At 48.3% G+C, this 71,217-nt stretch overlaps 1 protein-coding gene across 3 annotated transcripts; it reads right to left on the reverse strand.

Annotated features, from left to right (window-relative positions):
* Nucleotides 1-1,705: 1,705 nt before the first annotated feature.
* On the reverse strand, nt 1,706-47,490 carry LY86 (lymphocyte antigen 86). 3 transcript variants are annotated; one of them, XR_016036028.1, is made up of 6 exons: nt 47,256-47,490; nt 18,941-19,027; nt 17,599-17,727; nt 8,789-8,841; nt 6,760-7,016; nt 4,671-5,056 (listed from the first exon to the last, which is right to left on the reverse strand). XR_016036028.1 is itself a non-coding variant. In XM_088831136.1 (5 exons), the coding sequence occupies exons 1-5, from the start codon at nt 47,473-47,475 to the stop codon at nt 1,748-1,750; spliced, it is 531 nt and encodes a 176-aa protein (XP_088687262.1). In that variant the 5' UTR covers nt 47,476-47,490; the 3' UTR covers nt 1,706-1,747. The 3 variants fall into 3 exon arrangements, 2 of the variants coding, with proteins under 2 accessions (XP_088687262.1, XP_055262466.2); XM_088831136.1 differs by lacking the exons at nt 4,671-5,056; nt 6,760-7,016 and adding an exon at nt 1,706-1,789; XM_055406491.2 differs by lacking the exon at nt 6,760-7,016.
* Nucleotides 47,491-71,217: the final 23,727 nt, after the last annotated feature.

Consider the following 71,217-nt stretch of genomic DNA (forward strand, 5'->3'; position numbering starts at 1 on the left):
TTTAAACTGACGCTACTGCAGTTGTTCTGCCTTCTCAAACTTTATTTTTCTATATCACGTATTTTAACCTTTTTAGTCTACCTTTATGTAGAATCCTTGATTCCTGATGCGAAGAGCTGACTCACTGGAAAAGACCCTGATGCTGGGAAAGATTGAAGGCAGGAGGAAAGGGGACGACAGAAGATGAGATGGTTGGATGGCATCACCAACTCAACGGACATGAGTTTGAGCAAACTCCGGGACATGATGACTGGGAGGCCTGGCGTGCTGCAGTCCGTGGGGTCACAAAGCGTTAGACATGACTGAGCGACTGAACTGAACTGATGTGGAATCCTTGCTGTAACTCATTGATTATTTCAATAACATTCTCTGGCCCCTTCTCCAGTTTTCTCCAACCATTTCTGAGTAGAAGAAAAGGAAGGAAAACCATAATAAAATGATATGAGTTTGTGTGGCATGGACTTTTTCCTTCTTTGCATCCTTAGTTGATTTTCTCCGTCCGTCCCGTCACTCAGTCGTGTCCGACTCTATGCGACCCCGTGGACTGTAGCCTACCAGGCTTCTCCGTCCATGGGATTCTCCAGGCAAGAATACTGGAGTGGGTTACCGTTTCCTTCTCCAGGGGATCTTCCCGACCCAGGGTTAGGGTTAGGGATTTTCTAGGAATCCATAAAAACATCAGCTGGAGGAAGAAATTATTGTTTTCAGCTGAAATAGCATTGATGCAAATATTCTTTTTTTTTCAAGAGTGAGGGACCAAGAAACTGAAAGTATTTGGTGTTGTCCTACCTTTTAAAGGAAATCTGGGTTTGGGGAGGAAAAAAAAAATCAGGTTGGTACATTTGAAGGCAGCTAAGGGCTTCAGTTCCAATGGAAAAACTGAAGTTATTTACAAACTAGATGTTAAGTGGCTGATTCCCAAATCCCTGGAACCCCTGCTTGCCCAGATTAAATGATGGGGAAACTAGACAGAGGAACTTGTCTGAGAAAGCTGGCTGAGAAAACTGTAGCTGATTCAAATCTGAAATTGAACCGCTGGGATGATAAGTTTTCCCTCCTTAACAAGTCCGGGTTAAAATCAGCATGCGGCCTTTTCCATTCTCTCACAAGCTATTTTGGGTGATTTTTTCTGGAGGCAGACGTAATTGTTAAATTTGCAGATGTTACATTTAGTTCTTCACATCCCCAATGTGTATTTTTTCTTTTTTAAACAGGAAACAAGTTTAATTAAAAATTACATGCATTTTCTTTCCTAGGCCTTTTTTTGGCCTGGAAAGTTTCTGTTTCAGGGGAAACTTGTCCCTGAATGTTTCCCTTAAATTCTTTTCGGGGTGGTTTTATGTAGTTCAGCGAACATGTCCCTAACCCAGATCTACTTAAACCAGCCACACTTAGAAGAAATCCAGGTGCCAAGGAACCATGTCAGGACGTAAAAGGAATGCGGGCTCCTGGGGGAGGTCAAGGCTCAGAGACAGTTTGCACCCGACAATGTCGAAAGGGAATTAGGAAACTGGCCTTCAGCTCCAAGGTGAGTACCCATCTGCTTTGGACTGGATGTCCGTGTCTCCCCTAAGTTCATAGGTTGAAATTCTAACCTCCATCATGATGCTGTTAGTGGGCGAGTCTTTGGGAGGTGATGACATGATTCGTGCTTCTATAAAAAGGGACCCGGGAGAGCTCCGGCACCCCCCTTGTCATGTGGGGACACAGCAGGAGGACAGCTGTCTGTGGTCCAGGAAGCGGGCCCTCACCAGACATCAGATTTCCCAGCAGCTTGGCCTTGGTCTTTCTGAGCTCCAGAAATAAATGAGAAAATGTGAGAAATAGACGTCTGTTGTCTGTAAGGCACCCAGCTTATGGTATTTTTATTATAGCGTTCTGAACTGAGTCACACCCCTCCTGAACTGAATAATAACTCACATTCATTGAGCTACATGCCCGGCACTGTTCTCTCATTTACTTCTCAAGGTATTTCTCTAAGTAAGGCAGGTGCTATTACTGTTGACGCGTGCAGATGGACAAACAGAGCCTTAGAGAATCTGAGGCCCTCGCCCAGTTAACAGCTGAAAAGATGGCCCAATTCTAGACGCTTCCTCCACCCCTCTCTCTCCTCCCTCTACACTTTCTAACCTCCCCAGTGTCCACCTAGGGGATGGTGTGGTTCCAGTGGGACTAATGCCAATCCAGCTCTGGGGTGGGTCGTGTGACACAGGCAAGCCAATCAGCACGGGGACAAGGTGATTGGCCCGGAGTGGTCACGTGATCCAGATCACTGCATTCAGAGTAAATGCAGGGCTTGGGGAGAGAGGCCCCTCTCCTCCGTAGTTTGGACAAGTGTGAAACTATTTACTATTATAGGAAGGATTGTCGGAGGGTGAAGCCAATACTCAGGGAGGCCAGAATTGCAGAGAAATAGAGGTGACATGTTGATGACCGCATGAAGCTTTCTGGTGAACCATGGCTGAAGCCTGAACCGCACGGCCTCAGCAGTGAGCGCTGAGCCGTGTGTGTAACAGATGGAGCTGGTCTCCATTCCTTACAAACATTCCAAGCGGGGCGATCACACTGACCCAATGGATCTTCAGCTTTCTGCCTGAACCTCGCCTGGGGAAGCTCTCCTTGGGCACCAACGGTCCCTTAAAAATAATACACACACACACACACAGAGGTGCCCTTAAAATATAAGGAAGGGCCTACAGACACCAAAATGATTGGAGCTCACTTATTTCCACTTGAGTCCCTTGGTTTGGAGACATCATAGCATAATCTTATATCAGGGAATTTTTTTTTTTTTCAGAGAAGTTTATTCAAGAAAAAATTTTAGAATACTTGATGGTGATTTCGAAACAGTGGTAAATCATTGAAAAGAAGTAATTAAGTTAAGTTCTTTGGCAGGGCCCCCTCCCCCATCCCTCCACCCCCAACCCTGACCCCTGGGCACACATGGGTGACAGCCTAAGAGCTTGCCGTGGGTTGCCCACCTGCCCCCCTAATACCTCCCGCTTCCTGTGTTGGCAACCCCAAGCTTCACCCTTGTTATGATGCTCTGCCTGAGTTATGATAATTATTCTGGCATTTCTCCTACCAGGATGGTTTGTACTTTTTAATAGGAGAGTCATAAACAAGGAAAAACTTTCTCAATTTGCAGGAGCGAAACTCCGTGAAATGTAAGGGCAGACATATCTGGGGGCCGAGAAACACTTTTTCCTCCTCAAATCACACCTTTAGTGCAACTGCTGTGAGCTCCTGTGTGCTCAGCCAAGGCAGGGTCAGGCCACGCTGTGTGGAAGTCTCTGTTTAACTAAACCTACAACCTCGAACACTCTTTCTACCCCCACCCTGTCTTTCTGGCTCTCCCCTCCACCCCCACCTCTCTCTCTCACATACACACACCGTCAATAAATTTTAAGAAGAGAGCAAAGAATAGAAAAAGGAACAGCTGAATGGGGAAGCTGAGACATGCCCTTCCCCGTCCCTGTCTTTGGAAGGGGTGACAGCTGTCCTGAGCCGTCTGTGGAGCCTGTGAATTCTTAGATTCTACCCAGGGTCCCTACTGGATGTGGAGATGTTTCTGGAAAGGGAACGGGGAATGTCTGGCTGGGAGGGATGGAGAAGGACCAGCAGTCCAGTCTGCCGTCCAGATGCACAAGAGATCCCCCCGCCCCTGGCCACATGTGTGCCCTGAGCTTTGCCCCTGGGCCTGGCATGGCCACAGAGAGCCTTTACCCTGGAGCGTTTTAGGCGTCAGCGAACACTGCTATAATTTTCTCTCTCCACAACCCAGGAAACCTCAGATGCTGGGTTTAAGGTTTTGATTCACCAGGCATTTATGGCCTGCTATTCCGGGTAGTTCAACTATGGGCAGACGGTAATTAATAGCAACTGACATTTTAAAGCTGCGCATTTCTTTCTTCTTTTCATCGCTAACACAGTGGCACCTTTATGGCTGTAAAAGACCTGCAAACAAGACGATCAACCCCAGTCTCCCAACTCCAGCCCCTTCGCAGGAGCAAGAGGAAGAGACGTGGGACCGGGGGGTGCTGCAAGCAGAAGCGGGGGAGCAGGAGGGTGTGGAAGGGGACGGGGCCCTGGGGGATTCTGCACATCCAGGGACAGGAGTCACTGGGGCGCCCCATGGGCTCCGCCAACAGCAGGTGACCTCGTCATTTACGGGGGGCATTGAAGGAGGCGGCTCTGCACGTGCACGACTGTGGGGAACTTGTGAATTTTTAATATTTCAGGGGCCTGCAGGCTCCATGAGGGCAGAGACAAGGTCTCTTTTGCCCACTGGAGTAGCCTGAGTGCTGAGCAGAGGGCCTGGTACGTGAGTGACCGGCAGTGACTCGGCGGGTGAATTAAGGAGCACACTCAGGAGAGCCGAGGTGCGCTGGGGCCAGGACAGCCGCACTCCGGGGTGAAGTCACCAAGAGGTTAGTTCAGTGGAGACTGTGATGTCTGCGTGTGAGGTTTCACCAGCTTCCAGGCCTCACGTTGAGTGTGGGGCTTCCCGGAAGAAGGGACGGCTCAGTCCCAGCTCTGCCCTTGCAGGCAGGCCATTGCTGACCTGGATCTCTCAGCATCAATAATGTGGTGGCAGCCCACAGCTCTGTGTGCAGAGGAGCTTATGTTACAGCTACAGGACTGTAGGATTCTTAAACCATGAGGCACTCTTGTGGACCAGTTTCTTTATTTGATCCTGGGCTCCCAGGAGCTGGAAAGAGGTGAGCTTTGTCAGGAGAGCACTCAGGGATGAAGGACGGTCCCTCAAGACTGCGGGGTTGACCCCCAGGAGCTCCTGGGAGGTGGATACTCCGGGGCCTTCGCTGCATCCATGGGCATGGGGACCTCTGGTCCTGCGGCTGAGGTCAGCGCTGGCACCTTCCGGGAGGCTTGCTCTGTGCTCTGCTGGTCCTTCCTCTGGGCAGGGTCCGTGGGAGGAGCTGCTGAGACAGCTGACGGCGCTGCGAGGCGCTCAGGAATGGAGGACGGTGGCGTTGGCGCAGGCCACGGTGGCGTGGTCTTGGTTGTAGAGCTCCAGCAGGACCTGATAGTCTCCCTGAGGGACACGGGAAGCAGCAGCTGTGAGACCCGCAGAGCCATCGCCTGCACGGGCGGCCTCCGCTCTCGACCCTGGGGGTTAGGTCAGCGGGAGGAACCGCGCCCGCCCCGCGGGCCCCCCGGCCGGCCGGGAGAGCGGAGGGCGCCCAGGATGGCTGGCTAAGCCTGAGATGCCGGTGCTCCAGACGGCGCCCCGCGCGGGGCGGCCCGATGGCGTGGTGGGGCTGGGGTGCGGCTCTGAGTAGGGTGCTCAAGGCAGGTCCCCTGAGCAGGTGACCTGGGCCGAGACCTGAAGGAAGTGCGGGAGCTCGCCATTCCCCCGGAGGCTGGGGGCCCACGTGGCTGTCGGCAGGGTCCCTCGTTGGAAGGAGACGGTGGGAGACACTGAGGAAGCGGTGGACCAGGTAGGAGGCGCTGCAAGAGCCAGGTGAGAGGTGGGGACGGTTCGGAGCAGCTGGGGGAGACGGGGGAGAGGGGGCTGTGCTGGCTGGATCTGCAAAGAAGAGCTGAGACGGTTTGCCGAGGAGACCCACGTGGGTGGGAAGAGAGGGATGCAGGCTGACCCCAAGGATGCCGGCCTGAGCAACAGGAGAGACAGTGCTATGCGCTGAGACGGAGGAGACAGCTGGGGGCAAAACTCAACGGCACGGGACCGGAACGCGCCACCAGAGGAAGCGTTCCTGCCTTTCAGGGGTCCTTTCTGGCCACGGCCAGCCACAGAGGAGCCCCTCTGCCTGCGGTCAGGGAAGGCCGGCCAGGCTGTGTGTGGCGCAGCAGAGAGGACCTGGGCAGGAGCCACATCTGCAGCGCTCGTGGCCAAAGCCCTGCCCGCCCCCACAGCCCACGGCTGTGGACACTCTGTCCCGAGGAGAAAGACTCTGCGTGGTGGAGGGTGGAGAAAGCTCCTGGAACTCTTGACCCATTTCTGAGGAGCCAGTCACCCAAGGGAAAGTGTGTGTTAGTTGCTCAGTTGTGTCCAACTCTTCACAATCCCATGGACTAAAGCCCGCCAGGCTCTTCTGTCCTTGGGGATTCTCCAGGCAAAAATTCTGGAGTGGGCTGCATTTTTCTTCTCCAGGGAATCTTCCCAGCCCAGGGATCAAATCCAGGTCTCCTGCACTACAGACAGATTCTTTCCTGTCTGGGCCACCAGGGAAGCCCCCATCCAAGGAAGGGAGGGTGTTTAATCTGTATTAGCCAGAGGGCAGGGCCAGATCAGACCACCAGATGGATAGTGCATGACTGGTCTTGGGTTAGAAGAGAAGAACTTTCTAGCAATTAGCAGAGGCCCAGGAGCGAGCGGGTTCCCCAGCACTGATGCAGTCTCGGGTGTGAGGGCTGCTGAAGGCGACCTGAGTCACCCTTCACCTTAAAGACTCTATGACGGTCTAGGCTCCCTAGGTCTGCTCAAATAGCAGCAGCTCTGACTTCAGAAGCAGTGTTAGGGGTTTCAGTCACAGTGTGAACATCAGAGAATTCGGTCTGGATAAAGACCAGCTCACACGTGCACCTGAGTGGGTCTCCTCCTCACTGTCATCACCATCATTGACTTTTCACTGTTCCTGTGCCTTTAAGAACACGCCACACAAAATTACTGTAACTCAACTGAATCTTTCATCAAAGCTTTAGAAGCCTAACAAAGATGCAGTATTTGAAGGAAGGGGTTCGGGATTCTGAATCACAAGATATATTAATACATACTCCACTCTCAGGGGTGAAAGTGTTCAGGCAGCTGTGCCCATCTGCGGGCAGGAGGAAGGGCTGAGGCACAGACCAGGGGCCTTTCCGTGGTTTGGATTTGCCAGGTAGGAGACTGGAGTTGCACCCTTGGCACTTACATGGTTCAGGCTGTACCTGCAAATTGGCAATCAAGCTGGAAGCTCATAGAGTCTCTCAGTCAGAAAGCAGCCGCCATAGACAGATGCCTGCTGCAGGCGGGACTTCAGTGGGGCCAAGGACTGGTTGTGATAAAAAGAAAATAATACCGACACACTGAAGACTGGCGGCTGAGTGGGAAGTTTTCAGTCGAGTGGGGGTGGAATCAGCACAGAGCCCACCTCTGGGGCTTTGGTGGGAGGAGGGGGGACCTGGGGAAGGTCTTCTAAAACCAGAAGTCTGCGCACCATTCCTGTCCCACGCTAGGAAGCAGCGTTTCTGCGGCCTGCAGGCTGGCGGCCGGCCAGGGGCGCCTGGGCTGGCCCGGCTGGCCTCCGGCCAGCAGGGGAGCCCAGGTTGGGATTAAGGCCTCCAGCTGCCTGTGCGGCTCACGTGATGGGTCTCATGTGTCCACTCTGGTTCTGTCCCCTGCAGGCCTGGTTTGGGGGGTCAGGACTGGCCAGGTTCCTGCTCCATGGGCCCAGAAAGTCTTAAAGAGGTAGAGGACCTGGCAGAGGGCTTCTGTGGATGCTCGAACAGGCAGCGGGGGCAGGCAACCTGACCACTGTCTTAGCCTCACACTGGACAACCTTTCAATGAGCATCGTTAGTGGGCCACAGATGCAGGTAACGTAGTCACCCGCATGGACGCAATAAACCTCGTTACATCTGGGCTTCATTCCTTTCAAAGCGATCCTATAACTCTCTATTTTCATTGCAGTTGCTAAGAGTAACTGCTTTTTTTAAAGTCAATAATGCAAAACAGAAATTAATTGCTTGCAAATTTCGAGTTGATGGATTGGGAGTGCATGGGAAGGATCCACAGAAAAATGGAGAAAGAAAAAGAATTCAAATAGCAAAGATTTAAAACAAACACTTTGTGGGAGAAATTTGGTCTCACATCCTAGAAGGGAAGAGAGTTTGCACAACTTGCGTATTACCCTGAAAGGCCTGAGGAGAAGACTCTGGAAAGCTGAACCTGCCCCAGCTGCCAGAGCATCTCTGGGAAAAGACCGAGGTGGTCTGGAGACTTGGCGGCTTGAAGTAGAGGAACGCAGAGGCTGGGACAGGAAGGGAACACACCCGGGGGATGAAATGAGTTCTAGAGATTCTTTATGGAGAAGGAAGTCCTCTTCTAGAGTCATACTCAGGCTTTGGAAGATGAAAAGGATGAAACTGAAAACCAAAAAATGAAACTGACTATATGTCTGTGATTCTCATGATGTTTTTCCAAAGGATGCTCTCAGGAGTAGCTACTGAGCATGGATCTCTATGTCCGAGCCGCTGGAATTTGGCTGTTTCATAAAGTAATGGTATCTTAAATAAAAAGGAATTGTTGGAAAAACAGTGAAGGCGCAAGATGTGGGCATTTTATTTATGGGGTGGGAGCTTGTGAGTACTGAGCAAGCACAGTAACTGGGGAGCTTGGTGCTTTCTGGGCTGTCTCTCTTCCCTTCTCTGAACGGCCAGCCCACCTGGGGCTGCCTGCCTCACCTCTAACAGTCTGGCCACGTGGAGGCCCCTGGACAGAGTCCTCCAGCAGGACAGGGCCCCAGAACCCCTCTCTAGGGGCACGGTGTCCACAAAGGGTGCCCCAGGGTCCCACGGGACAAAAATGTTAAACACCAAAATGCCAAAACCTGTGCATCAAGCTTTAATTAGCAAGTGCCCACGATGAAGTAACAGCTTCACCCAGAAAGGGTCTTCTCAGTGAAAGGCTATGCAAAAACTTGAAAGTTTTAGTTTAATTCCCTCTCCTCCTCCTCTGCTCTCTCTCCCCCACCCACTATCTTCTTTAAGAAACTGCTTGATACAATAATTAAGGAACAAAATAAAACAGCAAACCAAACCCTTACCTCGGGAATTTCAAATCCAGGGTTATTGATAGGACCGGCATAATAAATCTGCTCTGGAAAAACAGACAAAATGCACATCACGTCATTCAATCATTGAAAACAAAATTGACTTGCTCTATTATCTGTGCTTACTGTACCCTGGGGATCCAGTGATGGAAGCAAAAAATCTCTGACTGTGGTACATAAATCCCTAAGTGAGACAGAATCCAGGCTGTAGCAAGTAGCAGGAGACATGCGGGTCAAGAGAGAGCCAGGCAGAATGAGGGTTCAGAGTGCAGGCTGGCCCTGGGATGCTCAAGGTTAAATCCTAAGACAACTTCCCGTAACTGATCGGCCTCGGACAGTTACGATCCCTTTGGGCTCAGCACCCTCGATTTTAAGATGGGTATAGTGAGGATAGCAACAGAGCTACGAGGAATGAAGCGCGTTGGTCCGTATAAAGCCCCGATAACGATGTCTGGGAAGATTTGCTGAAGTTACGAACGGGGATGCTGCGTTTGAGACGACGGTTGGTGTGGGACGTGTCAATGACAAGATCTCCCCGAGGCTTCTCGCTGATTCTGCGACTTCTCGGTAGCCTTTCAAGACAGTCCCTTTGCTGCTGTCGGCAGGAGTAGGTTTCTGCTGCCTGCAGCTCAAGAACCATGACTGCTAGGACCACGAACCACTTAAAGTCCCTCAGGGATGGGACCCAGCTGACAGAGGGGCAGAGTCCCAGCCCCACAGTGAGTGCGCGGCTGGATTCTGCTCGGATTCCCTTGTAGGCGTTTTATACCCACTTCACGCTGCTAGCCGGAGAAGGCAATGGCAAGCCACTCCAGTACTCTTGCCTAGAAAATCCCATGGATGGAGGAGCCTGGTGGGCTGCAGTCCGTGGGGTCGCTAAGGGTTGGACACGACTGAGCGACTTCACTTTACTTTTCACTTTCACACATTGGAGAAGGAAATGGCAACCCACTCCAGTGTTCTTGCCTGGAGAATCCCGGGGATGGGGGAGCCTAGTGGACTTCCGTCTGTGGGGTCGCACAGAGTCGGACACGACTGAAGTGACTCAGCAGCAGCAGCAGCAGCACGCTGCTAGCTGGTGTTCTAAGGTGACACGATGCAGACGACTGGACCCTAGAGGCAGGACCCAGCTCTCCTGCTCACTCAGTCTTGGAGGACGGGTTGCTCGACTGTCCCGTGACTCAGCACCTGCACTTGCAACACAGAAGGAGGAACGCCTCTCCTGCAGGGCGCAGCGGGACTAGGAGCTCGTGTGTGAGCTCGCGGAGAACGGCCCGGTGAGGGGGCCAGCAGGTCTGCACTGCGCAGTTTCTCATTACTCACCCAACATGAGGGATAGGGACGTGAAGGTTCCTGTGGGGGACGCAGAGAAACACACCAGGCTGGATCTGGGAACCTTCCTCCTGAGCCAGTGTGAATGATTGATAAGTTCTACTGGTGTCTTTTATTTCTTTTTTTAGCTTCCGTTTTAAAAAATGGATGAGTGCTGTTTTTTGAAGCATACCAAACAAACGCTATCTAGCACTTCGTTACGCTCATTTAACGCTCCGAGATTTGCTGATTTGTGCTTCACTATGAGGGACCTTTGCTGGGTGAGAGATTGCCATGAACTCAGCCCTCACTTTACAGTTTCAACTGGAGCTTTTCTGTGGGCCCATGAAGTTCCTGAGAATTGCTGCAAGTGACTTGTGAAACTTTTTTTTTTAAACCTCGTGAAACAACACCTAAAATTAAATTCTTGCTCCTTCCTTTTCCAGATCATCTCGGGTTCTGAGATTCCTTTAATTAGCATCCTCACACTCCAGGGCTATAAAAAGAGCCGCAGTATATCTGTACCCAATTCCTCCTCTCCTTCTTTGGGAATCTTGATCGCTTTTTAATACAGAGTGGACGCTTCTGAATACTTGAAGTCGTTTCTGCCAATCGACTTTTTTTCTGGGGACCCAGATATTTGTGTGATTGGCACACAGTGTCTTTTCAGAGAGGAAATGGATTTTAAAATGTGGAAAGAACAGCTCCCAAAGAGTCGTGGACCAGACGGCTGCCCCTTCACTAAGAGAGTAATGTTATTTAAACGTAGACACATTCACTGTGCACTTGCAATGCGGGCATTTATAAAACTATGAAATGAGCAGCCTTCTAGGGCTTACTCACTCAGGGTCCTGCCACGCCCCCTCTCCAGGCATTCAGAGATGTGCTTATTACCCCGGTCTTTCTGCCCTAATATCACGCGGGCCTCCTCTCAATGACAAACTCCTATAAGGACTCGTTGACAATCTTAGCCTCTTTCTCTGCCAAGAATGGTTCCGAGAGACACATGGGCTGTGTCCCCCACTTCTAGCCAGATAGTTTCTCCTCTGGGCAGGGGACTTGGCTGGTGGGAGCTTTTTGGGGTCTGGGAAAGGGCAACAAGAACAGTCCAAGGAGGCAAACCTTTTCTGAGCAGTGATAGGGTCCCCTAACAGAGAAACTCGTATCTCACCCCAGCTACACGAGTAGCTGTATCACCGGCGAAGTTCTCAGAACGTCTTGGAGGGCCTTTTCATTGGAAACATACAGAGTTTGAGTTTCCCTCTGATGATGCACAATTACCTGGCCTCTTCACAAGGCCATGGTATGCACAGGTCAGACAAGCTGAGATAGTTCTCCGTTTGGAAGCTGCACAGGCTACTAATGCCCGCCCCTCCCCCTACGTGATATCCATGTCTTGAGTTTTAGAACCTGTAGATACTTTACAAGGCAGAATGGATTTTGCAGATGCAGTCATGTTCAGGATTTTGAGATGGGGAGATTATCTTGGATTGTCTGGGTGAGTCCAGTGTAACCACAAGGGTCCTCGTAAGCTGGAGAAGATCAGAAGAAGAAGGGGATGGGAGGATAGAATCAGAAAGGAGGGATGTGGCTGCAAGTCAAGGAATGCCAGCAGCCTCCAGAAACTAAAAACTTTGAGGAAATGGACCTTTATCCGTCCTCTGAATTCTCTAGAAGGAACACAGTCCTCCTGACTTGTTTCAGGCTTCTGGCGTCCAGAATCGTAAGAGAACACCTTTGTGTGGCCAGCCAGTAGGGTCACGGCAGCAGTAGGGCACTGACACTCTGACCTTGGGCTCAGAGAGGAGACTCTGGGTGCTTGGCCTGAGAAGGGCCCAGAGTGGGAGCTTACACATATTTGAAGTGAAGTGAAAGTCGCTCAGTGGCGTCTTTGCGACTCCTTGGAATTCTCCAGGCCAGAATACTGGAGTGGGAAGTCTTTCCCTTCTCCAGGGGATCTTCCCAACCCAGGGGTTGAACCCAGGCCTCCCACATTGCAGGCGGACTCTTGGGCTCCAAGCAGAGGCCTCTTTGGAACCATGACACCGTGTACTTTGGTATTAAACAAAAGAGAAAGCAGCTGGGCTAGAGAGTGAAATTTCCAACACAAATTCCAACTAAACTCAGGACAGGCGGTTAAGAAAAGTGCAGAGCAATAGAGCCTACCAGGTCAGAGATGCTCAGTACAACATTCCACAAAGGTCCTATCCTGCATCGGCATCAGTAAATAAAGCAGCCACTATCCACATGTGGCCATCGAGAACTTGAAAGGGGGCTAGTGTGGCTAAGTTTTTAATTTAATTTAAATGTAAGTGATTTCAATAGCCCTCTGTGACGAGTGGCTATCGTATTGGACATTGCGGTTTTAGGTCAGCACTGTCTAATGGAAATATAATGTGAGCCACATTTGTAATTTTCATTATTTTTAAAAAGAAGAAAGAAACAAGTGAAATTTTAATAATACATGTATAGTAACCCAAATATTAAAATTATTATAATTTCAATGAGCCTATTTGCAAAGCGAAATAAAGACACAGACACAGCGAACAGATGAATGGACGCCAAGGAGGGGAGAGGGGTGGGAGGATGACTTGAGAGACGGGCATTGACGCACGTGCACCATGGATGCTGTGAAAATAGAGAACAGACAGAATGGGAAATCAAATAGAGAACAGAGAATAAACTAGAGAATGGACGAGGCCCTACTGCACAGCACAGGGGCTCTGCTCAGTGCTCTGCGGTGGCTTAAACGGGAAGAAAATCCGAAAAAGAGGGGATCTATGTATGTATGCCTGCAGCTGACTCACTTTGCTGTACAGCAGAAACTAACACAATATTGTAAAGCAATTGTACTTCAACAAAGACATGTTTGTTTCTGCCACGGAAAATATAACTAATACATTGCATGCTGCTGCTGCTGCTAAGTCACTTCAGTCGTGTCCGACTCTGTGCGACCCCACAGACGGCAGCCCACCAGGCTCCGCCATCCCTGGGATTCTCCAGGCAAGAACACTGGAGTGGGTTGCCATTTCCTTCTCCAAATACATTGCATACAAAATACAAATTTTGAATTTAATTTTTTAAAAAAAAACTAGGTCCCTAAAGGCAAAGAAAGTATTAAAGAACTTAAAGCCATTAACAATGAATATTTTTATCTGGCAGAGTGAGACCAGTTAACAATTAAAGGGAAAAAAAAAAAAAGATGATGCCTATAAGACAATGGCACGCATATCAAAGTTAAACTTGAAAACACTGACCAAGCCTTTCAAAATCCTTTTTCAAAAATGGCACCCTTTATGATTATATTGAAAGTAAAACACGCATGAATTAAAATATGCCATTAATAATTTTATCTTGAAGTTATGTGAATCATTTCTGCTTGAAAGATTTTTTTCAACAAAATTTCAAAAAAGACTACAATTTCAATAGATTACCAGTTTAGAAAGCATCAACAAGATTTTTTTAATTCTTCTTTCAATCTATGTTTTGTACAAAGTCTTCAAAATTCGGTGCAAACTCTGCACTCAGAGCCCATCTCACTTGGATGGGCCCCATTTCTGATTATCAGGAGCCACACATGCCTAGTGGCTCCCGGATTGGACAGGGCCAATGATGGAGCTGTGGATGGCCCAGGAGGTGAAATGATTTTCTCCAGCTTCATTCCTCCTACAAGAGCTTTGTGCCTTGGCCACCCAGGTTTTCTCTGTAAGAGCTATAACTTCTGGCAGCAAGAAGGGAAGGAGGATTTAAGTATGTTGTTTTTTTTATGTCCTACCAACCTATTTTTGGATTTCTGTGGATAAACACTTAATATAACTCTCAAAATACAGCTTGTGAATCAGTGGGCTGATTGCATTGCCAGAAGGAGAAGCGAAGATGGTGATGGGAAGAAAGGAAAGAAACTAAGCTGATCTTCAGAGACGTGGGGCAGCCACAGGGAAGGGCAATGTGACCGAAAGTCATGAAACAGACGCCACAGAGGGTGGTCTTCCTCAGATTGGGGTCGCAGGTGTTCATGACCATCAGAGCTCTCAGGATGTTTGTTAAAATGCAAACACCAGCAACCCATGGGGTCCACGTTTTCAAGTGGTACAGGAGAGCTGCCAGTCCGCCTTCTCAAATAGCTTCCTACATGATGATTATACAGAATTGTGAGTACTGGCTTCCCTGGTGGCTCAGACGGTAAAGCATCAGGCTGCAATGTGGGAGACCTGAGTTCGATCTCTGGGTTGGGAAGATCCCCTGGAGAAGGAAATGGCAACCCACTCCAGTATTCTTGCCTGGAGAATTCCGTGGACAGAGAAGTCTTGTAGGCCACAGTCCATGGGGTCACAAAGAGTCAGACATGACTGACTGACTTCACTTCACTTCAATTAGATTTGAAACTCCACAGCAGGTTGAGAATTTGTAAAGGATCCCGTATTACCTTAGAGAATTAAAAACACTTTGGTCCTTTGTTTCTGTTCAATTGCTAAGTCGTGTCTGACTCTCTGCCACCCCATTGACTGCAGCACTGTCCTTTACTGTCTTCCAGTGTTTACTCAAGTTCATGTTCAAGGAGGCGGTGATGCTATCCAACCATCTCATCCTCTGTCATCCCCTTTTCCTCCTGCCTTCAGTTTTTCCCAGCACTGTGGTCTTTTCCAAAGAGTCAGTTCTTTGCATCACATGGCCAAAGTATTGGAGCTTCAGCTTCAGCATCAGTCCTTCCAATGAATATTCAGGACTGATTTCCTTTAGGATTGACTGGTTTGATCTCCTTGCAGTTCAAGGGATTCCCAAGAGTCTTCTCCAGCACCCCAATTTGAAAGCATCAATTCTTTGATGCTCAGATTCTTTATGGTCCAACTCACATTCGTACATAACTACTAGAAAAACCATAGCTTTGACTATGTGGACCTAGGTCCTATGTCATTATTAATCTCAATATTCTGGGCTCAACAAAAAGAACTGATGGATTTCAAAGGACAAGTTCAACACATTCTTGGCTGATTTACAAGAGGTTTAATTTTGAGGATGGAGAGAAGCTCCCAGGGCTACAGGATTCCTTCACAGGCAATGTGTCTTTCTCTTTCTTCTTCCTTCCCTTCTCTCAGTAAAAAGAAAAGTCTATGGTGATCATTGTTTCTTTTTTTTTGCAGTTCAAGGGTGGGTGTTTCCTGCCAATGCAGTAATAAGCCACTGTTTTTGTTGATTCTTCATGAATTTGCAGCAGTGGCAGCTGCCCAATCACTGCAAGCGGGAAACCCACAGCTGCTTGAACTATGCAGACAAAGAATAAAACATGAGGAGAAGAAAGGCTGAAGGCTGAGTTGCTGGTGCTTCCAAATTCCAGTTTCGTGAGAACTGCAGGCGGGGGTCTCTGGTGTCTCAGAGGTGGAGAGGGGGCTGCGGGGGCTCTGCTGTCTCAGCCAGCAGAGGATATACAACCTGGACCTAAGTCAGGTTCCCGCTACCTCCAAGGAAAAAAGGTCTTAAACTTCTAAGCCCCCGAGGCTCTGCCGCCTCTCCAGGCCTTGTTAAAATGCAGACTTCCACTCTGAGATTGATGACTTCAGGGGCTCAGAGCCCTTGCTTGAGAAATCCCTCATCACCTGTGGGCAGTTGCTGCCATTTATCACTTACTGAGTCCTGTGTGCCAGACTCTGTCCTAAGGACTTTGTATAATTGTCCAATTGATCCTTACTAAGAATCCCATGAGGCCTCTGTAGAGATGTGGGAACTGAGGCTCAGACACACTGAGTAATTCTGCCTGAAGTCACACAGCCATAAGGGACAGCAAAGGTCTGGCTCTGTGTAAGCCTGGCTTCCAACCCTGTGTTGGAAGAGACAGAACAAAAGCCCAGGGACCCGCAGGACCGAAAGCCTGAGAAAGCGAAGCAGCTTGGAGACTCAGGAAGTCTTGCTGTTTAGTTGCTCAGTCGGGTCTGACTCTTTGACTCCATGGACTGTAGCCTGCCAGGCTCCTCTGTCCGTGAGATTTCCCAGGCAAGAAGACTGGACTGGGTTGCCATGCCCTTCTCCAGGGGACCTTCCCGACCTAGAGATCGGATCTGAATCTCCTCGGTCTCCTGCATTGGCAGGTGGATTCTTGACTGCTGAGCCACCCGGGAAGCCCAAAGATAAGTAAGTCCCACTGAGATTGCTGGACTCAAAATCCAGAGTGCTAACCATTACACCACAGGGCCCCTATAGGAGGTCTACAATGGCCCAGAAATCGCGGATGTGCAAACAGGTAGGGGACGCTACCCCAGAGAAGATGTATTTTAAAATTGAGGCCTCAGACACAGCCACTTGCTCCCCTTCTTTCAGAGAAGAAATCAGTGGCTCAGCCCCTGGGACTGCATTTGTTACTAACGTGTGCCATGAATGCAGAACAGGTGCAAAGGGAGGCCCCAGGTGGGGCTGCGGGTGTGCTGACAGGGGCTGTCCGGTCCTCGGCAGGGGCGAACGGTGGGACGCTTCAAGGTGGCCTCTGCCTGGAAGGTGTTTTGTCTTGTGTTCTATTACAGCTGTGTGAGGTATAAGGCGTTTTGCAGAAAGTGTTCGGGGTACTTTTTCAAATCTAGGCAATTTCCTTCGTTTCTTAGAGCCACGAAAGGCAGCACTTAGAGACAGTGAGGCAGCGGGACTCTGGCTGATGAGATGCGCATTACTGAGCTAGACAGATGTTAGGACGGACCGGGCAGCTAGAGGCAGTGGGGCTGACAGGCCTCAGTAATCTCGGGCACGGCCAGGCTCACGTGCTCAGCGTGAGCCAGGACAGACAGGAAATGCCCACGTTTGCGAAAGGGAGGGCGGGGAGGTGCCCAGCCCCAGCGCCCACTAAGCTTCCCGCTTTGTCTTACTTGCAGGGGTGAGATCAGTGAACCCTGTTGCGGAAGCCCTACGATTCCAGCTGCTGTTAGGAATGACACTTGCCTCCTGGGCGATGTCACGTCAGACCTGAAAAACAGCTCTCAGGGGATCTTCTCCACTGTGTATTGAAATTCATCTAATTATGATGTATTCCCCACCTTGGACAAACACTTGACACAGGTAAGATCGGACTGGCAGAAAAGATGAACCAGGGAGCAATTGTTTCTTTGACTAAAGGACCTGTCGGCTTGCCAAAGGCGTCAGGGTCATGTTTATCTTACCTCCAAGCTTTGCAATGCCTTAAAAATTAAGTCCACATCTAATGTCTTCATGGAGCTGACTTACTGTCCTGGGTATTTTTCACAGGGTGCCACTGCTAACACTAGCAACAATTTTCTCTTTGCAAACACCTGATAAACACATTTCATTTGATGTCCACACTCTCCCTGTAAGGCAGGTCCTATGGGATGGGCCGTGTGGTTATTTTTATACAACACGTGATGATCCATGAGGCTAAGCTTATCCGCAGGGGAGAGGGGACCATAGACGCCGGTCTGGATATCGTGACCTTGGCCGCGAGCTCCTATCCACCTCTCTCTGGGCCCCAGCCAGCCGTCAGCTGGCCAAATACCTACCTCCTTTCCTTCTTCCACAGAAAGAAAACTTGGGTAGATCCACTTCGCAGATGGGGTAGGAGAAGTTCAGGATGGACAGTCCTTTACTGAATAGTGCAACGTCCAAAAACAGCTGCTCGACGTCCTCCCCTGGGGGCAAAGGGGAGACCAGTTTTCCTGTTAGTGTGAGTTTCGCTGAGCATCAGAGTGTTCAGAAGTCATAAAAGCCTGAGCTGAAGGACCTTTCATCGCCAGAAGTCTACGCTGTATGGCAAACAGCATTCTGTTTTGGTAAAACAGCGTTTGGACAATGCAACTGGGACAAGCCTGTGGATGAAAGACAGCCCTTTCACGGACTTCACCTGCCTGGAGCAGCCAGCTGACCTGCGCCCGTGCCCTGACACTGTGGACCCTGGGGACTTGGCTCCTACAGCTTCTCAGCTGCCTGGTCCTAGGTGCCTCCCCGAGAGTGGCGGGCTGCGGTCTAGCCTGCAGCCCCTACCGCTGATGCCCGTTATCACACAGGAAGCTTCTGGCCGCTCTGCACGGCCGGATCCCGACTCTCTGCCTTTCTCTCCTTTCCTCCCTGTTTAGACTCCACTCACTCCCTTCCTTCTAGTCCTCTTTTCCTCCCTACAGCATTCCTGGAGCTGTTGGTATGGAGCCCAGACACTGTGCAAGGTCTGGAAATACCAAGATGCCTGAGAGTTCTTGGCGTCCAGGAATGTTCCCTCCATTTCTCTGGAAAGAGTCCACATGCTCAATTTATTAAATCCTTCTGCTCCGGTTTTGAGGAAACTGTGAGAAAGGAGGGAGTCTAGCAGCTATAGCAATGTGATGACCGACTGTGATGACAAGGCCACGTAAAAATAAAGATAAACAATCTGAAAGCATTCTGGCTCATTGACTTGGTGGAGGGAGAAGATATCCCAAGTCTTTGCCCGTGTCCAGGTTTAAGAGCTTAGATGAGCTATTTGTGGAATGAAATAATGCGAAGATAAACCATGCTGCTGGTACCAGACTTGTTTGTGGCTGAGACAATTAAGCAAAAAAGCCTTGTTTTGAGCAAACGTTGATACTTAGGCTCAATATATATATATATATTTTTTGCTGGATATACTGATTCCAGGTGCTTATAGCCTCCAAATGAGTGTCTAGGGTCTCTTTCCACAAAAGAACAGCTTTAAATGAGAGTTCTACTCTATCTGGATATTACCCAGAGAGAGAAATGAAAATGGAAATAGTTAATTCCAGAGAATGATGGGATGCAGCAGCTCAGCCACTACAGCAAATATGAATAACTGGGTGTCTGGGCCACAAAGAGGTTGTCATGTTTTATATTATGTCAATAATGTTTACTTACTCAGAACCATTCCAAATCTAATGTTGAGATTTGGTTTTAATTGTCTGGAACACTGGTCGACGGAAAAGCCAAAATCTTGCAATGGGTCTGCCAAGAAGAAAGCGACGGGTTAGATGTTAGGACACCACATGGTCTGCAAGCTCACACTCAACTCACACCCATCCTGTGCCTTTTTTCCACGTGAGTCACTGAATTGGACTTGGCAGCACATTGCCCAGCACTCTTCTTGCAGAAGTCCATGATGCTTTCAACTGCCCCTCCCTGTTGCAAACGACGCCGTGTTCACTCCGACGGCAGGTCTCAGGCTGAGAAATGAGCACAGGGTCCTGAGGGGTGGGTTTCATCTTTTTTTTGTTCTAAATTTTTGGCTGCGCCACTCAGCACGTGAGATCTTAGTTCCCAATCAGGGCTCGAACTTGTGTCACCTTCAGTGGAAGTGCAGAATCTTAACCACCGAACCACCAGAAAATTCCTGGGTGGGTTCTCTTTACTTCTTAAAACTCTGATTATTGCTTGCTTTTATTTCCTGAACTTTTGTCCTTAAAATTGATTGCCTGAAATACTTCACAAAGCATTTCGTACTATATTTCAAACAAGAGAAAATAGGTGCAGCTTTTCAAAGTTAAGACCTGCCTTTATCACTCCTTTCCACCCCATCCTATTCAACACAGCAATTGTTTCCAAATATCCCACTATCTGAAAGGTACTGTGTTAAATAGAAAAGCTACAAAAACAATATTTTTATGTATAATTTCTGCTCATTCCGAATGTCCCAGTGGCTCGTCTATGCCCTTGGAGAGAGTCAAGAAATGTTCTGCTGGCCCCAAGTTCTGTTTCCCACATCATGAGTCCACGCTCCATTCTCAGAGGTCTTGGAGGCATAGTCAGCACCAACCGGCAAGTTTTCCAGCAGGTTCCTGGCACTTTCTCCTGAGTCTCCTGGTCTTCCCAGTTCAGGCCATTGTCTATAAACTAAAGTCGCTCATTCCCACTTTTTTTTTTGTTACAGTTTCCCTGTGCTGTGCTAAGCCGCTTCACTCGTGGACCATAGCCCACGCGGCTCTTCTGCCCATAGGATTCTCCAGGCAAGAGTCCTGGAGCGGGTTGCCATGCCCTCCTCCCGATTTCCCTGACAGTCCCCCAGATACTCTTCTGCTTCTCTGAGCTCTTCAAACAGGTGTGTCTCAAGTACTGTTTAAGGCGTACAAGCATGTGTGACTTTGTGCCTTGACGTTTGACTTGCCTCACAATAATTAACCTAAATGCAGACCTCCCGAAAGGCAAGAGCCGGAGTTTTCTTTCGTGTTGTTTTGTTTTTCATTTCCTTTTTCCTTATGTTTCCCTCTGGGCCCCAGAGAAGACAGCTGATTTTAAGTGAGGGTCTGCATTATATGAGTCGCTGAGCCATGCGCTTCACTGGGTTTCCACCTAATTCTCCAGACTCCCCCGCGCCAGGCACAGAGCCTTGAGGTCAAACGCGAAGTAAGCACTCCATAAATGCACACAATGCGTGGATGAATGGGTTATGTATTAAGCTATTTTCTCTCAGCTTCAAATTAGCCTTCAGGGCTCTGCTGTGTGAAGCTGGGGGCTCTTTGCATTCACATTTCTACTTTGCCACCTGCCAGAGATGCGCCAGAAAGAGACGGGCTGAGCGGGAGAAGGGACTTCTCCTTCTTACACTCCTGCTGATGCTTGAGCGCGTCCCCTGCTGAAGGCCTATCACCTGGCAGTGGCAGCTAGTTCCAGAGTCCAACTCTCTTCTGTACCTTCCTAGAATCAGCTGAAGCTCAGCTCTGCCGGCCCCACAGCTTCTGTTGCGATGGTAACTCAGAGGGTGGCACCCCTTCCCAGGCTGCCTGCATCTCAGCCCTTCAATGGCTCTGCTGTCAAACTTCCACATTCTAACAACCTTCACCTCTGTCCTGTCTGCTCACAGCTCTTAGGGGGTAGCTTCTTCCTCATTGGTGTTTTGTTTTGTTGCTTTTCTGGTTCTCTAACAACTGCTTGTGAGAGTTGGACTATAAAGAAAGCTGAGCACCGAAGAACTGATGCTTTTGAACTGTGGTGTTGGAGAAGACTCTTGAGAGTCCCTTGGACTCATTCAACTGCTCGACCTTGCCTCTTTTCCGTTTATTTATCCAACCAGCTGAGATATGTGGTTTGTGGGCATATCCATTGTGATCAAACCAGTCCATCCTAAAGGAAATCAGTCCTGAATATTCATTGGAAGGACTGATGCTGAAGCTGAAACTCCAATAATGTAGCCACTGGATGTGAAGAGCTGACTCATTTGAAAAGACCCTGATGCTGGGAACGATTGAGGGTGAAGAAAGATTGAGGGAAATAAAGAGGTGGAGAAGAGGACGACAGAGGATGAGGCGGCTGGATGGCATCACCGACTCTGTGGACATGAGTTTGAGTGAACTCTGGGGGTTGGTGATGGACGGAGAGGCCTGGCGGACAGCGGTCCATGGGGTCGCAAAGAGTCGGACACGACTGAGCGACTGAACTGAACTGAACAACTGCTTAACAAATACCCTGTATTAAATTTTCTGTTGAAATAACTGATGGGATTTCTGAATTTCTGACTGGACCTGGACTGAAGGAATGAATGACAATCTTGAGAGACAGGCCTGGTCACCCTCATTTCACAGATAGGAAAATAAAGACTCAGAGAGGCGGTGTTGACTTATCCAAGTTTCAGTTCAGTTCAGTCGCTCAGTCGTGTCTGACTCTTTGCGACCCCATGAATCACAGCACACCAGGCCTCCCTCTCCATCACCAACTCCTGGAGTTCACTCAAACTCATGTCCACAGAGTCGGTGATGCCATCCAGCCATCTCACTCTCTGTCATCCCCGGCTCCTCCCACCCCCAATCCCTCCCAGCATCAGAGTCTTTTCCAGTGAGTCAACTCGTCGCATGAGGTGGCCAAAGTACTGGAGTTTCAGCTTTAGCATCAGTCCTTCCAATGAACACCCAGGACTGATCTCCTTTAGAATGGACTGGTTGGATCTCCTTGCAGTCCAAGGGACTCTCAAGTTTAAGAACTAGAAGATGGCAGAGTCAGGATTCAAACTCAGACTTAAAAACAAACAAACAGAAAGTCGCCACCCAGGATTGCACAGAGGCACGCACAAAGCAGAGCCTTGAAGGTGGATGTTAATGATCTGATTAGTAAGCCTGGGATATTCTGTGTGCAGGCCTGTGGCATCTGGCAGTTCTATTTCATAACTGGTTTCAATTTCAGCTTAGCTATGAGCTCACATTTGTTGGTGGGAGCATTCCAGACAGTTTAATCATCCACACTGCTGACCTGGAAGAGGCATAATTGTCTGCGGTATCTGCTGTGGAAACGATCACTAGGCTATTTAGCCCTACAAATCTAATCTGCGTGCACTTTTATTTGATGAAACTCCTATGATCTGGTCACTCATTTCCTGGAGGGATAAGCCATTTTCTCTGATGCCCGTTTTACTTGTTCATCTGCATGTTTGTGCCCTCCTGGCATTTATTTCCGTTTGGAATGTGGGAGCAGGGCTTAAGGAGACAGTTTTTCCCGCTACATATTTGGCCCTCAGTATTAAAAAAGAGGCTGACCAACAGAGGCTTAGAAAAGTGCTTCCTCAAGATTGTGAACAAATTCAAGTTGCGATTTGAGGAAAGATAAAAGGGGATAAGCATGTGTCGATTAGCTAATTATCAGGCACAGAATCACACTGTGTTGATCAATATTTTAAAGGCATAGCTGGAGAGAATAAAGTGAGGCCAGAAGAAGGGAAGAAAACGTCTCGCTGGTACTGGAAAAATACTATTGTGAAGAAAATCATCTTAATAAGGAACAAAGTCACAAAGAAAGCAGCGGGTTGCTTCTCTCTGAGGATGTGACTATAAAACAGAAAGAAAGACTGCTTAAAAAGTGCTTAGGGCTTTGGTGATCTTTCCTAGCAGTTATTTCAATTTTATACTTGAGAGTGAATTTTATTAAATTTTTTTTTGAGAACGAATGTTATCCTTTCGAGTGAACGTGCAGTCTGCAGTTGTCTCGGGGACGATGGCGTCTATTCCTTCTGTCCCCCAAGGCCACCCTCACACACTTAAAGCCTCTTCTCTGTTGACTGACATTTTCACTCGAGCACTTCGCATGCTCTGTAAGAAATATTTTTTATTTTCTTGTAAACCTCTGCCTTTCCTCTACTAGATGCTTCAAGGCAAGCTGCCCAGACTCACAGCCCAGCATCATGTGCTAAGGTTATAGTACGTGGGACTCCCCTGGTGGTCCAGTGGCTAAATCTTCTTGCTTCCACTGCTGGGTGCACAGGTTCGATTCCCGGTCGGGGAACTAAGATCCCACATGCCAGTTGGCATGGCCAAAAACCAAAATAAATAAGAAAACAAAGACATTCATAAGAAAAAGATTATACTAGGTTCCAAGTAGCAGTTTGTTGAATGAATAATAGGGATTATATACAGTAAACTTACCGAGAACTCGAAAGCCAGATTTCTCAACTTTGTCGCTATGGACGTTTTGGGTCAGAAATCCTTTTTGAGGGAAATCCTTCTTTTTTTTTTTTTCCTGTGCACTGTAGAATATTAGCTACACTTCTAACCTACTAGACCCCAGTAGCATCCCAGCCCCAAGTTCAACAAAAATGGTTAACGGATTTTACTAAATACCCTCTTGGGAATGAACTCACCTGGTAAAGAACCACTGCTTTGAAGAATTGCGTCTACAGAATCAGCTACCAAAATAAAGGAGTGGGCTGCATTTGTAAAGCAGGTCTCCTTACATAGTGTGAGAGTTGACTGAAGATCAGGGAGGGGGGTTTTTCCTTGGACACTTGCCCTGGGTAATTTTGACCAGATAAAAACGGGATTATCTGAATTTGGATCTTCTCAAAGAATAAAACTGGGGAGTTAATGAGAGTGGTGTTCCTGGGCTTCAAGGGCTGCTGCTGCTGCTGCTAAGTCACTTCAGTCGTGTCCGACTCTGTGTGACCCCATAGACGGCAGCCCCCCAGGCTCCCCCGTCCCTGGGATTCTCCAGGCAAGAACACTGGAGTCGGTTGCCATTTCCTTCTCCAATGTGTGAAAGTGAAAAGTGAAAGTGAAGTTGCTCAGTTGTGTCCGACCCATAGTGACCCCACGGACTGCAGCCTACCAGGCTCCTCCATCCATGGGATTTTCTAGGCAAGGGTACTGGAGTGGCTTGCCATTGCCTTCTCTGGGCTTCAAGGGCAGAGGTAAATATTTCTTCCCGACACTTCACTGGACGGCAGCGAATGAACCGAGAAAAGAGGAGAAGCCCAGGGTGAGACGTATGATCTCTTCGCCGAATTTTGTTCCTTAGCCTCTAAGCTCTACCTCTGTGCTGTCTGCTCAGTCCTCCTGTGTGGCGACCGCCCGAGACAGGGCAGCAGTTGCAGTGGGAGAGGGTAACGCCCCCCAGGCTGCCCCGCTGCTCCCACGCCCCGGGGAAAGGAGTGCCTGGAAGGCAGCCTCCTCCAAACAGCGGACACTAACTCCCCAGGGAGAAGGGTGAAGGAGCAGCTGGGGAAGCAGCCAGGAGCATCTGCCTTCTCGCTAAGGGCGGTGGCGGTCAGGAGCATCTGCCTTCTCGCTAAGGGTGGTGGCGGTCACGAGCACCCTGGCACTGGCTCTGCCCCTTCGCTGCAGTAGAAGAGACTTGGGAAGACAGGGGTGGCCTAGCGTGTGTGGGGTCGTGCACACCTCAGTGCCAGAGCCACTCTGGCACCTTCAGATCCGCTGATGGCCTGTGCTTTCCCGGGATGGGCTGGGCTCAGGCAGTCATCCGGGAGAGGGTGAGCTGGCCTGGGGCGTTTCTGGCCAGTGTTGGGCTCTCACCGCTGGAATCAGGGCAAGGAAACAAAACCCAATGGCACCGCCTTGGGAAGTGCAATTCCTCTCCAAGGTCGGTGGGGCTTGATGGAGCCAGCCGGGTGCACCGGGCTGGGCTCCCTGCTGATGTGTCTCAGGCACACACGTGTCCCCAAGTCCTCGAGTCCACAGCAGTCGCTCTGCTCCCTGCAGTCTCTGTGCTGCTGGTTGGGTGGTTTGAGGGACACAGAGAGGACAAGTCTCGTGCTGCTGGTCCCATTTTCCAAATGTCATAGCTCTGCCTGTTGTTGTTGCTGAGTCACTAAGTCACATCTGACTCTTTGTGACCCAGTTGCCTGCAGCACACCAGGCTTCCCTGTCCTTCACCATCTCCCAGAGTTTGGTCAAACTCATGTCCATTGAGTTGGTGATGCCACCCAACCATCTAAACCTCTGTCGCCCTCTTCTCCCTTTGCCTTCAATGCTCCCCAGCATCAGGGTCTTTTCCAAAGAGTCGGCTCTTTGCATCGGGTGGCCAAGTATTGGAGCTTCAGCTTCAGCATCAGTCCTTCCAGTGAATATACAGGGTTGATTTCCTTTAGGATGGACTGGTTTGATCACAGTGGACATGCCCACAAACCACATATCTCAGCTGGTTGGGTAAATAAATGGAAAAGACGCAAGGTCGAGCAGTTCAATGAGAGCAGGAGGGAAGCTGGACTTTCACGTCGGCTGCTGGTGGGTGCCAGCAGTCACTTGGGAAGCCCGAGTTTTGAAGCCAGTGACTAATTTCCCCTGCACTTGGAAGACTCTTCGGAAAGGTGTTAGCACATATGAACTTTATCATCATCATAACAGAGGTATTTGCTTTGGCACTTAGGATGGAGTTTCTGAGTGTGGATGAGAATCTAGTCTCAGGCCAAATATTATCAGATGTACCTCTGCTGTCTTTCAGAATTCTTCTGAAAATAAAGCGAAATGGACAGATCTTGCTTGCGGCTTCTTCCTTGAGGTTGGGTGGCTACTAGCTTCGCAAGCTTGTGCTCTGTTCACCGTGAGGGCCTAGTTGTGCATGGACCTGAAAGTCTGCCTTCTTACATGGCTGGGTTTTGATGGGGTGTTTTAATTTTCTTGTGTGATTCCTATGATAACATTCAACGGTCATTGTGGATCCTTGAAAAAAAAAAAAAGATGATGGGAAGGCTTCCGTGAGATGCCATGGCTGGAAATCCATTACCATGGCAACACAAAATTAATTTCCTCTTTTCTGTCCTTGACGTGCTGTGGTGTGTTCCTTTCCCCCTTGCCCCGTCCTCTTTCCCCGCCTTTGAAGAGAAAGAAATGACTTACGAGGTGGTAAATGCATCCCAGCTAGTTGTTCTGTTATTTCCTGGTCTCTCCTTTTTCCCCACCTGTCAAATCTTATTATTGTAGAATAGCACGGCAAAGCTCCCCGATGGGCCATTGTATTTCAAATAATAGCAGTTCTGCCCCCATTCCAGTCTCCTCGGTCAGCATTTCATTGGGAATTGACTCATCCAGCCAAGGTGGGTATGTGATCTGGACTTTTGTTTCTTCAGCGTGGTTATGTAGAAAAGTGAAAGTGTGAAAGTGTTAATCACTCAGTCCTGTCCGACTCTTTATGAGCCCGTGGTCTGTATAGCCTGCCGGGCTCCTCTGTCCATATAATCCTCTAGGCAAGAATACCTGAATGGGTAGCCAATCTCTTCTCCAGGGGATCTTCTTGATCCAGGGATTGAACCCGGGTCTTCACTTTGCAGGATGATTCTCAACCATCTGAGCCACCAGGGAAGCCCTGGATACATATACTGGGTGTTCAAAAATGCTTAAAGATGGTTCCCAATCTCAGACACAACGAAAAGCAATGAACACCATCACAGTGGAACAGCTACTGTTTGTAACACTCAGGGCAAGAATGCCTACAGCCCACAGCCTGCCTGTAAGCTGGGCGAATGCATTTTTGAGTGTGAAGGTAGGTTTTGGCTGCCAAATTCAAAATTCTGTATCCTTTATCTTGTTTACTTCTAACTGCAAAAGAAACAGGATTCATTGGAACTCATTACTGACAGATACAGGGTGTGAACCTGCACCCCCTTTTGGCCTCTGAATTCCATTCCCCAGGGATAACCGGAGCCTGGCTTCTACGAGCTTAGGAGGAGGTAGTTTTTTATATTATAAACATTTGAGGTCAAAAAGAGATTAAAAAGCAATGAAGATAAGCTTTCACCGAAAACACCTTGCCAAACGTCTCAAGGGAATAAACAACCCATCGGAAGCTCTTCCGATTGATCTTTTGCATCCCAAGAGTAGAGGGACGATAAACACCAAATGCAGTTGTACTGTGTGTTACCATGGGGAGATGACACACGCTGAGCTCAGCTATTCAGTCGTGGCTGACTCTTTGCGGCCCAAGGGACTGGGGCCTGCCAGGCTCCTCTGTCCGCGGGATTTCCCAGGTAAGAATACTGGAGTGGGTTGCCATTTCCTCCTCCAGGGAATCTTCCCCATGTAGGGACCGAACCCGCATCTCTTGTGTCTCCTGCATTGGCAGGTGGGTTCTTTACCATTAGTGCCACCTGGGAAGACCTGGGGGTATCACGGTGCCACACAAAGTCTTAACATGAGCGTACAAACAAACTTGAATTTGTCTTGCCACAGACAGTGCCTGTTAGCGGCTGAAGAATGGGAAATGCCACTCAACTTCTCATTCATTTTACTGAGGACCCGATACACAGCCTTGGGGAAACACGGACGAACCAGAAAAGGCTTCCACTTTCATCTGGAGTATAATGCTTCCATCACCTAATCATGATATTACATGGCCGAAACATAAACTCAATAAAAGATACACACGTACTCTCAATCTTTTATAGTCAACATAGAGTCACGCGGTCTTTTGTGTGCAAGCCGTGTCTGCCACACACTCACCCCACATTACCTGGCCTGATCCCTTTGCAGGTTAAAGTCAGTCTTAGCGGTGGGGTTCATAGCTTCAACTTCCACCACTGCAGTCAAAACACAGACACAGAGAACCTTCCTCGTTCTGCACCTTGATAATCACTCCTGACTCCAGCTCCCCTTTCCCACCCCAACAGCCACAAATCACTGCTTCAGCAACATAATTCTGTCATCTTGAGAAAGTTACATATGTGGAACCTTACAGTATGTAAGTGTTCTTTTTAACTTGTCATATATATATTAAAATATAAAAATACTTGCACATTTATTTTTAATTGGGTATAGTGGACTTACAATATTGTATTATATTAGTTTTCTGCATACAGCATAGTCATTCAATATTTTTAGACATCATAAAATGATCAGCACATATGCAACCTTTTAAGATTGGATTTTTTCTTTCTCCAAGTGGCCCTGGAGACCCATTCAGGTGGCCATGTATCTCAGGAGCTTTTTTCTTCATGTGGATATTTCACAGCCTAGCTACACACCTGTCCTTCGTGTGGAAAGACATCTGTCCAGTTTGAGGCCATTACAAATAAAGCTGTCATGATCTTTCACACACAGATCTTTGTGTGAACATAGTCTTCACTTCTCTGGGGTATATACCCAGGACTGAGGTTCCTGGGTTCCACGATAAGCGTATGTTCGGTTTTACAAGAAACAGCCTGTTTTCCAGAGTGGCTGTGCATTGTACATTCCCTCCAGCAAGGTAGGCAGGTTCTCCTGGGAGAAGGTTGCTCCCTGGGAGAAATCAGGGGAGGGGCTTGTGGTCAATATGGGGTCAACAACTTCTATGCCCACTCAACCTTCCAGGTTCAGGCAAAACTCCCTCCATGACATGAGATGACTGTTACCAGGAAGATCGAATCCTGGAAGCCATGAGTTGGACATGCAGCAGTGGCTCATTGCTGTTAACGGGTGTCAGGGAGGGTGGCTTGGGTGGCCAGCTGCGATGGGGGTTTCCTTTCTCAGCCTCCCCTGTCTCCTTCCCATCACTGTCTTCAAGACCCCAAGATGGTTTTGGCCACACTCTGTCACACCGAGGCTGGCAGAATTCTTAAGACTCGTTTCCCCTGTGCTTCTAGTATGAGATCAATTTATTAAACATTTCTTCTCGCTCAAGTACTGCTTTCCCCACACTTGGTAAGAAACTGTCTACTGCTGCCTCCAATCCCCCATCAGAGCCACACTACAAAACATCAATTTACACTTTTCCTTGATGGTCTATCTTAGTCTGTAGGGCTGTCATAACAAAATACCACAGATCGAGTGGCTGAAATGACAAACAAATGCTTATTTCTCAAAGTTCTGGGGACTGGGAGTCCAAGGTCAGGATGCCAGCTGATTTGGGGCCTGGTGGGAGCGCTCTTCCAGGTTTGCAGACTTCTCTATGTGTCCTCACCCAGCAGAGGCAGAGACAGCATCCACTCTGGTCTCCTCCTCTTAGAAGGACACTAATCCCATCATGGGTCCCCAGCCTCCTGACCTCATCGAACCCGAATTACCTCCAAATACTATCACCTTATGGGCTTCCTCAGTACCACAGTGGTAAAGAATCCACCTGCTAATGCAGAAGACATGGATGGGAAGATCCTCTGGAGGAAGAAATGGCAACCTACTCCAGTCTTCTTGCCTGGGAAAATCCCATGGACAGACGAGCCTGGCAGGCTACAGTCCATGGGGTTGCAGAGAGTCAGACACGACTGAGAACACACACACACAGCACACACACACCCCTGTCACATCGGGGTTTAGAGCCTCTGCACGCACGCGCCCCTGTCACATCGGGGTTTAGAGCCTCTGCACGCACGCGCCCCTGTCACATCGGGGTTTAGAGCCTCTGCACGCACGCGCCCCTGTCACATCGGGGTTTAGAGCCTCTGCACGCACCCCTGTCAAGTGAATTCTGAGGGGACATATTCAGTACATAACACGTGTGAAGACCGTCCTCTTCATGGTTAGCTTTCAGCAAAGGGGGCAGAGAGTGACACTGTTTCTGAGTCTGACCACCCTGATTTAGAATCAGCATGAGTGCCCCACGAAGGCCCTGGAACGAGGAGGGAAGTGTTCAAGGGGGACCACAGACTCATTTTTATCCGAGAATTAGAGATATTCTAATTTTCTACTTAGAGATATTCATGCTCAAAATTCTCCAAGCCAGGCTTCAGCAATATGTGAACCATGAACTCCCAGATGTTCAAGCAGGTTTTAGAAAAGGCAGAGGCACCAGAGATCAAATTGCCAACATCCGCTGGATCATGGAGAAAGCAAGAGAGTTCCAGAAAAACATCTATTTCTGCTTCATTGACTATGCCAAAGCCTTTGACTGTGTGGATCACAATAAACTGTGGAACATTCTGAAAGAGATGGGAATACCAGACCACCTGACCTGCTTCTTGAGAAACCTGTATGCAGGTCAGGAAGCAACAGTCAGAACTGTACATGGAACAACAGACTGGTTCCAAATAGGAAAAGGAGTACGTCAAGGCTGTATATTGTCACCCTGCTTATTTAACTTATATGCAGAGTACATCATGAGGAACGCTGGGCTGGAAGAAGCACAAGCTGGAATCAAGATTGCCGGGAGAAATATCAATAACCTCAGATATGCAGATGACACTACCCTATGGCAGAAAGTGAAGAGGAACTCAAAAGCCTCTTGATGAAAGTGAAAGAGGAGAGTGAAAAGGTTGGCTTGAAGCTCAACATTCAGAAAACAAAGATCATGGCATCTGGTCCCATCACTTCATGGGAAATAGATGGGAAAAACAGTGGAAACAGTGTCAGACTTTATTTTTTGGGCTCCAAAATCACTGCTGATGCTGATTGCAGCCAGGAAATTAAAAGACGCTTACTCCTTGGAAGGAAAGTTATAACCAACCTAGATAGTATATTAAAAAGCAGAGACATTACTTTGCCAACAAAGGTCTGTCTAGTCAAGGCTATGGTTTTTCCCGTGGTCATGTATGGATGTGAGAGTTGGACTGTGAAGAAAGCTGATCGCCGAAGAATTGATGCTTTTGAACTGTGGTGTTGGAGAAGACTCTTGAGAGTCCCTTGGACTGCAAGGAGATCCAACCAGTCCATTCTAAAGGAGATCAATCCTGGGTGTTCATTGGAAGGACTGATGCTAAAGCTGAAACTCCAATACTTTGGCCACCTCATGAGACGAGTTGACTCACTGGAAAAGACTCTGATGCTGGGAAAGGTTGGGGGCGGGAGGAGAAGGGGACGACAGAGAATGAGATGGCTGGATGGCATCACCAACTCTGTGGACATGAGTTTGAGTGAACTCCGGGAGTTGGTGATGGACAGGGAGGCCTGGTGTGCTGTGATTCATGGGGTCGCGGAGAGTCGGACACGACTGAGCAACTGAACTGAACTGAATATTATCTCCAGGACACGCAGTTGACTCTTCCTAAGGAGACCATGGAGCTTTCCTGAGAAGGTGTCTGTTCTTGTTTAGTCACTCAGTCATGTTCTACTCTCTGTGACCCCATGGACTGCTGCACTCCAGGCTTCCCTGTCCTTCACTATCTCCCTGAGTTTGCTCAGATTCATGTCCATTGAGTCAGTGAAGCTATCTAACCATCTCATCCTCTGCTGTCCCCTTCTCCTGCCTTCAGTCTTTCCCAGCATCAGGGCCTTTTCTAGAGTCAGTTCTTTGCATCAGGTGGCCAAAGTATTGGAGCTTCAACTTCAGCATCAGTTCTTTCAATGAATATTCAGGGTTGATTTCCCTTAGGATTGATTAGTTTGACCTCCTTGCTGCCCAAGGGACTCTCAGGAGTCTTCTCCTGACAAGGTGGAGAGGTTACTTAATGGGAGTTTCTACCAGGATGTCTTGTACTGATCAGGGAAACAAAATTCCTCATTCCTAGAACTACAAACCACTTCCCCCCCCGCCAGCATCTCTCACATTATGCGATGAAGCCAGAAGGAGTCTGCTGGACGTTCCAACTCTGCAATAGAGCTCTCCCTGATGGGAAAGAGGGAGGAGTTTCTCATCTTCGGGGCATGGACCACCCAGGAGTAGGAGCTTGTGGCATGAATGACCCAGGTCTGCAAGCACTCACTGCCAGATGCCAGAGGAGAGAAGAACCAGCTGCCTTTGGTTTGGACCCTCTGCCAGCAAAATAAATTTGTAATTGAGAAGAGGAATCATTTCTCTGCTTCCTGGATCAACGCAATCCTATTATATTTTCCTCCTGTTTAAAGGATTAAAAATACTTCTGCTAAAAATATAAAAAGAATTCTGTTGGAAGGTGGCAAACTGAAATGAAAAATAAGATGGGAAAGTTGACTTCAGACTGATAAATGAGAGCCATGCATTGCTGAATAACCACGACCTTCTTACTCCCACAGGACTGCACACAAGTTCGGGGCCGCCCGTGAGCTGATCAAATGAAGTTTCAGGCAGGCCTGACTCAACACCTTACCCGTCTCCTTCACGCCATTGCTGGAACCATTTGGATATCTTTCAGCCTTTTCTTGCCATCTGCTCGTGTGTTTTCAGAACATAGCATTTAAAACCCGTTACTGTATGGAAACATTACCAGACAAAACTGGTGAAACTAGAGAAATGCTGCTACCTTTGCCCAGGCTTAAGCCTCAGAGAAATGGAAAGAAAAGTCCTGGGCTAGGAAGTTTTTTTTCTGAGGTAAGGGGACGTAAATAATAGACGCTCACAACAGTTTGTAACTGTGAAAGACTGGAAGCAACCTAAATATTTATTAGAAGGAGAATGCATATAATTGTAGTCTACGCACAAATGGTGCATTCTACAGCTGTGAAAGTGAATTCACCAAAGCTACACGTCCGAGCTCTCCTGGAACAATGCAATACACTGATTTCAAAATGAACTAATTCAACTGTCGTTAGTTCCGTACATTTTAGGTTAGATGTTTCTATGTTGTCATATTGCCTGCCTACAACACTATTTTGTATCCTCTCTTCAGACCCTTAAACGCCGTGTTTGCTGTGCTGGTGATGGCCTTCAGCGCCACGTTGAACAGAAGCGGTGATGATGAGCACTGTCATTTGCCTGATTCTTGGTTTTAAAGAGAATGCTTCCAACGTTTCACCGTTCAATGGGATGCTCACTGTAGAAGACTATTTTAGGTGCATTTCTTTAAAGAGCAGGGAGCTGATTTTCAAAATCCAAACTGGCAGACCCGCAAAAAATTAAAAATAGAACTATCATATGATTTAGCAATTCTACTTCTGGGAGTCCATCCAAAGGAAACACAAACGCTAACTTGGAAAGGAGATCTGTACCACCATGTTCATGGCGGCATCACTTACAACAGTCCAGACATGGAAGCATCTTCAATGCCCACTGGTGGATGCAGGGATAAACAAGTCGTGATTTTATATAATCAGCCATTGAAAACTGTGAGACAACAATGTTTGTTGTTTTAAGCTGCTAAATTTTAGGGTAATTTATTATGCAACAATAGGAAACAAATGCATTCTTATTTCAAATTAGATATTTTTATCATCCTTACAGTCATTGCTTATTTAAATTTATCCATTCTTTTGTCCCAGTCCATCTTGCAATTCAGAACTTATTTCTGGGATCATTTTACTTCTTTCTGAAGTGTCCCTTAGAAAGTTCCATTACTGAGAGTCTTTCCGTGGCAAACTCTAGATTTTGTTTGTCCAAAGAAGTCTTTAATTTCCTCCTGTTTTCGCATGGTAGTACCTAAATACAGACGTCAAGGTCGATTGCTCTTTTCTCTTCTGAGTATGCGGATGTCACTGTATTAAACTCTGCTAGCATTCTAAATAGAATTTCTTGCTGTGTGATTTTTCTCTCTCCTTACACCAGTTACTTTTTCCTTTGTTAACTTGTGATTTCATTCCAGGGGTCTAGTTGTGGTATTCTTTTTACGAATCCCACATGGAGTTTGTGTGCAGTGAATTTGGTGGTTTAGGTCTTTCATTAATTCTAGAAAATTCCAGTATTTTTCTTCAGAAATTGCCTTTTTCCCATTTTTTCTATTTTGTTTTGTAGCTGAAGCTTGTGTCTCTTTATTTCTCCACGATGCATCTTGAACAATATCTCCAGCCCTTTTGTCCAGTTCATTAGTTCTCTCTAAGTTAGTGACCCACAGGATCTTCGTGTGAGAGGCAGGATTCTCTGTCTCTCTCTTTTAAGTTGCGGCAGGTGACTCACAGTTGTGGCATTCAGGATCTAGTTCCCTGACCAGGGACCGAACCTGCACTGGGATCACAGAATCTTAGCCACTGGATCACCAGGGAAGATCCCTCTCTCTAAGCTATTTTAAAATCTGTGTTCTAACCTAGCCATGAGAGTTTTTATTTCAACAATTAAATATTTTAAGGGCTTCTGTTTTATTCTTTTTCAAATCTTTCATTTTTTTTTTGACATTCTATTTTTTCCTTTCTCATGTTTTAGATTCTTTCACTTCTTTAAACAAATCACATGTTCTCTGTTTTCTAGTCTGTATCCTACATTTTCCAAATCTAACGTATTTAGGGGTAGAATTCTGCATTTTGTTTTTCTGCTGCCTTTCCCTCACGGTGGTTTATTTCCTTGTGGTTTTAAAGTTTGGATGGTAAGCCAAATCTTCAGAAATTGTGTGAAAGTTAAATTGAGAGTATGTGTTCCTCTGGAGAAAACTGACATTTTCTTCTGCTAACATGTCTCAGGTATTCCCAGGAAAGGCCCACTTTTAATGTGATTTCTAGATTTAGGATTTCCTGGATCATGAAGGGACTATACACTTGACCCTTGAAACTGTGTTGACATCAGGTCTGGAGCTCCTGGTTCTCAGAGAAGAGTTATTTCCTCCAGAGGCCACACAGAGTCAGATAAGTTTCTCATCCACTGTTTACTGGGGCTGTCACTCTTGGCAGGTCCTGGCGTCATGGTGGGCTCGACTCCCATTCTGCACAGCACAGGCCATGGTTACCAGAAACCCACCCCGCTGCTGAAGCCACGTTCTGGCTCGTGGAGACTGACGCGGGGCCTGAGCGCAGACACAGCCTCCGCGCCCTCCTGTACTCTGCCTTTGCGCTTTCTTTCCGTTTTGGCTCCCAGAGATCTCCCGTTCTTTCAGGCAAGCTCAGCTATGTATGTAGAAAGATCTGTGTCACAGTTTACCCACAGATTTTATAGCAAGACAGTTTTCCATCGGGTGGAGACCGCAGCGTGCCCATTCCAGGATGCACTGGTCATTTTTTATGGGCTGCCCTGGTTTCTTTCACCAGCGTCCGTTTATGGAGGCTTGTGGGCACAGGAGAGATCTCAGTGCACCAGGACCCTGTAGCAGGGCATTCATTCTCTAAAGTCTTCCTGAAAATCCCCGGGGCTCTGCCTGAGGGCTTTCTCTGGGTGTGGGAGTGAGCTTGTTCTGTCCACAGTCTAGCCAGACGTGCTGGGGAACCACCACGACACACAGAATTTGCCAGACCAACACTCCAGTTTCCTCTGCCTTCGGATCTGGCCGCCCCAAGGCGCGTCTCGCGGTCTCCCGGGGGCCCCGGAGGCCTGGGCTTCAGCTGCCCACAGCGGTCACCCGGGTCGGCTTCTGTTCCTCCCCCACTCGCATCTGCACTATCTTTTTGTTCTTTCCAGAACCATTTCTCAAATAAATTTCCACTTGATTCCTTGTGTCACTGGTCATTTCTCAGGAAACGCTATAACTTAAATCTACTCCTCTAACTTGTAACGACTATTGACGACGTATACGGTGCTAAATGTTGTGGACTCAAAGATAAAAGCAAAGAAATAGTTTTTAATCTTCAGAGTCGTTCATATTCAGGCCTCCTGCTTTCTTGCCTTTTTAAGTAGAAATACACATTTTAGTGATGATTGTAGGTAGCAAGAAACAGTTCAACAGATTTGGGTCAAAATCTATCAATGTCAGGTGTTGGGGTGCTGACGGAAATAGCATGACCCGGACATGCTTGAACACTCGATTCTGGGGCTAGCAAAAACACTCCAAATTGAGTACGTGGATTCCTTACCTTGCGGGCTTTGCACTAGTGGTAAAGGATCTGCCTGCCAATGCAGGAGACGCAAGAAACATGGGCTTAATCCCTGGGTTGGGAAGATCCCCTAGAGGAGGAAATGACAACCCACTTCCATATTCTTGCCTAGGAAATCCCACAGACAGATGAGCTATAGTCCATAGGTCGCGAAAGAGTCGGACACGCCTGAGCACACACACACACCCCTAACTTACATATTTTTCATTCTTGGGGATTCACGTGGTGATGTCACTTTGATACAGAGGATAATGATGGTAAAACTGAACAGGAAGATGCTTTTTTTGAGATGTTCTGCATCCAGGAAGGGAAGGCCTTCAGGACTAGGTGTCCAAAAAATAAAAAAGTGTGACCAGACTAAAATCTCCTCTCTCTACAGCAGAGGCTGTAAATTGCTAGAGTCTGATTTACCCCTAGCTTTCAGAAGTGTTTCATTGCCCTTCACAATATTAAAGAACACTTAGGCTAGTTGCCATGTTCATAAATCAGGAGACTGTGCTTCTAGATTAGGAGCTTTTCTTTAGAAAAAGGAGAAGGTTGGATGTCTTAGGTCTCCAGATCCCACCTGACAATCAAATGGAGCGGAACAGTAGTTTCCTCCTCGAGATGAGATGAGCTCTAGTCCTTGCAACTTTTATTGTGTGTTACAACTGACCCCCTTCCTTCACAACTTGCCTTTTCCATGAAGGTGTTTGAGCATCTGACTTGGGCTCTGGAGGGGTGAGAGGTAAGGCGCTGACGAATCAAGCAGGAAGGGAACAGTGGTCTCCGCTCTCTGGCTTCGCTGTCACTGCCTTCCTGAAGGCCCCCTCCCCCAGGAAGGCGGCATCCTCGAGACCCTGGGAACTGGCAGCCTTTGCACAGGTGCCTGCTGCTCCCTGTTTTGACGACTGGCTCTAAAACCTCAGACACGATTGGACACGATACTTGCTGTTCAACCGCTGCTTCAAATAAACCAAGAGCCACTGGCAATGCCCTGTTCTCCTCGGGGATTTTTTTTGAAATGTGCATGTTCACTGACACAAGAATTGCTCTTTCGTTTAGTTAAACCCGAAGCTAAGTGTGAGGCAGAAAAGCTGTGCACCCTGGAAGAGGATCTTCCTGCCCACTCTCCATCCGGCTTGGATTTCAGCAGCTCCGTGCTGGTCAGGCTGGAATCTAGATGCCAGGGAACCAGGGCTCCAGTGCTGTGCTTCCAGAATAGGCACCATCCAGGATCTAGACCCAAGTCTGTGGATCCCGGGGGAGGCAGGTGGGACTTGGGCATTTTCCTTGTTGGCAGAAGCTGGCTGCTCTCAGCAAGCTTTCGTATACACGGAGAAGGGACCGGAGGAAGCCGGCTGCTGGCATCAAGCCGGGGGCTTCAGGGGGTCCGAGTCACCTGTCCTGTTTTCACCAGGCGTCCTCGTGTGATGGTCATCTGTTTCCTCCGTGCTGTTAAAACCCTTGACGGGGCTCATACCACAGGAGAAGGCAGCTTCCCTCCTAAACAAGCTTTGCTTTCACTGTTCTGTGGAACCATGTCACTTCTATGTACAGTTGGCAGTGATGGAAACTTTATGGAACTAAATGGTCCTCTCAGTATTATAAATGAGCCCCCTTAGGTCTTGCAGACACAGAGGCTCTTGTTTTGCCCGGGCCTGGCAGGAAGGGATGTGGGCACATCGCTTTCAGAGAAGGCCTGCCTAAAAAGAGGACGGGGGTGTGAGTAGGAAGGAGAGGGTCTGGTTGCAGTGTAGGTGGCATCCTTAATCTGCGATCAGGTGCATTTCACACCGTGGCGTTCATGCAGGAGACAGGAGGCAGGGCTGCCCGGGAGGGTCCAGGGACCATACGGCGGCCACGCTGCTCCGAGTCTTGTGGTCGGGACATACTGCTTCCCTGGCTCCGAGTTTCCTCTTCTGGATGAGGAGATGCTTGGAATAAAGCCCTGGGGTTCTGTCTGGCCAGAATATTTCCCAGGTCTATAAGAGGTCGCCTGTCTGCCCCACGCCTGCTGGGGGCGCAGGGGTGGAGGTGGAAGGACGCTGACCCCTCCCACACGCCTGCAGAGCACCAGGCTTGTGGAGAAATAGGTGGTCATGGGACAGACCCTGGCTGCCAGGCTCCTTTCAAGGCCAAGTAACATCCAGGATCACAATAGACAGCCACAAGGCCCCCATCAGGGACGAATGCCTCAGCCCCACAGGGCGTGAGGCCGAACCCGGCAGCTGCTCTAGGAACCCCGCCCAGGTTGGAGCGTGCCTGCTTCCACTCCGCCTGCAGCTGCACAGCCTCTGCAGACTGCGGTCGGGGAGACCAAGGCCTCTATGCTGGCCTTGGAGCTGGAAACAGACTGTGAGCCAATGCAGGGGGTGGGGGGTGCTGTTATGCCATCTCTGACCGGGAGGGGGCAGGTGGGAGGGGGCCACCAGGGACTTGCTCCCTTCTACGGATTGGGGTGACACCAGGCAGATTCTGGGACCAGGAATAAAGCCAGTGCCTGCCGTGTGGGGCTCCTGAAGACGTCATCTCTGGGGATTCTGTCTTTCAGAGTCACTTCACAGGCCTGTCTGGGTGAAGCAGCCTGAGCAAAGATGAGAAGGAAGTTGCATCACGTCGCAAACACTGGATGGGCACGAAGCCTTGTTCTTGGTTCTTTGGGGATCCAGAACGTTTCCACCAGTTTGGATAGGCTAGAGAGAACCACGGGATTTGTTTCTATCTTTGTAAGTAGGTAGGAGTAAAGACAAAGTATCGTGAATAAGCCAGGAAAAAAATGTGTGTGTGTGTGTATATATATATAATGTGTATAAATATATATTGAACACAAGGCCTTGAAAAAATTAGAACAGAAGGATTGATTAGCTCAAGTGGTCTTATATAAAAATTGGATTGAAAGCTGGACGAGAGTCAAACCAGCACCAGCAAATACAAAGTAAAAAGATAACCCAGTGCTATGTTGTAAGAGAATAAGTTTGCTAAATATGTTAAGCTGAGCCTCAGCTCTGCAGAGATAAAATCCATTGTGGCTTCTAAATGACGCCCTCACTGTATTTCTGACGTTAGGGCGGCAGGTATATGTTTCTAGCGATGCTGACAGACCAGGTTATGCATAATGATGCTGCTACGATGGCTTCACAGCGACCCAGAGAAACGCCCATCAGTGGTGAAGAAGCAGCAGGACACAGGTGCCCTGAGACAGAAAGGGGCTGAAAAGGTCTTCAGAATGTAATAGGTCAAGTTCAAGTGCAGAGATGTCAACTTGCTGGCCAGCCACCAGGCCCAGGATCAATTGACTGGTAACTCAAAACCTTTGTCCTGGTTGGTCTGAATGATGGGCTTTATGTTTGGTCTGGAACATACCCTAAGAAACTACTGACCTAGGTATTGCTATAATTGGGCTTCCCTGGTGGCTCAGATGGTAAAGAATCTACCTGCAATGCGGGAGACCTGGGTTCGATCCCTGGGTCAGGAAGATCTCCTGGAGAAGGGATTGGCTACCCACTCCAGTATTCACGCATGGACAGGGAGCCTGGCAGGCTTGTAGTCCATGGGGTCGCAAAGAGTTGGACATAACTGAGTGACTAACACTTTCACACTTTCATTGCTATAACTCCAAAAAAAGTAAGAATACAAGGAAGAATAAATATCAGTGTAGAGATGATTAAGTAAAATCCACAGCAGAGATGGTTGGATGGCATCATGGACTCAATAGACATGAGTTTGAGGAAGCTCCGGGAGATGGTGAAGGACAGGGAAGCCCGGCGTGCTGCAGTCCATAGGGTTGCAAAGAGTCGGACACGACTGAGTGACTGATCAACAGCCAATATCTTGACACTAGTTTAAGAAAAGGGTTCTAGTAAGTGAACAATCACTGTGATAATCTGTGCTTGCTTTGTCTGGTTTTAAAGATTTTAAAGCATTTAAGGAAATCTGTTGTTTTTGTTTACCTGCTTAAGACAATTCTACTAGCAAGTTTGGGACCCATGGATGTATGCCTGTGATAAAACCAATTTTTTTAATTTACAAAGTTTTGGTTTATTAATTATGCAAATAAAGTTTAATTGTTTAAAGGGATATTTTAATAAAACATGGTGGCAGTTTAGTTGCTACAACTTTGTGGAACTCTTGCGACCTCAAGCACTGTGGCCTGCCAGGCTCTTCTGTCCACAGAACTCACCAGGCAAGAATACTGGAGTGGGTTGCAATTTCCTTCTCCAGGAGATCTTCCTGACCAGGGATCAAACCCTCACTTCTTTCACTGCAGGAGGATTCTTTATTGACTGGGCCACCAGGAAAACCCCTCAATAGAAACCCCTTAATCGAGCTGAATACTGAAACACAGAGAAGCCCCCCCGAATACGAAAGACCCTAGCTAAGGGAAAGGATGCTAAGGGTGAACATTGAAGGGAGCCCTGGTCGTGCTCCTCTGGATTTCTACTGGGGGCTGATGCAGCACCCACCCGGCCAGAGGAGAGACGCCAGGCCTCACTCAAGGGAGCCTGCTGACCTCACTGCGCTCCCGGCAGCCGGGGTGAACCTCCACTGACCTCACTGTGCGCCCGACAGCCGGGTGAACCGCCCACCCTCACTGTGCCCCCGGCAGCATGAGGCTTGGAAACAGTGCCTTCTGGGCCCCGGATCTTTTTCTTCCTCCTCCCTGCCATTGGCTGGTTACCACCCCCACCTTCTGTTCCTGAGGTGGAGAGGTTCTGCGGGGAAACTGGCTCAGACCCTCAAGTAGGCGCGGAGGCACTGCTCAGCCTTGTTGGTTCCCTCAGAATGCCGGCTTGCCCTCTGCCTGCCACGCAGGAATGCCCCTCGGGGCTGCACCCAGATCCCAGAGGGACGCGTGAGTACCTGTCGCGCTTGGTCCCTGGAGGACCACAGAGGGCTCCTGAGATGCTCACTCCGCTACTCTACATCCTAGAGGGAAGTCCTGGAGCATCACAAGGCTTCCCAGAGAAGGAACACCCAGCCAGATGGCACACAGTTCTTGGGCGGGTGGCCCTTTTCTTTCCGTTAACCTCCTCTCCCAAACTGTTTGGGGTTGAGGTTTGAAGGGGAGCACCTGTACCCCACCTGTATGCACGTCTCTTACTTTTTCTGACCCTCCTCTTTGCCTGGTTGATGTCAAAGTGTGTTAACTGCCAACACAAGGATCTACACTCAAGGCTGTTGTCAGAAAATACAGCTTCTCTCCAACTCTTACCCGAAACCCCATCACAGTAGTACCAGCAGCGATGGCCACAATGACATTTACGGATGGAATGAGTCCTGGACCACGTGTGACTCATCCCTATGGTCAGCCAACGTCCCCTTGAGCTACCCAGACCTGCAAGTGCCACACTCAGAGAACTTCCACTTCAGCCCTTTGCAAAATCGCTCCCAGTTGCACTTTGGGGATGAGCCCTTGGTCCACACTGAAGGGCACCAGGCATGAGTCACTGTGGCTTTGCTTGTGGAAATGCTGTCCAGGCTAACATCTACTCTAGGGAGAAATTCCAGAGTATCCCAGGGTCAGGTAAAGCTGAACATCTCCTTAAAAACTGGTTTGATTTTGTAAACGGTCTAACGTTAGTTGCTCAGTTGTGTCCTACTCTTTGTGACCCCATGGACTGTAGCCCGCCAGGCTCCTCTGTCCATGAGATTTCCCAGGCAAGAATACTGGAGTGGGTTGCCATTCCATTCTCCTGAGGATCTTCCTGACCCAGGGATCGAACCCAGGTCTCGCATATTGCAGGCAGATTCTTTACTGTCTGAGCCACCAGGGTAGTCCCAACTTCTAGGAAGCTTGTAGTCAAATATGTCTCTAGTGACTGCGAAGTATCTTACAAGTCACCAGCAGCAAAGATTTACTGAATGCTTAGTATATGCTCCAGAGAAGGCCATGGCACGCCACTCCAGTACTCTTGCCTAGAAAATCGCATGGATAGAGGAGCCTGGTAGACTGCAGTCCATGGGGTCACTACTAGTCAGACACGACTGAGCGACTTCACTTTCACTTTTCACTTTCACACATTGGAGAAGGAAATGGCAACCCACTCCAGTGTTCTTGCCTGGAGAATCCCAGGGACGGTGGAGCCTGGTCGGCTGCCATCTATGGGGTCGCACAGAGTCGGACACGACTGAAGTGACTTAGCAGCAGCAGCAGTAGTATATGCTCATCACATTTCACTTCATCCTCACACAGCCCTGAGATGCTGATAAGATTCTTATCCCTAGTGCAATGGGCTAGAGAATGGTTCCCAAAGATATCCATGTCTCCATCCCCAGGATCCGTGAGTACTCCCTTAGGTGGCACATAGGACTGTGCAGAAGTGATGAAGCTAAGGATCCTGAGATTGGGAGATCATCCTAATCTCAGCGGTCCTCCCAAGGGTGAGGCTGAGGGAGACAGGACAGAGAAGCAGGAAGGGATGTGACTTGGAGGCCAGGCGCTGCGCTGCTGGCTTTGGAGATGCAGGAAGGGGCTGTGAGCCAGGGATGCAGACGCTGGAAGAGGCGAGGAAAGACTCCTCCCCTGGAGAGTTCGAGGAAGGGTCCCCTTGGACCCAGCAAAACTGACTTTGGACTCCTGGCCTCCAAAGCTCTCAGGATTTAAGAATCCTTTAAAGCCGCTAAGTGTCAAGCTGTACCTTGTTACTGCCACCGCAGGAAACTCACACACCCTCTTGACTATCGCCAAGAGGAAACAGGATTGCCCAGGGGCTGGAGTGAGGTTTGTGGACCCCAGACCCCAAGCTCTTAGGCCTCATGCGGCCTCCCCTGTTGTAAGTTTCCCGCCCTCCCTGCCCCCACGCGCTGGCTTCATTATTCCCGTCCTGGCTCTGTTTCCCCCAGTCTCTAGTTCATCTTCCCATCACCTGCACTCTCGTGAGCCACCTCCCGTCTTTGTGTGACAGAAGCAGAAATAACCGCACTGGTGGACGTTTGGGCAGGTATGTGAGGTGGGGCCCCTGGGATTTTTCTAGCCCTGGAAACAGCCTTAAGATTTAACAGAAGAAAGCCCCCCACCCCGACTGCTTTCATTCCCCTGTTTGCTTTTTGTAAAGACTGTCACCCTCTTCTCTGCAGCAGCACCACCATTTGGACGGAGCAGGACTTCTGCTTTTTCAGACACTTCTGCTCACTTCCTGGTCTAAGCCCAGAGCCCAGTAACTGCTTGTGAAGTTCCTGCTTTCACCTTGAGGATTTTTATATTGTTCAGAACCGTTTCTAGCCTACGATCTCCCCTTCCCACTGAGATTATAAAACAAACAGAGAAGGGGGAAAGGAAGCGCTAAACCCGGAAGACAGCGAATCCTTAGTTGCTGATTCTTCCACATCTGTGGACGGATGTGATGTGAACACACCTGTACTGGGATTCTAGGAGCACCCTGTGCCCAGGGACGTCTGAAGCCCAGGCCTGGACGCAGCATCACAGAACACAGTCTTTATGTGCCTCAGTGGTGGGACGCCTTGAGAGGCTGTCCTGCAGCGAAGGTAGTAGCTGACGGGAGGGGGTGCAGCCATTCGGTCCCCCACAGCTCGATGGCTGGAAGACAGGAGGGAGACCCATCTCTGGAGGAGCTCCCAGGACACCACTTTCCTTTCTGCTGACCCCGGCGTACACCACAGTCTCCCTCTGACATCAAGGATGTTGAAATGATGCTAATTTAGGCTCCCAGCAATTCCTTCATGGATTATTGATTTTTCTTTTCTTCTTTTGCTGCACCATGCATCATAGGAGATCTTAGTTCCCAGACCAGGGATTGAACCTATGCCCTTTGTGTAGAGTCCTGTACCAAGGTCATAGGACAAACATCTCTGGAACTGACCGAACCTGTAGCAATTGCTGCCATGAGCCTCCAGCCAGTGGCCAGTTCCCTGACTCCACATTAGGTAAAATTTCCACCCTGTTAGCCAACCTATAGCATCTTAACCCATCACCTAATGCCACCCTTCCAGTAGGAATTCTTTCTGTCTTGAGGCTATAAACATTGGCTACTAGCCCTTGAAAGGGCTGGCTCTCCCTGGAGCCAGCCCACTGTTCTAAGAGAGTCTCCCACTCTAATAAACTTTATTCTCCTTTCATCCTGCCTGGAGATTCTTTTCCAGCCCCCGCATAGGCCATGGCGTGTTGGTGATCATGACACATATCTGTATCTGTCCTAGAAAGAGACTTGTTACACGGTGTAGGCTCGTATGATGATGGAACCTGAGACATTCAGAGTCTGCCGTCTGCGAACCAGAGCCCCAAGAAGGCCGGTGGTGTGGCCTGAAGGCCTGAGACCCAGGGTGGGGGGACTGCAGATGAGAGACGGGCACCCCAGCCTCACAGTCAGGCAGAGAGTGAGTACTCCCTGCCCCCGCCCTTGTGCGGGCGTCAGGCCTCACGGGGCGGGAGCTGCCCACCTGCACCGGGAGGACCATGGGCTGTACTCAGTCCAGCGCTCATCTCCTCTGGACACATCTCAGAGATGCCCCGGACATGATGCTTAACCAGCCCTAGGCATCCCGGGCCCTGGTCACACTGACACATAGAGTCACCCTTCACCCCTGGGCTCTGCTAACCCTTCCCGCCTCATCGCTCAGCCTCCCCCGTGTCCCAGCCCCTCCCCCCCGTCCCAACCCCTGAGGCTAAGCCTGCTCCCCAGCCTTCACTCACAGGGTCCTCCGCCTAAACGCTCCTTCCCGCTCCCACCCCTACACCGTTTGCCTTCTGACAGCATTCTGGACGCCAGGTGATTCAGTGGGCCTGGAATCAATGCATTTCACCTCCACAAGCATTTACTTGATGCCTGTCCTGTGCCCTGGTGGCGTCATTCTGCCACTGCCACCTGGCAGCCTCAGAAAAGTCACCTGACGTCACTCACGCTCTGTTTGCTGTTGTTTGGCTGCTCATCATGGCTGACGCAAGGTTCCATCCCTGGTTCCGGGAGATCCCCTGGAAGAGGGCATGGCAACCCACTCCAGTATTCTCAGGCTTCCCTGGTGGCTCAGACAGTAAAGAATCTGCTTGCAATGTGGGAGACCTGGGTTTGATCCCTGGGTTGGAAGATCCCCTGGAGAAGGGCATGGCAACCCACTCCAGTATTCTTGCCTGGAGAATCCCATGGACAGAGGAGCCTGGTGGGCTACAGTCCATGGAGTGGCAAAGAGTTGGACACGACAGAAGTGACTTAGCATTCACCCTCAGTTTACACTTCTGTAAATAAAAATAATGCTTAGAAAGTACTTAGTGTGACACCTGACACATAGATAACCTCCATGAACATGAGACGCTGTAATTACTGTTCTCATCATGCTACATGGTTGAACTCAAGTTTCAGGATTGGTTCCCTGGTGTGTTAGACTCAGCCTCACCCTCTCCAGCCATCATCACATCCCTGGTGCAGGACACCAGCCTCTAGTCCAGCCCTTCCCGCGGGGGGTTTACCCTGTTGCTTGGCTCCTCCTCCCGCCGCTCTTGGACCAGAACTGCATCTCCTCCATTCCTTCCACCGAGTGCTTAGAGCAAGACTGTGACCGTCGCTCACTGACCCCACAGAGCAGCCACTCCTTCAGAGGGAAGAGTCTCCCCAGGTGGCAGCGACACCATCCATTTCCCTGGAGCATCTGCTCCTGGCAGCGGTGGGAGAGGTGGTTGCCAGGCTTGGATGCAGGCTGCAGGCTGACCTGAGGGGTGGACCAGCCATGGCCACCGTTTACGGGAGGATGAACTGGAAAAACAAATCCTGAGCAGTGCATTCATCTCAAGTTTTGCTTCTCGTCTTGCCCTGAAAATGAACAGATGCCAGCAGAAAGGGAAGAGCAATCCCCAAGGGAAGAGCAAGAGCAGGGCGATGAACACTTGCAGCACCCAGCCTTTCCTTCTCTCCTCCATTAAACAAAATGGGCATGTGTGCATTTCAATCTTCAGTATTCCCTCTTTTTAAAAGAGTCAAGTCTGGACCTCTGTGAGGCAGCTCCTTGGGTGCCAGTCGTAGGGCCCAGCTTCTGCTCAGTGTAACACTGATGCGCCTCAGCATGTTGTGGGGCCGACTTGGATACTTAAAGGGCATCTGCTTTCCACCACCCACAGTCTGAGCAGCATTTTGCCCCCTGTCTGCCACCAAGATGTCCTGTTTCACAAGGTCATGAGTTCATGAGCAGTCCATCTCCTCTTCATTCGACACGCGATCCTGAGACTGGGCTCATTTCTCCCCACTCAGGCCCCCTTTATGAATGGAACGTGTGTGTATGTGCCCAGACTCTTGGTCCTGTGTGGTTCCTTGCGACCCCGTAGACTGTGGCCTGCCAGGCTCCTCTGTCCGTGGGCTTTCCCAGGCAAGACTCCTGGAGTGGATTGCCACTTCCTCCTCCAGGGGATCTTCCTGAATGACTGATGTCCTCATGAGAAGGGACACAGACACACGAGGAACATGTGGGCACAGAACAAAGAGCAGGTGGAGAAGGAGGCCACCTGCAAGCCCAGGAGAAGCGAGTCCTGCAGGCACCTTGGCCTTGCAAGACCTGCAGCCTCTACTGTCGAAGCCCCTCGGTCCGTGGTGTTCTGATGGCCCCTGCGAACAAACATACCCTCCAAAGACTCGGCTCAGACCCTGACCACGGCAGCTCCCTGCACTCTCTTCACTAGGCTGCAGCACTGGTTGGTGTCTACGCTTGCCCGGTGGGGTAACAGCCGTGGCTCATTCCCTCTTATCATGTCCAGAGCTAGAGAAAACCATGGCTTTGGCAGCAGCCAGGTAAGTGTTTGTTGAATGAATAAATGATCTTGCTGCTGTGAGAGGAGCTCTGCCAGTGTCATCAGAAGGACAGGAATCTTCTCCTTTGTCATAAACGATCTTTTCACTCAACTCCAAACGACGTAACCTGGAGAGGTGCCCCGGGTGAGCAATCGGGGGAGGTCATGGAAGCTTCGCCATGACGGCATCACTGACTCAGTGGACGTGAGTTTGAGCAAGCTCTGGGAGTTGGTGGTGGACAGGGAAGCCTGGCATGCTTCTGTCTATGGGCTCGCAGAGTCGGAGACGACTGAGCGACTGAACTGAACTACTGGAAGCTTCTCTTCCTGATCCTGAACTGGTTTCATGACTTGGTAGACTCACCAGTCAGTCTGCTCTTTTTCGGGCTCTGTGAGGTTAGTGATCTTATGCATGGTAGCCCGCTAGGATGCTCTGTCCATGGAATTCTCCAGGCAAGAATACTGGAGTGGGTAGCCATCTCTCTTCTCTGACCCAGGGATCGAACCCAGGTCTTCCGTATTGCAGGCAGTCTTTCTTTCCCTTCTGATCTAGAGGGTCACTGTGTTTTTCTGGCCTTCTAGTCGTGCTCTCCAACTCTCTCTGGCCCAGACCGTTTCTCCTGCCCAGGGCTCCCCGTGGTCCACACTTACCCATTCAGCCGCTGTCTTCCTGCCCTTCCCCCACTCCCATAAAGCATTCAGGCATCTCACACATGTGGGCCTTGCCTTTCGCATAAACAGAAACCGATGTTCAGAAAGCACTTACCACAGCTCTGGTACAGCACTTGCAGATTCCCGTTCCTGCAGGCCGTGTGCGTGGGCCAGACCTCCCCACCAGCTCTCTGGGGAGACAGGAGAGCCCAGATGAGGAGGGCAGCTGCGAACCCTTTCATGGCGCGGAGACCCTGTGTGTGACCAGCACGATAACAGGGCCCAATAAACAGTGCCGTCCATGTGCTTCCTCCCCCCTCATCAAGGGGTGACATGATCAGTTTCACTTCTCCTATTTAATGCTCCTGGGGAACCACTGTGAGAAGCAAAAGGCAGTTGGTGGTGATTTGGTCTCTAAGCAGTGTCCAGCTCATTGCGACCCCAGGGACTGTATAACCCACCAGGCTCCTCTGTCCGTGGGATTCTTCAGGCAAGAATCCTGGAGTGGGTTGCCATTTCCTTCTCCAGGGGATCCTCCACACCCAGGGATCCAACCTTGGTCTCTTGCATAGCAGGCAGTTTCCAGATTCTTTACTGAGCCACCAGGGAAGTCCAAAGGCAGCTAGCAGTGGCCTTTGAATGTGGTTCCCTGAACCTTTGGAGCTTGAATCAACAGGTGAGGCTAGTCTGGGTCTGGGGTGGGTGATGTTTGACTTTCTGTTCTCAAAGAGAAGGGGCAGCAAGTAACACGGGACCTTTTGGCTGGGCCTGCAAACTGCCCTCCTTGTAGCCCCGCCCCTTGTAGCCCCGCCCTCCTCACAGGCCTCCCTTCCTTATAAAGGGCCCCTCTTGGCAGCCTTGCCCACAGTACAGACCCACCCTCCCTGGAACCCCGCCCCCAGGTAGAGCAGTGAACTCAGGGGAGCGAAACCACAGGCCTCTACGTGTTTTCCATCACTGGCATACTGTTCCAAGGGGGCTCTGATGTGGGTTATGGACCGGGGGTCTGGCTGGGGCCGTTCTGTGGTGTCTGGCCTTTGGGGGGCTGCAGAAGGACCTCTGAGGTCTGGAATGAGGCTCTTGCCCTGTTGGCACTTAGCTCTGGCTTCCACTCTGGGATTCAGACTTCAACTGGGGGAGCAGGGCTGTGTCCTTGGGGGCAGCTGCTATGGTCTCTGGAGAGGAGATGCAGGGGAGAGCCCTGAGAAGTGAGCTGGGTTCTGTTTTTGGGCTCAGCTTAGTGGGAAGGGCAGGGAGGGGTGGAGAAGTCACGGCTTCCCTAGGAAGCCTGGGGCCTGATGGTTCGGGTCAGCGGCAGGGTTACTGATGTCACGTCCCGCTTCCTATTCAAAGCCAAGAGTCTCTCTCCCAGTCTCCAATCCTCTGTCATCCTGCATTGTGGCAGCAAAGCTTCTGAACCCTGATCCCCACCCCATCCTCAGCTCCTCCTTAGCTTAAGGAAACCAGAGTCAGGGCTGGGGCCAGCAGATTTTAGAAGCTGCAGAGAACACTATTTCCGCTGGGAGGAAAAGCATTTCTCTGAGCGCACTGGGTAAATTGACTATTTCTGCTGATGGCTTAAATAAGCATTAAAGTAACTTCAAAAAATTTTTTCGCAGTAAGTGGAACTTAATTACCAGTGAAATAAGTTGACTTAATTGATGGATACTTTGGATTTCTTGGGAGATGAAAGGGTGTGGTCATTTGGTTTTTTGTTTTGTTTTTTAGGTTCAATGATGTTGGTTTTCAACAGAGATGCTCAAAGTCGGATTCCTGGACCACAGCATCAACTTGCACCAAGAGCTTGTTAGAAATGTAAATTCCTCCGCTGCAGGCCAGACCTGCTGAATCGGAAATGCCTGGGCGGGGCTGGCACTGTGTCTCAATAAGCCCGTCAGGTGGGTCTGACACCCGTTCAAATTGAAGAACCACTGGCTTTTTGTGAAACCCAAGGGGAAATCTGAGCCCCAGAGGAGAGGTTAGTTAGTTAGTTCAGTTGCTCAGTCGTGTCCGACTTTTTGCGACCCCATGGACTGCAGCACGCCAGGCCTCCCTGTCCATCACCAACTCCCGGAGCTCACTCAAACTCACCTCCATTGATTCAGTGATGCCATCCAACTGTCTCATCCTCTGTCATCCCCGTCTCCTCCCACCTTCAATCTTTCCCAGCATCAGGGTCTTTTCCAACGTGTCAGTTCTTCGCATCAGGTGGCCGAAGTATTGGAGTTTCAGCTTCAGCATCAGTCCTTCCAAGGAACACTCAGGACTGATCTCCTTTAGGATGGACTGGTTGGATCTCCGTGCAGTCCTAGGGACTCTCAAGAATCTCCGACAGCACATTTCAAAAGCATCAACTCTTCGGCGCTCAGCTTTCTTTATGGTCCAACTCTCACATCCATACATGATCATTGGAAAAACCATACAGGAGAGGAGAGGCGGGTAAACTTCTGCGAGAAGAGACGAGGTGGCTCTGCAGGGTCTGGGTGGGCAGGAGGGTGGCGCGCTGTGAACAGAGTTGAGGAGGTAACAGCGCAAGGTGAGTGCTGTGGGTCCTGGGAGCCTGAGACCAGCAGTGATTCCGGCACAGGGACGTGGAGCCTTTCTCTAGGGACCTTTGAGAACTCCTTGTTGAGAGAGCTCTGAACAGTTAGGGTAAAGAGCAGCTGAGGCCACGTCCCTCCCCCCGGGGGAGCAGCCCCACCCACCAGGTGGAGGACCAGGAGAGGGAGGCAGGAGAGGTGCCCCACGAGCAGCCCCAAGAGGGAGGCCAGCTCATCTGCGGACTGGGCTGCAGACTTTTGTAAATCAAAGGCCCTTGCCCTGAAAAGACTCATCGTTCAGAGGTTGTTTTGGTATCTAGGGGCTTTCCAGGTGGCGCAGTGGTAGAGAATCGGCCTGCCAACGCGGGAAGCACAGGTTCAGTCCCTGGGTTGAGAAGATCCTCTGGAGAAGGAAATGGCAACCCACTCCAGTGTTCTTGCCTGGAGAATCCCATGGACGGGGAGCCTGGTGGGCTGCAGTCCATGGGGTTGCAGAGACTTGGACACGCCTGACTGACTAAGTGCACACATTAGCATCTAGAAATATTCGGTTCGGACTGTTGAGAGACTCTGGAGGTGGGGTGGGTCGGGAGCAGTGGTTCTCGGACTTACGAGGGGATCAACCTCACCTGGAGGGCTCCTTCACACCGAGTTCCCAGTCCAAGAGGTCTGCGGTGGGGCTGAGGGCTTGCGTTTCTAACAAGTTCCCAGGGGAGGTGATTGCTGCTGGTCTGCGGGCCACCGTGTGAGAAGCTCTGCTCTGGACCAGAGGACTTGGTCTGTTGCAGAGTGTATAATTTGTTTAAAAACTCACCTAGTTTAGTCGCTCAGTTGTGTCCAACTCTGTGACTCCATGGATTGTAGGCTACGAGACTTCTCCGTCCACGGGATTTTCCAGGCAAGAGTACTGGAGTGGGTTGCCATTTCCTTCTCCAGAGGATCTTCCCGACCCAGGGATTGAACCCAGGTCTCCCACATTGTAGGCAGACACCAAAAACTCATCTAAGTTCTTAATAAAATGTTCTGTGCTAAATGACAGGCAACACTCCATGTGACACGTAGCACGTCTGTGAAAGGATGAGGAGTAGCCGCTTGCTCTTAGGAGGCCTGCTTCCTGAGAACTAGGACTCGCCTGAAATCATCAGCTCCCGCTTGCCTGGTTCAGTCAGTGCAGAGTGTGCTGAGTCCTTTAACCAGAAGCTTCATGAAGGCAGTCAAAGAATTTACTGAGAAGGTCCTGCTCCTCAGTATATTAAAATAATTGTATTTTAATTATAAAACAAAATTAGGGTCAGTTTGATGTCCTTATTTGAAAGACGATTGTGTGCCTGCGTGCTAAGTCGCTTCAATCCCGTCTGACTCTTTGTGACCCTATAGGCTGTAGCCCGCCAGACTCCTGTGTTCCTGGGATTCTCCAGGCAAGAATACTGGAGTGGGTTGCCATTTCCTTCTCCAGGGGATCTTCCCAACCCAGGGATTGAACCTACGTCTCTTATGTCTCCTGCACTGGGTGTGGGTTCTTTTCCACTATCGCCACCTGGGAAGCCATGAAAGATGGTTCAGTTCAGTTCAGTTCAGTTGCTCAGTCCTGTCCGACTCTTAGTGACCCCGTGGACTGCAGCACGCCAGGCCTCCCTGTACATCACCAACTCCCGGAACTTGTTCAAGCTCATGTCCATAGAGTTGGTGATGCCATCCAAGCATCTCATCCTCTGTCCTTACGTGTATGTTACATGTATATACATGTACATAACATACATATGTGTATGTTACCTGTATGTATTGTTATGTGCATGTAAATAGCATGTGTATGCAAATAGTGACTGAATATACCCCCAAGCTCTGGGGTTGACTTCGAGGCCCCGACCACGCCCTGCTGAAGTCACAGCACTGTTCTGTCTCGTTCAGATTTCCCTTCTCCTCTTAAATAACCGTCTTCCTCCCTGTCACCAGCTGCTTTCTTTCCACAGAGGTTCGCTTGGCGACGGTGGCTTTCTTTTCTTGCCAGGGAAGAATGTGCTCATCAGGGTGGCTGTCAGTGCCCGCGCTATTAAGAACACTCTGGTGTTTCAGGAGAGGCTGTAAGGGTGAGCCGGAGACTGAGGGCCGGAGTCCAACGACAGAAGTTGGGTGAGGGCGCCGCCGCCCCACCGGAGAAGGCAAGGTGACAGCAGGTGACCAGCCCTGCTGCAGAGCGCGAGGGAAAGGAGAGGGGGAAGGAGCGGGGGGGAGACAGCCAGGCGGGAGCCGCCGACAGGCCGCCGCTGCGGGGGAGCAAGCGGCCGGGCGGCAGGAGCCCAGGGTCGTCTCAGGACTGACTGGATGCTGGCGTTCTTGCTGCGGGGACTGGATTCTAAGGGGCTTCCTCGCCACCCCGTGACCCTGGCAGGTTTCGTGGAGACTTAAACACTCCAGGAATGCATATGTGTGCGTGCGTGTGTGTATGTGTGTGTGTGCACCGAGAACAGGACAGGGCTTCACGCCCGGGCGCACACAGCCCTGCTGCGGCGCGTGGATGGGGCTTCGGGCCCACGTGAGCTATCGATGCATTTCACGGGCCGACAGCTCTGACTACACAGGACTCTGTCTCCCGCGCGTGTGTCCTCTGCGTTCTGCAATGGTCAGCTGCATTCGACGGCGGCTGCTGTCCGGTATTTGTGATACTGGGCGATCTTCCCCCTCCTAGAGTGCTGCCACTTTGCTCCCTTCCTCTGTGGGCTGACCCTGGTCTCTGCCACCCTGAGGAGGGAGGGGACGGGTGTGATCGCCTCTCACTCTCCTCTTCCAGATTGAGCGCAACCGAAACAACAGCCCCTCTCCCGTGCAGATGGCCGGAAGCCGTGCTTCTTCCTGTGTGACAGCATTTAGTGTCCCCCCCGCCCGCCACTCCAGGGCTGAGCGGCAAGGTTTTGTTCTTTAACTGTTTTCACATCTACTGTTTGTCGTGTGGGTAACATGCGCATCTCACAGGGTTGGTGCCAGCCAGCGAGGGGCTTCAGTAGTCTTCCCACAGTCTCTCAGGCCTCTGGGAGAGTTGCCGCCAGGAAAGTGTGAGACCCCACCTTTAAAAAAAATTAATACTTATATTTTTAGAGGAAAGCAGACACAGGGAGAAGTGCTATGTGCCAGGTTCAAGAGTTTCTCAGCAATCTAGTTTGCAGACATTTCAGCCGAAGCCAGGCCCTGCATCCCATGACAGGTGACTAAATGGATGGACATAAATGCCTTCTCATTAGAAGAACTCTCTTCCCCACTAGAAATGTGAAGTCTCCATGGAAAACAGGCCCTTGAGAGTTCAGAAGAGAGAGCCCACAGCTGGCCAGGGAGCCGCCCAGACTTGAAGGGGTCTAATGAACATTAGGCCCCTTTTCTGTCACCACTGGACGCTGCTGAAACCTAAGGGTCAGACCTTCTCTTGGCAAGCCGCTTAATATTCACAAACTGAGCTCTTTGCTTTCGCTTTGAAGCTCGGATGTGTCAGCTCCAATTGTAGGGTTATTGATGAATAAAGCGGGAAAAAGGCACTTTGTACTTTCCAGGCAAAACCGTGCTTTCCACAGCTGTGGCCTCTGCTCACCTAGGATTTAATTGTGTTGGAAAGCCACCGCCCCGCGTTGTCACTTCGCGCTCAAAAAGCTGGTCTTTCCTTTGTTCGAGCTTTTGAACCTTAAGATCGGAGACTCCCCGGCAGGGAGTCAAACTTGAAGTCACTTAAAAATAGTCTGTGCATCACTGGGCGATTTCCTTGTGACTGCATGAGGGCCTCTCTTCCCACTCAGGTCTGCCCGCCGCCGTCCGGGATGGGGCTCCTCGGGGTCTCCTAGGATCCCCTGGCTGCTCTCAGATCCAGAGACCTTAAATGGGCCCCAGAACGTGGCCACAAGACTCGCCGGTGGTCTGGTCTCTTCTGCTCCAACCCCCACTGGTCCAGCCCCCTGTCAGTCTCCATGGCAACCCTGCTCCCTCCGCTGCCAGCGTCTCCAGCCCATGCTGCTGCCTTGCACTGGATGCTCGTGCCTGTCTCACCTTCATGCCTGAGCTTCCTTCAGAGCTCAGCTCTGCCACCCGGGCAGCTCCCTCCAGAACGAGCTCGTGCACCTGAGGGCTCGTTCACAGCGCTGGCCAAGATCAGAGTCCCTGGAAGTGCATTAGAGTCTCTCTTCTTCCCTCGCTCCTTCTCAGCCTCTCTCCTTTCTCTTTCCCCCTTCTCCTGACTGTTGTAGCCCTGGGCCTGCGCAGAGCAGGTACTCGGTAAAACACTTTAAACTGAATGGATGAAATGCAGAGGGTGGGTGTGACCCCATAAGCTCGCTTTTTGGCCTTGGAGACTGGACTTTGGCCTTAGTGAGTAATCTCCCAGGCAAAGCAAGAGCTCGCCCTAGCCTGCGTCTGGGCTCCCCAAGAAGTTAAAGTGTGATGTCATTGTTTCTCAAACATGCATCACGGTTTCTTTTCTTCTTCTCATTCTTAAAGTAATACAACCTCATTGAAAGACTTCGGAGATAACCCTCCCCAGCAGGGAGATGGGGCAGGGAAGCTGGACAAAGAAGAAAAATAATCACCCGTAATCTCAACATCCAGAGATAAGCACTGCTGACATTTTGTGAAATGTTCCTTTGGTGCGCACACACACAATCACACTGTACAAACTGCGCACACTGTGACATACTACAGTATTTACACGGGCCATTTACAATCCCTCCATGACGTGACTTTTAGTAACTGTGTAGTCTCCTGCTGCATGGACTGATCATGATTCACTTAAATCTGTTTATCCTTTAGACATTGTTAACAGCAAAACTATGGGAGACGCTGCTACAGCGAACGTTCTTCTTTCTGTATTTTTGTGCCGCCATGATTATTTCCTCAGGGTAAATGCCTAAAAGCGAAATCCTTCGTGAAAAGAGTCACCAGATTTTTATCTTAATATATATATTTTCTATTGGATTATAGTTGACTTATAGTATTTCAGGGGCACAGCACGGTGAACAATCACCAGATTTTAAGGCTTTTGATGCATCCTATGGTACAGTTTTCCAGAAACAGTATAATGATCCCCTCAGGAACGAGGTATTATTATTTTTAAATGGCTTTTGTTGATTTAGTAGATAAATATTGGTTTCCCCTTCCATTTATTTATGTTTGTTTCAGCACTAGCCCAGTTAAACACTTTTGATGTTATTATTATCGGTCATGTGTATTTATTCCTTTGTAAATTCTCATGTATGCCTAGTGCCCACTTTTCTATGATGATGCCAAATTTGCACAAGAGAAATAGAAAGCAAGACGCTACTGAGTTTAGATCGTGAAACTCCAATCAGCAAACATTTACTGCTGCATCCGTTTTGCCCAGGGCTCTTTATCTTTGGGGTAAGAGGTTGTATGAGCTGGTGCAGGTTAGGGCGACCCTGCTGTGAGATTTGTTTGAGACTTAGGTTTGCCCAGAGGGCGACACAGACTGTTAAGAAAATATAGAAATATTTAGTGCTTGTAACACAGAAAACCAAATAAGAATTCTTGATATAAGATATTATATTAGCATGAATAATTTCTTTGTAATTGCAGATGATTAAACTAGACGTCAGGTTTCCCAGGGTGGTGCTAGTGACAAAGAACCCATGTCCCAATGCAGGAGACGTAAGAGATGTGGGTTTGGTCCCTGGGTCAGGAAGAGTGCCCTGGAGGAGGGCATGGAAACCCACACCAGTATTCTTGCCTGGAGAATCCCATGGACAGAGCAGCCTGGTGGGCTACAGTCCATAAGGTTGCAAAGAGTCAGACACAATTGAAGCGACTTAGAACCCACGCACGCAACTTAAAAGTCACGCAGGAAAAGGAGAATTCTGCAGGGGTGTCGCTCTGGCTGCCACTCTTGACAGTGAACTCGTGACCCCAGACCACTGCTGCCGCAGTTGCTGCTGCAGCTTGGAGGATATGATCCGCTTGGAGAGCCTCCAAATATTTGGTAAGAGCAACTGAAGATGTGTGACCGATTCCTCATACTCTGAACAAATTGAAAATACTATTGCTCAACCTCTCCGAAGCACCCACCAGGAAAGGAAGCGTTACAAGGGGTGGGTGGAATCAGGCTGATCTTCATCCACATTCTGGCTCCACCACCAACCACTGTATCACCTTCACACGTCCCAGACTCTCATCTATTAAAGGAAGCTTGCTAAATCCACATTTCAGGCTTGAAAACAAAACTAGATTGAGTAGGTATGAAAAATTGCTTATTATATATTTGGCATCAAAAACCTGGTTATCTTCTTTACGGAATAACTCTCACTTTATAAACTCGGGGCTAGGTCAGATACATGAATGACCACAGTACTTTTGTGAAAGGATGCTAGCAAAGAAAAATATCGATAAAATACTCATTCCCAACAGTAAGATTCAGAAGATTGGAGCTTCCTAGTGAACAAATAGAAACTGCTCTTTTAAGTTAAGTGAAAGTGGTAGTCACTCATTTGTGTCCGACTCTTTGCAACCCCATGGACTGTAGCCCCCAGGCTCCTCTGTCCATGGGATTCTCCAGGCAAGAACACTGGCGTGGGTTGCCATTTCCTTCTCCAGGGAATCTTCCTGACCCAGGGATCAAACCCAGGTCTCCTGGTTCGCAGGCAGATTCTTTACCATCTGAGCCACCAGGGAAGTCTTAAAGGAGAATAATTTGCTCCTCATTCGCTTGTAGAATAAAGTCTGTCAATTTTTTGAAATAATGACTGGGACGGAACTTTATTCATGATTATTCCAGGCTCCCTGGATACTGTATTTTGTCAAAGAAAAAGATTACGCATCACAGTATGAACACTGACATAAGGAACACGCGTTTTCGCCTTAATGCTTCTGTCCTACTTCAGCCTCATAATAACCATGTTAGTAGGCAGTCAGGTAGATGTCTGGCTTCTCCATTGAAGAAAGAGACTTTGCCATTCACCCTTGAGTCACCACTGCCTTGAATGGTGTCTAACCCATAGTTCATGGTCCTAGTTGGCTTAATAATAATGATAAAATAAATTAATATTTTCGAAAGCTTGTAAAATGATGGGCACTGTTTTACGTGGATTTAAGGTAGGTGTTATATAATACCCATTATGGAGAGGAAAGAACTGAACTTTAGGACAATTAAGCAATTATCAATAACCTCAGATATGCAGATGACATCACCCTTATGGCAGAAAGTGAAGAGGAACTAAAAGGCCTCTTGATGAAAGTAAAAGAGGAGAGTGAAAAGGTTGGCTTAAAGCTCAACATTCAGAAAGCTAAGATCATGGCATCTGGTCCCATCAATTCATGGGAAATAGATGGAAAAACAGTGGAAACAGTCTCAGACTTTGTTTTTTTGGGCTCCAAAATCACTGTGGATGCTGATTGCAGCCATGAAATTAAGACACTTACTCCTTGGAAGGAAAGTTATGACCAACCTAGATAGTATATTAAAAAGCAGAGACATTACTTTGCCAACAAAGGTCCGTCTAGTCAAGGCTATGGTTTTTCCCGTGGTCATGTATGGATGTGAGGGTTGGACTGTGAAGAAAGCTGATCACCAAAGAATTGATGCTTTTGAACTGTGTGTTTGAGAGTCCCTTATACTGCAAGGAGATCCAACCAGTCCATTCTAAAAGAGATCAGTCCTGGGTGTTCATTGGAAGGACTGATGCTAAAGCTGAAACTCCAGTACTTTGGCCACCTCATGTGACGAGTTGACTCACTGGAAAAAAGTCTGATGCTGGGAGGGATTGGGGGCGGGAGGAGAAGGGGACGACAGAGAATGAGATGGCTGGATGGTATCACTGACTCGATGGACATGAGTTTGGGTGAACTCCGGGAGTTGGTGATGGACAGGGAGGCCTGGCGTGCTGTGATTCATGGGGTCGCAAAGAGTCAGACACGACTGAGCAACTGAACTCAACCGAAGCAATTTGCCCAAAGTCACATGAGGGCAGAGTCCAGACTCAAATCTGGGGCTAACATCCAAATCCACTTTCTGAAATGTAACATTTATTGTTGCCATAAACAGATACACTACATGATAAAGAAATATATGCAGATTGAGAAGGATGATGTCTCTTGTCTAAATCCCCAGATTATCAATGGCATATTTAGGACTAAACTTCCACATGACCTGAGCCTCCGTGCTCACCGTTCCTCCTTCCTGGAGCTGAAATGTTAGTGTGCCGTTTCCAAATGTGTCATTCGTGCCGTCGCTTCTCAGCCTGTTGTCTTCTTTCCTGACTTCTTCTGGGTTAATATAGGGTTTCTTTAGGATTCCATTTTATCTCTATCCACTTTTCAGCCGTCCCTCCTTATTTTATGTTGTTAGTGGTGGTTTTAGAGCTGTGCTGTCCAATAGGTTAGTCTTTACCTATGTTAGCTAAAGATTTGAGATGGGGCTAAAATGAACAGATTATGCTGATGGTTTAAGTATACACTCATTTTCAAAGTATTAGTACAAGAAAAGAACATAAAATACATAACCTAATTTTTTTATGTTGATTGAATGTTGAAATGATAGCATTTTGAAGATGCTGAGTTAAATAAAATACTACCATTAACTTCCTCTTTTTTATGTCCCTAATGTGGCAGCTAGAGAATTTAAGGTTACATATATGGCCTGCATTTCTGGTTTATGGTATGTGTCTGTTAGACAGCATTGCTCTAGGGATTATAGCATGCATCCATAAAAACTTGCAATAAATACATTTCCATTTAATCTCTTTCATTGCTTATTCTATCACACTCCTTTAACTTCTACATATGTTATAAACTTCGTAATGCATTGATTTGTTTCTTAAACAATTGTTAAGAACTGTAGAGATTCACAGACTTTACCTTCCTTGGAAGCTAAGGGGCTTACCTGTTAGTGCTTTGTGGGTGTGGGCACAAGACGTGAAACTCGGGGTCAGAAACAAAGGACTTGGTTACTCACAGTATAATGAGCAGAATAAGCAACCGTGTGCTGGCCTTGATTCCTCTTGCCCCAAGGCCCAAGTGGACAATGTGATAGCCCAGATGGAGGCTACACTCAGAGAAGGTTTGTGATGTAGCCAGGTGCCGGGAGCCAGCGAGGGAAATTCTACCCGTGGCAAAGGTCAACTGGGGAAGAGGCCTGACGGGCAAAGGCTAATCAGGACTCGAGGAGCCCCCTGGACTTACCTGAGCATCTACCCCAAAGAAAACTGGAATCTGACTGCTTTACTATCTTACACCTCTTACTAAGTCCTCTAATACTTACAGGGGCTTCCCCCCAACCACCTTTCTCTGAAAACATTAATTCAGAGCTGTAGTTTAAAAGTTCTCCTCGGCTTAATAGGAGTGTTCCAATCCAAGCCCCTCTGATAGCTTTCTAACTTGCATGACAAGTTTGTCCGGGCTCTTACAACTATGAGTGTGACTGTTTATAGCCTCCCAGCCATGCAAGGACAGAAAGCCTAATATTCTAAAATACAGGAATCTGTTGAAGAAGTTAAAATCATTAGAGTAGTACTAAAAAAGATTTCATTGTTGAATCAATGCTTGCTGCAAAGTTTCCTCTATCTATTGTATCCTTGGAAATATATTAATCACATATAGAGAATATAGGTAGTAGCCTTTGATTTAACCACATCAGATCTTAAGTTAATAAGTTCCTTTCTTGCAGCTCACTACACCGGTGCCTTATAGGAATGTAACTTTCTTATGTGTCTAGCACCTGACTCTAGGAAAGTCACCTTAAAAGAATATAAGCCTTTTACTTGCTAACTAACCTATTGTTAGGAGAGAGGGCCATAAACTGTTAGCAGGCCCCCTGGCCAGAAGAGGATGTAAACCACCTAAAACTTTTATCACGAGACACACAAAAATAAGCCCTGATCCTGATAAGGGTCAAGACTGCTGACCCCACGTGATTTTGGTATGAATCTATACCTCCCTTTCTCTGTTTCTTATGCGCATAACTTAGGGTATAAAAGCAGCACTGGAAAATAAAGTTTTGGGCCTTGCTCACTGAAGCTTGGTCTCCCCGTGTCGTTCTTTCTCTTTTTCCATCCTTTTCTCTATTCTCCTTTTTCTGGTTGAGATCCTTGGAGCGCTGGGCCCTCTGAGTTTACTTATCTGCCTGGGCTTCTAAGACCCACTCGAGGGGGTGCCCTGGTGGGGTGCCTCCAGTGATTCGAGAGGGCGCCTGCGGCCTACGTAAACAGAGCAAACCCTGTGCTGGGGTTTTATTGGTTTCCAGCATAAACCAAGGAATCATCAGCCCCTGTCTCTCTCTCTTTCTCTCTCTCTCTCTTTCTGACGCCGATGCCGTTCATCCCGAGGATACCCTGGGTCATATCGAGGCTGGTCCCCGATAGCCAGGGAAACAGGGTCAAGAAGCTCCTATTGTTTGAGCAAGAAGTGAACACTGTATCCTTGGAATATATACTACGAATCTTATGCTGAAAGTTACATATGTAATCATCACAGCAGTCCAAGAATCTGTGACAGGCAGTGAAGGAGGGAGATTCTAGAAGTGTGTTTCTATAGCATTTGTGTCTTTCACAGCGACTACACAGCACTTGATCAATTTAAACAGAAAATTTTAAAGTAATGTTCAACTAGTTGGTGCAAGTGGAGATCATTACTTTCATTTTTAATATCATTTCCTCAAACCATGAAGAATATCTACAGGTCTTCAGTCAGCTTCCTGTTCTGATGTAACCATTCTGTGTTTCTTTAATTTTCACATTTTCCATGGCAAGAGCAACTTTTAAAGTGATCAGCTTTTTTGATTTTTGTAAATGTCTTTTTTTTTTTTCCCTGCGAGTAATCAGAGGATGTTTTTCTGCAACTGTAATGAGTTGTCTTTGGCAGATTAATATAACATGTTAAAGCTGCCCTGTCAGGAAATATTTAAATAAATCCACATGTCTTTGTTGCAATGTAAATTGTGGAAATACATAAATAGTTTCTTCTTTACCAAACAGGAGAAATAATCTCTCTTGAGAATACACCAGTGTTGAAAATTTCCCCAAGGATGAAGCTTCAGACAGTTGGAGAAACTGGAAAACACACACATGCAAGAAGTACTCAGATCTTACTAGCTTAACCTCCTTTGTGTCCGTGGCCCAGCCACAGGTAGAAAGGCAGAGAAAACCCCTTTCTGGGAGGCAGATACAGGGCCACCCAGCCCTGGATGGCTCTAGATCTGATCCCCCAGACTTTCCTCACAAAGGGAAGGGAAGCCTGCCTGTATCATATATTTTATTTAAAAGGTCAGTTGCAACAAGGCAGAAAAGCTGAAACAAACTGCTTTCTGCAACATTATTAATTTTTTTTGCAACAACTTTCACATCCAAGACTGAAGATTCCACTTAATTCAAACTGGAAACAGATTTTAAAATGTCAGGGACAGCTGCAGAGTGATTCTCTCAAAGTCTCAGGGCTCAAAATATTTGTCAGGCTGGGAGAATAAGGACAAAGAAGCTGTCCTCCAGCTGTTCAAGTAGAAATATGCCTCCAGAAGATTCTCCCTGGATCTTCCCACCCCCCACCACCCCGCTCTCTGACAGAAGGTCTGCAACCTCCAAGGGGCAAAGTCAGAAGCTGTTCTTGACTTGCCCTCTCCCTGTGCCCTCTGGCTATTGGGGTCTGCAAGGAGCATGAGCCTGAGGAGGATAGATCCTGAGATGCCCACCCCGAATCCTGCCTGCCTGGTGCGGAGGGTTGTCTCTTCCTGAGCCCTGCTTCCCTAACCTGTGTCTTGGGCACGACAGTCTCCCTTATCTCAGCAGAGTTTGAGGAGTCAATGAAGTGGTCCATGAAAAAGCGTCTGCTACATAGTAGGTGTTCAATAAATGTTAAAAACAGACAAATTGCACCCCCGCCCCCGCCACTAGCCCATATTTTTTGTGCTGTGTCTCTGTCCCACAACTCCTTGGCTGTTTTCACTCCGTCTCCCCAGCCCTGGACTGTGCGCCCCGCTTCCTGAGCTGGTGGAATCATTTCTAGTCTGGTCTCCTTGCCTGGGGTCTCTCTTTCCCAGACCTCCTCCTGCTGTGCAGAGGAGGCATTCTGAACCCCACCCACACACGTCTCCCCAGGGACAGACCCATTGTGCGGTCTTTTCTCTCCTAAGGGTGGAGCCAAGCTCCTTGGGTGGGTAGCCTTGGCTTTCCTGGTCAATTACCCCAAAGCAGCTCCAAGCTTGCCCTTCAGACTCTCCTGTCCAGCCTTCCTGCTCTCACCAACTGGTCTGCCCCTTTCAAGCAGGTCACGTGGGTTCCCACCTGCATCCCTGGTCCGATCCATCCTTCCCCAGACTTCTCTCCTTTCCTGTGCTTCGGAGCCACGTTTCCATAAACTTGTCCCAGTTACCTCACCCTGGTCATCTCCCTCCTCTCATATCCATCCTGCGACTTCCCCATCCCAGTGACAAGCGTCAAAGGGTGTGCTCTGCCTTCTACGGGTTCCATCTCCCCTCCTGATGCTATAGCTCTCGCTGGGGTAATTACTTACCATTTTTACTCATAGTGTCACTCTTCATTTGTCCTTTAACAGGTTTTTATTAAATGCCTACTGTGTGCTAGGTGGGCTTCCCAGGTGGCTCAGTGGTAAAGAACTCACCTGCCAATGTCGGAGACACTGGAGACTCAGGTTTGATTTCTGGGTTGGTAAGATCCCCTGGAGAAGGAAGTGGCAACCCACTGCAGTATTCATGCCTGGAGAATCCCATGGATGGAGGAGCCTGGAGGCCTGTAGTCCATGGGGTTGCAAAGAGTCTGACACAGCCGAGTTACTGAACAACAGCAGCAACATGTGCTGGGCGCTGGGGGTGCAAGAGTAAAGAGACCATTTCCCAGGTCCATTTGCTTAGAGAGGGTTTTCCAACTCACTTCATAAATACTTGGAGATGGACAGGAATAAATTCAGGCTTTGTGGAGCCTAAAGCTGACAAGTTACAGGTCTTCTGTAAGAAAAAATTAGTAAAATTGTAAATAAAAATGAATCTTTACATTGAATATTTCAAGTGACAGAAGAAATGATATATCATTAAATTTAAAATCACTAAATTAAAAATAATAAAATCATTAAATTTTAAATGTCAACAAATAGCAAGACATTGCAAAATTTGTAAAAATTATATTTTAATTAAGTCTTGATACCTGCTTTCCCTCTACAAGTGCTTGTTGACTCTCTTCAGATGGCAACTCTTTCATATTTTTCTATAAAGAGACTAGAAAGATAATTTAGTCTTTCCTCCAGCATTGTTGATTGATGTTGGTCAGGTTTTTTTGAACTATTGCTAGTTTGCAAAAAATGATTATGTGGCTTCTCAATTTGTTACTGGTTAAGTTTTAGGACTATTGTCAAATTTGGGAAAACATCTACTGATTTTCATTCATGCAGTAAAGACTTTTCAGTTTTATCTTATTTATTTTTTTGAGAAATAGCTTCATAGGTGAGACTTTTTTTTTTTTTTTTAATTATTGAAGCATATGCTAGGTCCCTTCAGTCGTGTCCGACTCTTTGCGGCCTCCCCAGACTGCAGCCCACCGGGCTCTTCTGTCCATGGGATTCTCCAGGCAAGAGCACTGCAGTGGGGTGCAGTATTTCCTTCTCTATATTGAAGCATAGTTACTTACAATGTTTCAGGTGTACAGCAAAGTGATTCAGTTATACTTGTGTGTGTGTATATATATATATATATTCTTTTTCCGATTATTATACATGTTATCAAAAGACATTGAATATAGTTCCCTGAGCTATACAGTAAATTTTCAAGGACTCTTTAAAGGACTTTTCTGGGTTTTTATACACTGATTAATCTCTAAAAAAAAAAAAAAATCTTTGCATTGGAAACACTCATAAATCATTTTGTCACCAAAGCCTTGGTTTAGTGGCTTCTTATGAGTTTTAGGTTACTGTTGTCAATTCCACTACCTGTGGTTTGTGCCAAACCAGTAGGAGTTAAACATTTTCCCATTTTCCTTGTAGAATGGACTCCTTTTCATTAAGCAGGTTATCAAACAACCCAAAGAGTCCATTCGTTATTTCCACTCAAAATGCGTTCAGTCAGTTCAGTTCAGTTCAGTCGCTCAGTCGTGTCCAACTCTCCACGACCCCATGAATCACAGCACGCCAGGCCTCCCTGTCCATCACCAACTCCCGGAGTTCACGGAAACTCATGTCCACAGAGTCGGTGATGCCATCCAGCCATCTCATTCTCTGTCGTCTCCTTCTCCTCCCACCCCCAACCTTTCCCAGCATCAGAGTCTTTTCCAGTGAGTCAACTCGTCACATGAGGTGGCCAAAGTATTGCATCTTCAGCTTTAGCATCAGTCCCTCCAATGAACATCCAGGATTGATCTCTAGAATGGACTGGTTGGATCTCCTTGCAGTATAAGGGACTCTCAAGAGTCTTCTCCAACACCACAGTTCAAAAGCATCGATTCTTCGGCAATCACTTCCTCTTAATGAATTACTACTTTTAGTTTAATATAAAGAAACAAAATTGCTAGAATTTACTTCTCAATATCAGAGTAATTCTTACTGATTACTACATTGTTCAACTTATGGCTTTTGTTTTATATTCCATTAATTTTTTGCTGGATTTTTCTCTTGGTTCTTTAATAAATAAATTGAGTGATGACCAAAATAAATGCCTCTTTTCTATATTCAAATTAGGGTTCTGAAATGTTTCACTTGTTTTATTGATATATTTCAAAACCTCTTGCAAATACAGTGGTAAAAGTTTTTTCAAGCTTTATTGAAAACATCTTTCTCTTTATAAAATAAATTTAATAAACAAAAAGGAGATGTTTTGTGAATAAATGTATTAGCTGAATCACCAAATAGATTTCTATAGGCAAGAGTTTCCATTTTGACTACTGAAGCTCCCACTTATAATTTTAAACATCTGATGATAAGAAACAATTCCCACAGATTCCATTTCAAATCTTGTTTCTCCGCCATGACCTACATACTTCTGTCTGATGCTGTGGAGAGTCTGTGAGGCAATGACCTCCAGGCTCTGATCTACTCGGTACTGACAGATGAGCAGAGGGCTGGTGGGAGAATTCCTCGACGCAATTCCTACATGAGAGCCACTTGCAGTAACTCCATACATGCTAGTGGCTGGAAACCACAAAAAGATATCCCAGTTAGTCAACCAAATGGATGTCCAATTCAATCTGCTCTTAACACCACCACCCACATTGGTCCCTCCACACACTGGACAGAAGGGAAACGTGATGGAGAGTTTGCCAAAGTAGAAGATGGAGGTCTTAACCAACCTGGGTTTTACAAGTTTTACAAATTACGACCACTTGAAGACATTGCTGAAGCCCTTCTAATGAAGGTCATGGACCTAACTTTGCTTGCTCACAGCAAGTCTACAGGCAAAGGGCAGACAGTCTTATTCTGACCTCTAAGGACTCGTGTCTTTTAGAGCAGTGCTTCTCAGGGTGAGATCCCTGGACCAGAAGCATCAGAGTCACCTGGGCTTGTAATAGTGCAAATTCTTGAGCCCCATCCCTGCTAAATCAGATCTGAGAAAGTCTTTAGATGGTTCTGATACAGACTGAAAGTTTGAGAATTGTTGCTTCAGAACTGTGCTATCAAACATGGGAGCCACTGTTAAAACTGATGAAAATTAAATAAAACTAAAAATTTCTAGTGCTCAAGAGCCACACATGCCTGGTGGCTGTCAACTTAGACAGTGAAGAAACTGGACGTTTTCATCATCACAGAAACTGCCACTGAGCAGCGCTGCTTTAGAAAACATGTCCCTCAGGTTGTCCCATCCCAAACTCTCCCATTCAGGGCCAATTATACAGCCCCGCTATGGTATTTACACACTCTAGTAACAGCATTTATTTCTATGTGTACTTGTGGGATATCAGGTCTCTGTGCTATCCATCTTTCTATTCATAAAAACCGACCTTCAGTCCAGCATGCAGTGATTACCAAATAAACGTTTGTATAATACACAAAGCATCAAAACATTCCAAGACAAGCCATTCTTATCAAAGGATGGAGGTGCTTTTCTATGTTTCTTCTGTAGTTCTAATTTGGGTGTTTATATCTCTTATGTAAGAATGCTCTATATTTAGTATGAATCTTCTGAATTGGAGGGGATTAAATCCACCTACACTTAAGGAAGACCACCGGCCTCAAGTTTCCACTTCTGCTCCAAGAGATGAATGACAGCATCTTCTACTTAAGGAGTATGGCTGGTTTGCAAGCATACTCTTTAGTGAAATAATACATGTGTGCGTGTGTGCTAAGTCACTTCAGTCGTGTCCAACTCTTTTCGACTCTATGGGCCGTATCCCGCTAGGCTCCTCTGTCCATGGCATTCTCCAGGCAAGAATATTGGCGTGAGTTGCCACGCCCTCCTCCAGGAGATTTTCCCGACCCAGGGATCAAACCTGCATCTCTTACATCTCCTGCCTTGGTAGGAGGGTTCCTCACCACTAGCGCCGCCTGGGACGCCCAAGACATATATGTGTATGTGTATGTGTGTATATATATTCAGCAATCTCGGGTGATGCTTGAAATAAATAACCCAGGAGGGGAAAAATCACTGATGCTAATGCCTTTCAGTCGATAATGCTAAGATAAGACCCCAATTATTCCACCCACTTCAATCATTTTTATCTCACTCACGAAAAGAGGATAATTTAATTTCAGGAGATTGGAAGCATTGATTGAGCTGTGTGTCCCTGAGGCATTTATTAGACAAATGAGACTGATGAAAAAGAAATCTGTTTTTCGTCTTCAATTTTCCATACAAGATTTATAGCCACGCTTGGGAGGGTTGATTTTCAAACTGTAATGTTTCCCCCCAAAGCTGACGTCCGTGGGAGACAGGAGACAAGGGTGTCGCAGAGCAGCTGACGGAAGGTGGCCCTTGGTTTCCTGCTGCACGATGAGCTCTCCATCCTGCAGTCTTTGTGCTAAAGCCACAGGCTGCAAAGCCAAGGAGCAGCTGTCAGCCCGTCGACTGCACTGCACAGACCTTCAACAGACTAGTTACAGCCATTGTCACAGGGCACACCAGCTACGCAGTTTTTCCCTTTAGGATGAAAGAGATTTTTAAAAAAACTTTAAATTCAGATCTAGTAAACGTCTCAATTTGGGCTTAGTGGAGACGAGAAGGGAGGAGAATTTGTCTCTGTGCAGTTCAGCCTTTTTCAGGGTTGAACTACAGGGAACAAAGCAAAGGAGCTTTCGGGACCAGCCTCTTCTTTCTTCCCAACCCTAGCATATCTGTCTAGTGCGTTCTTCACCCTGAGCCATCCAGGTGCCTCCCAACTCCAACCACATTTACCTACCTGCATTTACCAAGGTGAGGACCCTCCCTGATGGAGGGGGAGGCTGGCAGGTGGGCAGTGGGGAGGAGCCCATGCTCCGCCAGGCTGGGCCCCATACAGGACTAGAGACTGAGTCCGCACGGGCAGGGTGAGAGGAGGGTCCTGGCCAATTCTGCTCCCGTAGGTTGCTTCATCCCTGCTCTTTTCAGAGAATGTGTAGAGTTTCCTCATACTTGGAGTTTTGGCTTTCCATGTGGCGCTGGACGTAAAGAATCTGCCTGCCAAGAGATGCAGGTTTGATCCCTGGGTTGGGAAGACCTCCTGGAGGAAGAAAATGACAACTCACTCCGGTATTCTTGCCTGAAAAATCCCATAGACAAGAGAAGCCCAGGGGGCTACAGGACACGGGGTTGCAAAGAGTCAGACACGACTGAGTACACACACTTGGATGCCGCCAAGTCTGAACGAGGGAGAGTTCTGAAAGTGAGAAACAAGGCCAGCTCAGCTCCATTGCTGAGAGGAGTGTGTGAAAAAAAACAAAACGGAAGTCTGGACCCATGGGGAAGTGAGTTCTAGGGATAGTCAGACCCATTTCCAAGGCCCAGCTCTGACCTCCCTGAGCCTCAGTTTCCCTGTCTGTAAACAGTGAAGCCGGATAATGATGGTCCATTCTCCCCCGCTTGACCGAAGTTTCCCTGATGCTCTCATGGTTCACCTGTTTATCACAATAGCCCATAGGTCACACTGTGCTATTTGGCCATTGAAAGTGAAGGTGAAGTCACTCAGTCGTGTCAGACTCTTTGCGACCACATGGACTGCAGCCCACCAGCCTCCTCCGTTCATGGGATTTTCCAGGCAAGAGTACTGGAGTGGGTTGCCATTTCCTTCTCCAGGGGATCTTCCCGACCCAGGGATCAAACCCGGGTCTCCTGCATCGCAGGCAGGTGCTTTACTGTCTGAGCCACCAGGGAAGCCTTTTGGCTATTGGACCATGTCCAATTCCTCTCTATTCCCAACCTCGTCTCTTCCAAGCGTGGCCGCAGCCCCCTGCATCTGCACAAGTACAGCGGCTCTTCAAACCTGTAGACCCTCGAGCTGACTTTGGGGCCTCCCTGCTCAACCCTCTGTAGGCTTCCCAGACTCGGGCGGGGGCACTTCAAGGACTAGCTGGATCCTCTTTTCTCTGGGCTCCTCCTCATGGAAGCACAACTAGAGCCCTGGAAATAGTGCAAGAGAAAACTAAGGGAAAACTCTGAAAGGAAGAGGAGACAAGTTTGTTCGGGGTCCTGGGGCTGGAAGAGTAAAGAGGTGGACATCTTATGTCTGCTCCACCGAGAGAAGAGCACCCAGGCCTGGCATTTCCCGTCCCAGCCAGCAGTGAAGGTGGCCCTGGGGCACTGACCTCTTGCCTACACCCAACAGGGGTCCCAGTGACAACACTGACCACCCTCAGCGGACCCCTGGGAGTCCTTCCGACAAGCAGTAGGGGAACACTCTTCCCTGACAGAGGAATCAGTGAACTTGAACACAGAACAATAACTCACCCATATAAATGACAGAAAGGAAAACGGGCAGAAAATAAATGAACAGAGCTTCAGGTACTCCGGGGCAGTAAAAAGGATCCAACATCTGTATCATCAGAGTCTGAGAAGAGGAGTAAGAGTGTGGGGTGAAAGAGGGTTTGAAGAAATAATGCCTGAAAACTCCCTCCATTTGGCATAAGACACAAAAATAACAGACCCATGAAGATAAGAGAACCCCAAACAAGATAAGCCCAAAGAAATCCATACGGAGAAATGTCATAATTAAACTCTGAATAAGACAGAGGCCTGGAAGCAGTCAGAGATGAACAACATGTTATCTGTGAGGGAAACTGATTCAGATAAGAGTGGATTTCTCATCGGAAACCTCTGAGGCCAGAAGGAAGTGGCATCATATTTTTCAAGTGCTGAGTGAAAAGAACTGTCAATCAAATTCTTTATCAGGTGATACTATCCTTCAGGGACGAAGAGGAAATACAGACGTTCTGAGACAAAGGAGCATGTTGCTACTGACCCACCCTTAAAGGCTGACCAATGGAAATGCTTTCAACAAAAAGGATACAAGGGAGAATCAAAGAGCAACAGGAAGGAAGAGGGACTGACGGAAAGACACAGATATACACGTGGGCTACGCTTTTCGTTTTGCAAACTGTGGCGTAAAGAATGAAGCTCACGGAAAGAAAGGTCTGGCCTCTGTCCTTGGCTCCTGGGAGGTAAACTCTATGCCCTTGGAATAGCTTCTCTGATAGAAGCGGCTTTGTTTACTGGGGCCCTTGAGTCACATCAGCGAGTCTATGCTAGCACTGCTTTATGGTGGGGGCTCTGGGTCACCTGGGCTTCCCAGGTGGTGCTGGTGGTAAAGAACCTGCCTGCCAGTACAGGTTAGACATAAGAGATGCAGGCTCGATCCCTGGGTCGGGAGGATCCCCTGGAGGAGGGCGTGTATGCTTGCCTGGAGAATCCCATGGACAGAGGAGCCTGGCAGGCTACAGTCCACGGTGTTGCACAGAGTCAGACACGACTGAAGCAACCTAGCAGCACGCATGCACTGGGTTACCCGCTCTTAGTGCAACACAAGTGCAAATTTAAACACTAACAGATTGTAGTTACCTTCACTGTTAATGATCCGAATATACCAGCCCATAGGTCAGAGGCTGGTTCAGTTCAGTTCAGTTCAGTCGCTCAGTCGTGTCCGACTCTCCGCGACCCCATGAATCACAGCACGCCAGGCCTCCGTGTCCATCACCAGCTCCCGGAGTTCACTCAAACTCATGTCCACAGAGTCGGTGATGCCATCCAGTCATCTCATTCTCCGTCGTCCCCTTCTCCTCCCGCCCCCAATCCTTCCCAGCATCAGAGTCTTTTCCAGTGAGTCAACTCTTCGCATGAGGTGGCCAAAGTATTGGAGTTTCAGCTTTAGCATCAGTCCTTCCAATGAACACCCAGGATTGATCTTTAGAATGGACTGGTTGGATCTCCTTGCATATATATATATATATATATATGAAATCTATATGTTACTTCCAAAAATATCACTTCAAACTTGATGACATGGGGTGAAATTAAACTGATAGGAAAAAATATATCATAAAAATATTAGTAAAGATATCACAAGTAGTTACATTACCTTCTGATAAAGTGGACTTCAGAGCAAGAAGAAATTGCTAAAGAAAAAGAATATATTGCATAATGATAGAACGATCAATCCACCAGGGAGACGTTACGATCTCAAAGGGGTCTGCACCAATAGCACTTCAAAATACATGAATCAAAACTGACAGAGCTGAATGGAGAAACAGACAAATCTGCAATGATCGTTGAAGACTTCACCTTCTCAGCAACTGATAGAATGAGTGGACAGAAGATCATCAGGGAAACAGAACATCTGGTCAACGCCATCAATCAACAGACTCTAAATGACATTCATGGAACACTCTAGCCACAGAGTAGAGATTACATATAGACTTTTAAACTCCCCTAGAATATTCGCCAAGATATATCATACTCTGGGCCATGAAACAGACCTCAGAAAATTTACTTCTATTTTTGGCTGTGCCACACTGCTTGTGAGATCTTAGTTTCCTGACCAGGGATTGAGCCTGGGCCCTTGGCAGTCCTAACCTAACAGAGTACTAACCACTGGACTGTGAACTTAGAAGAATTGAAAGTATACAGAGTGTGTTTTCTGATCCTAATAGAATCAAACTAGAAGTCGATAACTGAATGACAACAGGAAAATCTCTAGACACACTTCTAAATAATCCATTGTCAAAGAAGATGCCTCAAAGGAAATTTAAGAAACAATACAGGACTGGATTAAAATGAAATGCCTGGAACCAAAAAAGGTGAGGTGCAGCTAAAGCAGTGCTAAGAGGGAAATTTGGAGAAGGACATGGCAATCCACTCCAGTGTTCTTGCCTGTAGAATCCGAGGGACGTGGGAGCCTGGTGGGCTGCTGTCTATGGGGTCGCACAGAGTTGGACATGACTGAAGTGACTTAGCAGCAGCAGCAGCAAGAGGGAAATTATAGCACGAAGTGTTCACAAGAGGAATGGGAAATGTCTCAAATCAATAACCTACACACATAGTTCAAGAAACCAGAAAAAGAGTAGAAAAGCAAACCTAAGAACAATGAAGGAAATAATAAAGGACAGAAATGGATAACAGGACAACAGAGCAAATCTATGAGAGAAAAAACTGGGGCTTTGAAAAAAAAA

Source organism: Moschus berezovskii, chromosome 23 (assembly GCF_049115385.1).
Source record: "Moschus berezovskii isolate FMDL1 chromosome 23, NW_MosBer_1.0, whole genome shotgun sequence".
Taxonomy (NCBI): domain Eukaryota; kingdom Metazoa; phylum Chordata; class Mammalia; order Artiodactyla; family Moschidae; genus Moschus; species Moschus berezovskii.

Bases quoted from the DNA above. Each gene is read 5' to 3' on its own strand.
- LY86 (XM_055406491.2), bottom strand. From the start codon at position 47,475: ATGTCACCCCTTGATGAGGGGGGAGGAAGCACATGGACGGCACTGTTT. The intron at 19,028-47,255 runs GTAAGTGCTTTC...TCTTCTTGGCAG, and splicing joins AGTGCTGTACCAGAGCTGTG to ACCCATTGCAAGATTTTGGC. The intron at 17,728-18,940 runs GTAAGTAAACAT...CTTTGCCCCCAG, and splicing joins TAGATTTGGAATGGTTCTGA to GGGAGGACGTCGAGCAGCTG.